Raw genomic sequence first — 71166 nt, 5'->3', positions numbered from 1 at the left:
TAAGTGCCTAATTACCTGGCCTGGAAGGTAGCCAGCACGGAACAAGTGTGACAAATCCCTTGCCTTCATTTACTTTCCTGCTAATGAACTGATTATGATAAACATATTTATAAAAGATTAGGAGGTATGTGATAGAAGCAGGAGTCTAATTAGGGGTAATTGGCCTCTATTGATTACAGAGCTTTGAATTCTTGTGAACTGTGTTCCTAAAAACCAAACTTGTTTTCAATGTGTGTGTGTGTGTGTGTGGGAGCTATACAATAATCTGAGCACATCATGTTCCTGATATTATTCATCACTATTAAGCCACTTACAAGGATTAACATAAAACTGAATATTCAAATATATTTAGTGGAATATTCAAATATATACCGCCAGTGAACTCATTCTTCAGCTTCAGCTGTGTAGTTTGAGTCAGGAAATTACATATTCAACATTATATTTTTGACTCAGAATGCAAAAGCTGACACTTGATTCCTTTCTGGAGCAGAATCTCTCTGTTCTGAAACATCAGGGGTTTTTGTTTTCAAGTCATATGTAAAAAAGAAAGATCATTTAGGTGGGCCACTGTTCACTTTAGAAAATCCACCACCACAGCACCCTTGGATGTAGGCCCCCATCTTTGCATACAGACTTCTCACATAAAAAGGTCCACCGCTTCCTCAGCAAAAATTATATAATTGGCAGAGCAGAAAGCACAGCTTAATTAATTGATAGTGAACTCAAGACCAGCCACAATAATCACTAGGGGTGCATAGGATTCTGATAGTTGTAGTACAGGAACAGATATTTGCACACCTCTACTAACAACACACTAACAATTAACCTACCCTCTTGGATGCACACCTTAACATGATGAAAGGTGAAGAAGCTGCAGTTCTAGAAAATAATGTGGAATCTGCTCGGAAGGTACTAGGAAGAAATAAATCCCCAGAGGTGGATGGAATACCAGTAGAACTAGTTCAAGCCACGGAGACTGGATCTCTCAAAACCCTAACAAGAATATGCCAACAAATATGGAAAACAAAACAATGGCCCACAGACTGTAAACATCTAACATACATTCCATCCCCCAAGAAAAGATATGCCAAGGATTTGAGTAGCCACGGGATCATTGCTTTAATTTCCCAGGCCAGCAAAGTGATACTCAAAGTGCTGCAACAAAGCAAGAAATGCCTGATGTTCAAACTTGATTCTGAAATGGAAGAGGCACTTGAGATCATATTGCAAATATCTACTGACTGCTGGAGTGCACCAAAGAATTAGTCAACCTCCCTTTTCTTATCAATTGAACCCACGGGGTCGGCAATTTCTATCTTAGATCTCTGTGCTTTCTCAGGGAGTTCTGTGTCAAGAACATAAGTGTTTTGAGATTGTTTAGATCAAACATTTCCTCGGGGTTTGTAAAGCAGAATAGTGCATCTCTCTCTCTCTCTGAAAAGCGCATTTTCTGGAGTTCTGAGAGGGCATCGTATTCCTTTCATTGGTTGTTTTCTTGTGCTGAAGTCCTGTACTTGAGAAATTGACAAAATTAGCAATTGGTTTCCGACCGGCTTTTGCTCCTAATGAGAAGGTAGGGCTCTTCTTGAACGTTCAGAGAGCCCCTGCTTTCACCATCAGCTTTTGGAAACCTCTGCGTCTTTTCAAATTTCCTTTCTCCCCAAGCAGATTGCTCACCACAGCTTCTTGTTCCCCTGTTCAGGTTTTTGAAACGATTCATTCCACTTTTTCTTTTCCCATGGATTTAGAACAAATCCTTCGAAGTGGGACTGATGGATCAGATGAAAAGTTCAGAAGAGGCTTGTAATAAATAGCAAACACTGTGTCTAAAAGAGCAGTAGGAGGCTTTAAAGAGTAGGCCATATATTACTCTCTATCTTTTAGGGAAGCCCAGAAGCTCCCTGCAGGCACAACGCTACGATTTGGCTGGGGCTGGCTGAAGAATGGGCCGGGCCCTTGTTTCAATAGGGAAATGCCCCTTTTGCGTTTTCCCTACAGAGATGAATGTCTTTCCCCTTAGAATACTGTCAGCTGCCCAGACTTCCTTTCTCTTTTAAAAGATAAAAATCTGTACACAACAATGACCTGCATCTACAAAAGGTGCTTGGCTAAAAATTCACACGATTTAAAAATCTGTACCAACATTCTCTAATTGATGGGACTATGTGTACAATTAAAAATGAACGAAAGACCCCATAAATCAATTTCCTTATAATCTGGTGATGCCCAGACAACGAAAGAGCAGGGCAGAAGTTCTTTGATCAATATCTTGTTTTGTGTCACTCTGCATTTAAAAGGTTCAGTGAGAGTGACGGGCAAAATATGTTATAGGAACATTTATTGATTCAGTACAGTGGACCCTTGACTTACAGACGGCTTGACTTACAGACTTTTTGAGTTACAGACTTCTCTGGCCGCAAAATTTAGGTTTGACTTGCAGACTGAGATTTGACTTACAGACCAGAAAAAAACCAAAATGGAACAAAAACAGCCTGTTATGGGATTAATCGGTATTCAATGCACTGTAGGTCAATGGAGACTTGACTTACAGACTTTTTGACTTGAGAACCGCCTTCCAATACGGATTAAGTTCTCAAGTCAAGACCCCACTGTATTTTTGAACCCTCCCTCCCACACACAAAATGCACCTTTCTAGATTCATTTTACCCCTGGGTAAAATAGACTTGGGAAAACATCTTTTGGGCCAAAGATTGCATAGCGACACTCAAGGGTGAAATCTGAAGGCTGCTTCTGTTCTGATCTGTGTGCATCAGCTCCAAAAGTGTGGATCGGGTCCTTTTTCCACTGGCGACGCCATCAGGCATCCCCGCCAGGCAGGGACATCGCCTGCATCAGTCAAAAGAGACCGATTCCTGTGTGGGAAGAAAGCCACCCAAAGGAACGGCCACTTTCCCTAGGTAGCCAAGGGAGATTGAGACCGGTCTCAGTCCCAGGTTTGCTCCACGTGGCCATGTGGTCGCCCATTCCTTTCATGTCAGGTGAGCTTTTTTCCCCCCCTTTGCCTTCCTGTTCCCAACGCTTCAAATGAGTCGACTGTGAGAAGCTTCTTCTCCCGAAGCCTGTCCTGGCGTTGGCCAAATAAAACATCTTGTCAGTCTTGGCGTCTGCCCTATTTTCTCCCATCTCAATAATTCATGAGACGGGAGAGCAGGAGGGCCTTTATTTTTGACTCATCCACATTTTCTCAGCATCATTAGATGCTTTCCTGGTTCCCTCCAACTTGTCTGAGACATTTCATTTAACGAAGACGGCTCATATACCTCGCTGGATGTGCTTCCGCGTTTCCACATATGGCTTCATCAGAGCCGAGGGAAGGCGTTGGGAGGCTGGTTCAGGCCTCGTGCTGTCATTAATAGCAGCACACGGCCAGTCCCTTCCCTCTTCCTGCTTCACTTTCAGAAGCTCTCCCGCAACACCCACTTTTCATTGCCATAGCCTGGGGGTGTCCACTGGCGAGGGCAGGGAACAGCTCTGTCTACAAAAGGGTGCACAGCAATATTTCCCATCCTTTTTTCTCCTCTTCCCTGGGTGCATGTGATGGTCCTTTTCATGCCCCACTAGTAGCCTTTTGCTTTTTGCTCACACAGGACATGTCTAAGCTCATGGAATCTCATGGATCTGGCCTTGCACCAGCCAGTGGGTGCCACTGAAGACTCAGTGCTGGGGGGGAGGGGGAAGGCAGTGGGTGCTAAAAAAACGTGGCTGCCTGGGTGGCTTCCAAAGGAAACAGGGTGTCTGCACCTTGCCACTCTTGCACAGAGGAAAACCTGCCCTGCTATCCTCTTTTCTACCCCATGGGAGCCCCTTTTGCCCTGGGACCGTTTCCTCAGAATTCTAACGTCTTGTAGGATTTTAAAATGGCATATTGTCAAAAGTACAGTATACTGGTTCACGTGCAACTTACTTGGACGGAGTAATTCACTCTCGGGGTGCCCTGAAGGAGACAGGAGGAAGAGAAAAATCACAGGGAAGAGGAGCAGGCAGGCTGGCAAACAGGAGGAGGAGCAGACTTGAGAAGTCCCATAGTTAGAAGCTGCACAAAACATAAGCAGCAGCAGCAGCAGCGACTGTCAAGATCTGGGGTGTGGAGAGGGCTCCGAGACAAGCCCGTCTTGACCGCAGAGAGACTCACGGTGGATTCACCTGCAGTGGATTCACAGGCTGTGTACAACAGAACTACAAAACATCAGTCCACAGGCTAAATAAAGCGCTTACAATAAATAGACAGACAACACTTTGTGCAGCAACTCTCCAACAAGACACTCCGCACGGCACCATAGTGTGCAGCACTTAGGCAGTGCGAACAGCCCATCCCTGGGCACATCACCGGATGTCTTCTCCCAGACATTACCTCATGTCCAATATGCATTTTATGGATTGCATCAGCCTCATGCGCGGGCTCTGTGGCTGCACACCTGTGTGAAGATGGATGCCTGTGAGCACACTTTGGTTCATGTACGAAGAGAAAATCCTCTACGATGGGTCCTAATATCCTGACAACAACAACAAACACAACAAAAAAAATCTTTTGAAATAAGGTGCCCAATGTTTAGCCAGAAGCCTCTAGCATTTCTTTCTTTCTTTCTTTCCTTCCCCAGCCACCCATTGCTTGCTTCTGGATTAGCCCCCATGTATTGTGAAAACAGCTTTCCCGTTGTGGGAGTTGAAGCCTTTGGCAGAAATCAGAGCAGCCCCTCTCAGGCTAGCCCTTCCATGCGTGCCGTCGACTTACCCACCTACGTGAGATGCGGAGGGTGTGAACAAGAGGAAGCCGAGAAAGGGCTGGTTGCAGGCTGGAACGAACTGGGAGGAAATTGTCCACGGGGCGGGAAGATCTTGCCATGAAAAGGATCTGGCTGGGCAAAGTGGGCAATGGGGGGGGGGGGGAGACACATGGCTGCCTGTTTCCACAAGAAGCTCCAGCAGCTGCATCATGCTCTTTAGAGGGGAAACGAGCGGGATTTGGAAGGGCTGGTGAGCTGGGAGCCGTCCAGCCGGGCTGCTTCCTGCCAACGGTTGTTTCGCTGCATATGGCTGCCCCGCTACACGCTGTTGACATGCTGCCATGTTTTATTGGGATGCTGCTTTTTCAGAAAATGAAATGCAAAGGATTTTACAAGCAATAACATTTGCTCTTCAAACTAGCACCTGCATAAACAAAAATGAATTAATTTCACCCTCTGTGATCCCCTGGCAAAGCCTTCCGGAGCCTGAGAGGAAAACAAATGAAGAGACAAGACACACTGACTTCCACTCAAACCAGCCGTGAGAAAAGGAAAAGGGCGAGAGCAAAGCCTTGGTTGGCGGGAAGAGGAGGAGAAGGAGCTGGTGGAAGAAGAAGAGGAACCTCAGAATGCAGGGCGGACCTGGAGAGAGCGGGGGGGGGGGGTGATCCAGGACTAAACTCAAGCATTGGGGGAAAGTTCCTTTTTTTACAAGAGAACGCTCAAAATTCCTCAGCCAGCCTGGGGATTTGGGCTGAGACACTCAAAATGGCCTCCTGATATTTTCTAGAGGAGTAGCCCTGTGTGAAAGGGGGAAAAAAAACACCATTCAACAAAATGCATTACAACGTGCAGATGCAAGGACACATAGAAGGGTCTATGGGCAACATGGAAGCTGGCAGATTGATGCTCGCACCCGCTTTCGTGGACTACGAGGAACCCCATGGATCTGCAAACACGGATTGCAAAGCACAGAGTCCACCCTGAGCTAAGTCTGTTGGCCTGGAAGGGGCCCCACGCCTGTGCCTTGTTTCTTTGAGCTGCGTTCTTGCTACCAAGAAGACCCTCTCAAGAAGAACTGGAGTGCTGCAGCGAAGAAGACTCTCTCTCTCTCTCTCTCTCTCTCTCTCTCGTTTTCATATAAATTCAAATAAGACATGGACAAGCAGATATTGAGAGAAAGTCTCATCAATATCTCCTGCCTGCATGGCCAACCTGGGCAGTTAAGTCCAGACGATGGAGTCCTTTTGCTTCCACATGAGAGCCGCCAGGTTCCTTTGGGGGAAGGATGGCCACTTACACCCTGAGAGGCAGGTCAACCGCCACCTCTAGCAGAAGAGTTTTCCAAGGCCTGCTGGTTAAACCCCACATTCCCCCTGGTTCGGTGGATGGTTTCCTGTAAAAACCTGCAGGCTGTCACAAGCCACCTCTAGCCCCCCCCCGCCCAGACCCCCCTGCCTCCCATTTTCTTCTCTTCTGATGGCCTTCGGTGGCTCAGGGGTGGCTCAATCCCACCTTTGGGGGCTCAGTAATGTGTCCCTCGTTTTGTCTTTGCACATGGAAACAATGGTCCTCAAGATCTCTTCCTTCATCACCTAGATTTTTGTTCCTCACAGAAGCCAGGGCCCCACCCCAGAATTGGCCAGGTTGGGATCAACAGATGTGTGCCTCATATGGTCTTTTTGGGTCCTGGACTGATGTGTGGGTCACAACTTTGTTATACTTCCGTTTTCACACCTGCCACCTGTCCCCGCACAGCTCTTAGCGCCTCCTCTCACCCCTTTTCAAAATGCATTTTCAGTGCCTGGTTTGTGAGAAAATATATTAATGACACGTTTTGAACTTTAAAGGTATTAATGGAGGCTGTGTTGACACAACATTGTTGGAAGGCGGTTGATGCAGATTAAGGTAGAACCGGGGCAGAGCTGGTCTGTGGACACGGCAGGTTTACGAGTGAACCCATGTGGGGGTGATGTGAGCAGGAAAGGAATGCCTCCCTCCGCCACGCCTGACCCACTCGGCTTTCCTTCATGGCTCCTGTCAACTCAATTTGGACTCCGCTCGGCGAGCTCTCTTCAGGGGCCTTCAAGAAAAACCCGTCTGTCATCGGAGGTTGCTTTCCTGGCTTGCACTCATTTCATGCAATAAAATAAAATAAACGGTGTGGGGGGGGCGGGAGAGAAGAGCGATCCACGTCCCTTTCATCTGGGCTGAAGACAACCATGCTTGCACAAGGCAGTTGGGGGAATCAGGGGCCCAACCGAGGAGAGAATACATGCCCAAACAAACAGCCGCTTCTTGGTGAGATGGTCTGATGGCATGTTGGCCTTTACACAAATGACGAAGGATCCGTTCAGCCTAAGGGGCTAAAGAGTAAAGGACTTTTGTGTGCGCACCTACAGATCCGGCATCTTTTAGCACCTGGACGTGGGCTGGCTGTGTTGAGAAGGCATTTTTCCATTCCAAGCTAGGGAGGAATGTCTGGGGACATGGTGCCCAATCCACCCCTAGAGCCAGGCATTATTATGAGCTGGGCCCATTTCTCTACTGAGCCAAGTTATTAACAAATGTGAGTGACATCATAAGTCCCCAGACTGGCCTGTGAAGACATCTGAGAGGGCTTTCGCTTTCAATCTACTTGAAATGGCTTGGCTTTGGCTTGGTCTGTACCTCTCTCATGCATTCCAGCCATGAGCAAAAAATAAAAATAAAAATAAAATCATCAGGCATTTAAGCAGCCATTCTCAGTCCCTGAAGCTGCCAGAATTATCCATTTCAGTAGCTCCTCAGTCCAGGAATCTGTCAGCACTGGTGCAATCAGCATCCTTGAGAAATATCCTCTGAGGAATATCCGCCTACCTTTCAACTCCTCCCAGCATCCGTTTGGCTTCTTTTGTGGGCAATTCTGAACTTTCCCCCAAAAGGAGTGGCCTCAACACCCGAATGGCAGCTGCCCCTTAAGATCTGCTTTGCCTTGGCATCCACGGAGAGTGTCCGTGCCCTTAAAAAGACATTAGGAAACACCAGGAATGTTGGCAAGTCTTTGGATCCAAGTTCCAAGTCCAGTTCTGAGTCTTTGGTACCAAGTACAAAGTCTGAGTCCCTGTTAAAAAACAAGCGTGCCCCCCCTCCCTGAAATAAAAGAGGGTGGGTGGCTGGGTTCTGGGTCAAGTCCAAGTCATTGAAAATCGAGTCTCAGTGAAGTCACCGGTGAGACTTCAATCCGACTTGACAAGGAGTCCCGTGACTTGAGCCCCAACCCCTGGAGGGCACAGATCAGCAAATGGACCAGGGCCGTGGTGGTTTTGTGCAGGTGTGGCACTGCAGCCAGGCGGTGCCCCAGTCCTTGTCTCCCCTTGGCCATCCTTTCACAAGATGAGAAATGCACCGATCCCTCTGACAAGCAGAAGCCTTCCCCCAAGGGAGGGGACGACTGTTCGGAAAATGTCCTAAACATTGGGTCTGTTTTGAGCCTCGACTGGCAGAAAGCAGCAGAAAGACAGGGAGGAGGCATTCTATCCTCAGGGTGTCTCCTGGCCCCTCAACCCAACCTGTGCACAAATACGGGCACAAAAAGGCCGATGCCCAACCTGCTCTGCCCCCTTTTGGAGACACTTCAATGTCTCCAATCCTTGTCTCACTGGATTCCTGTGTTTCTGGATGCCGGGGAGAAAAGGGGAGTCCCACAAATGAGGAAATGCAAGCAGCCATGATTTAGGGCAGGGCATTGCCCAGCACCGTCAAGATGGTCTCTAGTGGAATTGCTTGACCATCGCCCACCCACAGAGGAGGGGGGGGAAGGTGAGAAGCAAGGGGGGGCACCTCCACCATAAGGAAATGAGAAACCAAAGAGGAGGAGAGGAAGACTCCTAAAGGGAGCCCTTCAGAAACCATTCAGGGAGGCATGCGGAGAGCAGCTGCTACAGCGCCGTGATCTCACTCAGATACACCTGCAGCATCTGGGGAGAGTCCAGGAGGCATATTTTGCTTCATTGGTGGGTGGAGCTGTCAGTAACTCCCTTTAGCACAGCCTCAGAGTCTTCCTTATAAGGTATCACTTCTTTCAGTTCCCTTTCCCCTACTTTTAATTACATGGCATATTTTTCACTTTAACATATTTAATTCCAGCAATGCTGGTTTTAATGGGAAGCATCAGTGGGGGATGTTTCTCCACCCAGTGACTGCCTCGGGGCTCTTTGCTTTCCCCCCATGATCTCCCCTGAAAGGCAGGAATGGCTCTGTTTTGGTCCATATTTGCACATATGACCAAAGACAGCGCACATTTTTATTCCATGCTATGAATTTTATGCAAAGGGTGTAATATTTAGCGCCTTGTGTACCAGAGCACAGGTTGCTGTCCTCTGAAGAGGCCCATGGCCACAGAGACTGGCGAAACGTTAGGAAGAACAACCTTCAGAACACGGCCAAAGAGCCCAAAAAACCCACAACAACTTTGTGTTAGGTTGGGTTTCAACTGTGGGGGAGAATTGTGATCAAAAGGAACCTTAGTCTGTCTGGAGTTACATCATTCAAGAGTGGCCACGTTTGGGAATGAACTCTAAAGAACGATTACTAGCAACACAGCTAAGATTGCAAAACTTTGCTAATACTGTCAATTTCCAAAGTCGCTAATGAAAACTTGCATCGTAAAGCTCTCATAGGTTTATCGCTGGCGGCAGCAAAATTGGAAATCTCAGGTCCCGGGGAAAATGCAAATGAAGTTTCTATAAAAAGATGGATGGATAGAATTTGGAAGATTACATTATCAGAAAAACTAACTTGTCAACTACGTGTTGGAACTGACATAGACACAACAGATCGTTTTGCAGAGGTTTGCTCTCCGATCATTATTTATCCTTTCAAGCAGTTATACGACTCTCCAACATGTGTGCCCGTTCAGCAAAATAGTACAAATGAGACTTTAATGCAAATGGCACAAGCCACACACAGAGGGACAAAGGCTGCTTGCCCTTTTATTGCTTGGAATGATAAAGACCGGCAGGATCAGAGGCAGGGTTTGCCTCTTTTTAAAACAATCCATCCATCATTCACGACCTTCTTGTGTAGGTGTGTTTAAAACAAGACCGTCAACTGGGGTGGGGGGGGGACACTGGAAACTGGAACGTGCCACAAGGTGTGCCCATCTTTAGGATTAATACAGAAACGTGTTGATCTGGCACGAACGACTAAGGACTTTTAAGAACTGGGCAGCCACGTGGTTTGTCCCACGTCTCGTAAAGTCCGCCGTCTTTGCCTCCATGAATTTCAGAGGCGAATTTGGAGAGGCGGCCCCACAAGGATGCCAGCTCCACCCGCGGTTGTGGGGTGTCCTCCAGCCTTTCAGCCTGGCTGTGCTTCCGAGTGTTCCCCCCGATTGTCCTGTGGCTGTGGTGGCTGTCCTTCTCCTCCCTCCCCTGTTTCCTGAGAGGGAGATCCTGCCGGCCTCGAAGCAGAAATGGTGTCTGCAAGCAGAGGAAAGCTTTAATTGCCTTGAAAATGTTTCTCTCGTGTAATTGAAACACAGAGGAAGCAGCCGGTGCGACATTACTCAGGACGCTCTGGCCCAGACACTAATTGAGCCACGGAAGAGAGCAAAGGCAAGCCATGGAAAGAAAAATGCTATGCAGGAGCATACATTACCCACCAGCCGGTTCTGGGCCATTAACAGCCAGCTGAGATTTACCAGAAATATCCTAGGGAATAAGACTGGAATGTCGGGGAAATATTCTCCTCCGATTGCCACCCGCTGCAGATCCGAGCACACGGCAGGCTGCGCATCACCACCGCCCCACAGATGGGCCATCTGTAGCCGGAGAAGGCCCGGCCGTGAAACTTGCAGAACTGCGCAGAAAGCAGAATGATTAGTCGGAGGTTTGTGCTTAATAATCAACTTTGCCTTTGCTTCTCCAGCATGTCTTTTTGCCTTTTTAATCTGTTTTTCCCTCTCTCCCGAGCCTTGGAGGAGAGCAAAAAATTATGCGGAAGCAAATTAAATAATAATAATAATCACATTTAAAGTGCTTTGGAACCCATGGGGACATTAAAAGATGGTATTTAATTCAGGAAAGCTCCTACCAGGGAATGGATTTCAACATTTCTCTTGCTGCCAGGCTCACTTAGAACAAGAAAAGGGAAAAAACAACCTTGAAACACAACAATACCGCTGCACTTTTAACCAAAAATCATGTAAATCTGACGTTGGAAAGAACTACAATTGGTTTGCATGATCCTTTCCCCTCTCCAGACAATTTTCTGGTCACAGTTCAAGATCTGTACACACTAGAGATGGGCACAAATCAGAAAAATTGTGATTCGTTTTGATTTGTTATTCATCAAGGTTGACAAATCACGAATTACGAATTTATGATTTTTTTCTGATAAATCAATTCTTTTTTAAAAAAACTATAGAAAATGTCCCACAAGCACCTAGAGACACCAAATTTGCAGGAAAACTTCCCCTGACTCTCCTCTATAAGCCCTGTCAGTATGGTGAAGTTGAAGTTTTGGATGTCTAATTTATAGACCCACAAAATGGGTCCCTCCATGAAAATTCCCCCTAGTCACCAAGAGACACCAAAATCACAGAGTAGGTTCCCATGACCCCCTTCTACAATCCCTCCAAGTTTACTGAAGATTGGGTTTCCCCAACCCAGCTGCTATAGGGCACTTTGGGGGGGGTGCTTTGTAGGTGTATAACTTGAATGTTTGAAACCCAACCTTCAGGAAAATCAGAGGGATTGTAGAGAAGAGTCAGTAAAAGCTTCTTTGAACATCTAAAACCCATGAATCAAAAATCTCTAAAAGTTCATTGATCTGTATTCATTGAGGGCATTGATTCATACTGTACAAATATGAATCAATGGATTAGTGATGTATTTTTTGAACAAATTTGGTGATTTGTTTTTTAATCCATGCATATCTCTAGCCCACACCAACAGGTGCCAGGAGGAGAGAAAAGGCAGGAGGGTTGAGTGGGTGACCAGACAGCCAGGCAGAAGTTCACCCTTCTCAGCTGCCCAGCCAATAAGGGGGTGTTCTGCAAGGTGGCCACTTACGCATTGTGAAGAAAGAGGACTGGGTCTCCAACCCAGAGGACCCAGGAGGAGACTGCTTTGCTGCTATCCAAGCAGCCTCTGAGGCCGAAAGATAAGGGAAGAGAGGTTTCGGGCTCTCATTGGCAAGGGTTCTTGGGGAGCGGAAACAGCCTCAATGGATGGGGATGAAGAATGGAACGAGCAGCGTTGGCATCTCTAGGAATGACCCAAGAGGGACCCTTTGCTGAGGCCAACCTCAGGTCCAGAACTGGGGGCGAAAAGAGAAAGAGATGCCAAAGAAATGCCAAATCGTTGGAACCGTCCAGTCTCCTGGATTCCCTTCCTTGTGGCCATTTTTTTAAAAAGCGGGGCGATTTGGGGGCATTTCTCTATGGGCTACTTTTGAAAACAACTTTAAGCCCACATTTGTGATTTTATTTATTTATTTATTTTACATCACTAAAAGCCTGTGGAGCTTTTCAAGACAAAGCGTGAGGGTGGACATGAATAATGCAGGATCCATTCGGGTCTCGAAGACTTTGCTGTATCCATAATACATGCAACTCAGCAGAGAAGTCACTAATGGAACTAAAGTGGACAACCAGTCTTCCTCTTCCTCTCCCCGCCCCCCCAATGCCCCTCACCTCCTCCTGGAAAGAGAAACAGAAGAAGAGATGGGAGGAATAGGACAAGGATTGAGGAGGACCCACCACGCTGGAGCCCCTCTCATGGTAGCTTTGATGGGTGCCCATCCGGGCTCACCCTTTCTGCCTCTTTGGTGAGATTCTCCTGGATCTCTGGAAGCAACCGTCCATCCTTTGCTCTCCTGCGACCATGGGAGGAAGAGACTGGGGGCCCCAAAGAGCTTGCCCAGGGCTGGGCTTGTCCTACCTTACACGCTTCTCACTTGTCATGACTTCTTTGATTGCAGCTCCAGGGTTGCAGCCACTCTTTCAGGAAAGCAGGCCAAGAGGTGGAAAGAGTTGGGAGAGGGAGGGGCTCTCTTGGAGTAGCCTGGCTGCTTCTTGCTTGCTCAGAGGAAAGCATCACCCCTCCCTCGGTTTGTCAGGTCCTGTATTCCAAAATATATCTCATGTGGTGCACTGTGCTCACACACATACCCCTCTGCATGGGCCCAGTAAAGTCCTCCTGGCAGGTGGTCATAAGGAGGGGAGAGTCCCCCAGGGCTCAAGGCCAAGGGGACTTTCCCCACCCCTTCCAGCACCGCTTGTCCTGCTAGATTTGTCTTCCTGCTTGGAAGCAAAGCCAGCTCTTCCCTGAGGCTCAACCTTCTCTCTCGCCCCTCCCTGCCTCCCTCTCAGCCCATTGTCTAAAGATGAGCAAATAAAAGGGGAAGTTCCACCTGCCACGTCCCTTTGGGGAAGCTCCGAGGCTGGGCTCCCCATCCAAGTGTTCTTCTGGTTCTTGGCTGGAGCACAGAAGGAGCCAGTTATTGGCCAGATGACCTGACCTTCTCCAGGGGGAGATTGCTATGATCCCATTCAAAGGGGGTTCATCCTGCAAACCAAGAGTGATGCTTAGGTCTCCATCGTTTGACCACTAAACCTTCAAGCCTTTCACATGTTCTTTGTCTCTGCAGCTGCCCTTGAAACTAGAAGGCGGGTTCTCTTGTGCTTCCCATCCTAGTAGGGTTGGCCAGCATGGCTGGTGGTCGGGGTTTATAGGAGGTGTGAGGCCCCCGGGTGGGTATCCGAGGGACAGCTGACCACTCCATCCCCGTGAGCTCCCTCTCCTGACAGCCACATTGCATCATTGCCATCAGAGCGCTCACAGCCATCCTTGCTCACAACGTAGGAGAAATGCTCCCAGGCAAAAAGGAGATGCATTCACAGCAAAGCTGAGACCAGAGGCCTCCCTGCTTGCTCAACAGCTGTGCCTCAGGAGTAAATCACTTTGCCACCCGGGCAGATCCTTCTCGCCGGCAGGCAGGCAGGGCCATAGGACACATGGCGCAATTAGACAAGCTGTTTCTGGGATTCTACGCATGCATGCTCGCGGCTCCGTGGCATAGATTGAGAAGATGCACAGAACAAACCCCATTGACTTTAGGAAGACTCTGGTGAGAATTCATTGTACATAATTTTTGGTGCAGCAACTGATGTATAAAACATGAAACTGAGAGGAGGGGGGAGAGAATCCGGCTCTTGGCTGCACAGGAAATAGATTTTTTAATAACATTTATTCACATACTATTTGGTGACTTCTCCTTCTGCCTTCTGAAGTTATCTCCCCTCTCTGCAATTTAGCTCTGCAGAGAGTATGTTCACCAGGCATCTTATCGTTTTAATAGCTCTCTCTTTTTTAGATTTAATGTATCAGAGGGATCTGCTGAAGCTCAGGTTACTTTGAATGTAAGCTGCTGCTAGAAAGACTGTCACCCTTGAAAAAAGCTACTTAACCCATAAAATCAACCTAGTGAGCTGCGCTGGTCCCTTTAGGATTCTTTATTTTCCTTCATCCAAATGAAAAAGACTGACTTATTTTTGCAATACCATTTTTTCTGCTTCTGCTCCAAAATACTAGGATATAATTAGAATCCCAAAGTCTACGTACCAGAAACAGAAGGCCCTCATCATCTGCTTTCCTGAAACCAGCATCCACCATGGGCTAGTCTCTTCTGCAGCCTGGGAAGAATGGACCATCCTTTCCATTAATCCAGCCCCCATCTGCTATTGGACCATCTGAGAGTTCTAGAGGGATGGAAAGGGTGGACCTGAAGGATGGGCGCTGCTCAGCTCAGACACATCCACAAAAAAAAAACACTGTACACTTTGTGTAGACTTTGTCTAGAGGGGCGGGGTATAAATCTCAATAAAGTAAAGTAAAGTACAGAAAGAGTGTGTTCCAGTTTTTGTGGTACTGTGTAACTCTGTGTCCCCTTTTCAAGGACAATTGAAGTTCACACATGCAAGTTATTTTGTTCACTGCATTCCATTGACTGGTAAAACACCCACAAATTCAGGTCTATTTGCCCATCCCCATAGTGACTAGGGAGCAGAGTAAAGAGCCCAGGGGACTCACAGGGCAGAGCAGTGGCCATTGATGCCCTGTATGAATTCTGGCATTTGCAGGCTGAAAGGTGTCAATATTAAAAAAAACACACACACATGAATGGAAGTGGAAAAAGGGAAACTGCAAGGCCTTTGAAGTAAGATGCTGATCAGGCATCAGAGGGGAAAGAGATGGGACAGACCTCAATCACTGAGGCACTAAAGAGGTCTCTGAGTGAGGGCAGCAGACTGTATACTTCCTTGCAGCCAGTTGGGTGTCACTTTAATTTGCTACAGCGCAAACTGTGGCACTTACACCAGAGTAGAACATTGACCTTGCCTTCCGCGATGTTCTCCTTTCCCCTTTCTGGTTGTTACTTGCACTGCTAGGACAGGGAGCGCATGGGTGCATGGATGAATGTCTGCATTCTCATGTAGGTTTCGAGTGGTTAGGTCAGAACATTCCTGTCTCCCACACACACACATACCAAGCAGGAAGCACTAAAGGGTCAGCCTTCAGCCTGCTGCTTTGTCGTCTATCAAAGATCTTCTCCGAGATACGCATACACTACCTGGGTTGGGTACCAGCTCCTGTGATCACGTAACTCCTGGGAAAGGGTGGTCTGGTCCCCTGAGGCTGCCTTTATGTTTGCTTAGTGTGCTGTTAAACCTGACCAGTTTCACTAGGAACACAAACATCCCCAAACAACAGCAGCAGAAACTCAATGGAATCAAGAGGACTTCAAGCAAATGCCAAAATACCTTTCTGGGAACCTTTCATGCCAACTCCACCGACATTTCAAATGGCATTTGAGTGCAGAAAGCCCCTAATTATATTCCAGTTCAAGGCTATGGTGGGACGGATTTGACAGCTGCACATAAATCACTGAGCCTTGGGAAGGCACAAGGCAGAAGTTGCAGTGAGTGCCCGACACCTCTGGCTGAAACAGAACAAGAGGAGGTGCACCTCTAGCCAAGCCAGGCCCCGAAGAAGGGGGCAAAGAGCAACTGATGCAAGGGTTATAACCTCACGAGGCTTCGCAAGACGAGGAGCCTCCTCACATCTTGGAAGAGGTGTAGTGAGGACATTGGGCTGCAAAAACGGGAAAGCACCCATTCCCCTCGGTGTCTCTGAAGTGAAGCTCTCCTGATCTCTGACAGCTTGGGTCCTCCTCACCAGGGCCATGGCTGCTGTAATCTTCTCCTCATTGGAGCAAGATGTCAGACATGACAAATATGGTGTCACTTTCACAGCAAGGCTGTATCATCAAGCTGGGAGTTGGAAACAGCTATGACAAAAATAAATATGTAACCAAAAACTGAGTTGTATTGTGTGAATGCCTGGAATGAATATCGTTAACTTAGGGAGGCAGAAATTGACTTCCAAAATGGGCTTGTGCTGTGGTTTCTTGTGAAAACCTGAGGAGGGTCCCCTCCTCGCTTTCCCCTGCTGTCTTGGGGATGCTCCAAATGCTTCATTTTCCAAGCCCTTTTTGGGAATGAGGGGGCGCTGTTGGAAAAGCCAAGGTGGGCCAAGGGCAGAGGGCAACTGGAAAAAAAGAGGCCAAGGTCTGGCCTGCTGCCACTAGCAGCTCCTGGCAGCATGCAAAGGGTGGCACTGCAGTCCCACGAAAGGACGGCTGCGGCCTCAGCTCCAGCCTCGCCTGCTAGCTCCAGTCAGACGTCTGCCTGGGCAGTTTATGGCTCCCATCAGCTTTGGGGTTTTCTTAAGGGGCGGGGATGCTGCTGGAGCTGGAGCTGGTTCAAGATCCCATCCAAAGGCACCCCACGTCATCTGACAGCCAGCCAAGGCATCTCCCAGTGAGCCCCAGGTGTGCCCATGAGGAGCCACATGTGTTCCTAGGATCCGGACTTGGGAGAGGTTTGTTCATATTCTTCGGGTTCCCAGCGACCCAGAAGAGAAGGGTTGCATGGTGGCCCTCCAGGCATTGGTCTGGATTACCCAGGCCATTCCCTCTTGCCAAGACACCCAGCCATGCCAGCCCAAGTGTTTCACAGGGTCCAGCCAGATGGAGCACCCGCTGGTGTGCAGTGACCTCAAAGTAGCTCAGAGCCAGCGGAAGGGGAAATGACTTCCCAGAAGCCTTGCGATGGCACCAGGCGATGGCCAGCTTTTCTCAAGACACCAGGGAGTGAATAGCAGCGACCCTTGCTTTAACAAAGGGCAACTTGGTGCATTGTGTGGTTAGCCGTGTGGCTCTAGCTTGCCTGGATATAAACCATGTTGTGAAATTGCTTCTGATTTATGGTGGTCCTGATGGGGTTTCTAAGGAGAGGAGGTGTTCCAGGAATGGTTCTCCCAGTGAGTTTCCACAACCAAGTGGGGGAACTTGAACCCTAGCCCAACTCCCTGCCCACTCCCTCCACACTAGTTCTCTGCCTGGGTTTGGGGGGGAGGGAAGACTTCCACCAACCTCTGAAGGAGGAGTGCATAATTTTTTTTTTAAAAAAAAAAGTCTTCAAGGTCCCACAAAACAACGTGTTGCCCTTGGAAATGGTACAAGTGCCTGTTTTTTTTTTGGGGGGGATATGTTTTTGTAAACAAATTTCATGTGTTTTGAAGCAAAAGTTCATGTGGATTTAAGGCTCTCTCTCTATATATATATATGTAATAAAGTTATCTATCTATCTATAGCTTCATGCAGAATACAGATGGCATTTATTTAGGAACAAACATGTGAGAAAATGGCCGGGAGACGGGAGATGGGTTGACCCATTTTGTCCTGGCCCCCGCTTTGAAAGAGCCGCGTCGGTACGGCTTGATCCCACTTCCTGCAGGCGTCTCCATAGATGTGATCCCCCCTGCATTGCCAGCCGAGGAGATCAGAGTCACGGCAGGGCTTTCTTGCTTTGCAAAAGGGTACCTGGCAGCTGTTACATGCCCGCAGGCCAGTCTTCAGACCGGCTGGCTGGTTTTTCTGAAGTCAGCCCAATGCAAACGGCTTTGGCCAAGTTTCCGACCTTGCTTTGTCCTTCTCTGCCTTCTCCAACTTTTCTTTCACCCTCGTGGTGCCTTCTTTGTCCTGCTGGCTGTCACGAGATAGCTGCAGGCGCTTTCCCTCTTCTAAGAGTAGAGCTGGTGCTCCAGGCTGGGAGTCGTCCAACCCAGAGGCCTTCTTCCTGCTGACCGGCCTTTTGCCTTCTTTCACTTGGAGGTCCTGCAGGAGATCCTGTTGATCGGCCGAGCAGCTTCAGATGCTTTAGGAGCCACCAGCCCTTCTCTGGTGCCACAAAACAATGTGTCGCTTTTGGAAACAGTATGGGTGGGTAGTTCCATGGGCACAGAACTCCATGTGGCACCAAATGTTTGCTTGCTTTCTCCTGAGAGAAGATGGGGATAAAGGTTTGCTTGAACCACCACGATGACTACAGACCTTTCTGCCACAGAGGTTGCCGAACTTGGATTGTTATTATACACAGAATGGATTGCAGCTGGAGAAGACGAGCCCATTCAGTTGAGATGGATTGGCGACCCCCAATGAGGTTGGGTGATTCTCCTCCCCTTTATACTCCTTCCCCCTCACCCCAGTAGAGGATAATGAGGAACATGCACCCTTCCAAAGGTATTCGGTTTAGGAAATCCAGCTACATCCTAACAAAGACTGAAATCCCCCAAGAAGACATTAGGGAACAACTGGAAAAAAAAAGTCAGGTGCAGAAAATCTTCCACAACCAGCTGATATTTATACAACAATTCAGAAAGGATAAAGTGTGAACTAAGGGAACTATAGCAATATGTGTAATATCCCAGTATGTATGTGTATACTGGGATATTATTTCTGAGGTGTGTGTGTGTTTAGTCGTTTAGTCGTGTCCGACTCTTCGTGACCCCATGGACCAGAGCACGCCAGGCCCTCCTGTCTTCTACTGCCTCCCGGAGTTGTGTCAGGTTCATGTTGGTTGCTTCGCAGACACTGTCCAGCCATCTCATCCTTGGTCGTCCCCTTCTCCTCTTGCCGTCACACTTTCCCAACATCAGGGTCTTTTCCAGGGAGTCTTTTCTTCTCATTAGATGGCCAAAGTACTGGAGCCTCAGCTTCAGGATCTGTCCTTCCAGTGAGCACTCAGGGTTGATTTCCTTTAGAACTGATAGGTTTGTTCTCCTTGCAGTCCAGGGGATTCTCAAGAGCCTCCTCCAGCACCACAATTCAAAGGCATCAATTCTTCGGCGGTCTGCTTTCTTTATGGTCCAGCTCTCACTTCCATACATCACGACAGGAAAAACCATAGCTTTGACTATTCGGACTTTTGTTGGCAAGGTGATGTCTCTGCTTTTCAAGATGCTGTCCAGATTTGTCATCGCTTTCCTCCCAAGAAGAAGGCGCCTTTTAATTTCAGGGCTGCTGTCTCCATCTGCAGTGATCATGGAGCCCAGGAAGATAAAATTTGACACTGCCTCCATATCTTCCCCTTCTATTTCCCAGGAGGTGATGGGACCAGTGGCCATGATCTTAGTTTTTTTGATGTTGAGTTTCAGACCGTTTTTTGCACTCTCCTCTTTCACTCTCATTACAAGGTTCTTTAATTCCTCCTCACTTTCTGCCATCAGAGTGGTATCATCTGCATATCGGAGGTTGTTGATATTTCTTCCGGCAATCTTAATTCCGGCTTGGGTTTCTTCCAGTCCAGCCTTCCGCATGATGTATTCTGCATATAAGTTAAATAAGCTGGGGGACAATATACAGCCTTGCCGTACTCCTTTCCCAATTTTGAACCACTCAGTTGTTCCATGACCAGTTCTAACTGTTGCTTCCTGCCCCACATATAGGTTTCTCAGGAGACAGATAAAGTGGTCAGGCACTCCCATTTCTTTAAGAACTTGCCATAGTTTGCTGTGGTCCACACAGTCAAAGGCTTTCGCATAGTCAATGAAGCAGAAGTAGATATTTTTCTGGAACTCTCTGGCTTTCTCCATAGTCCAGCGCAAGTTAGCAATTTGGTCTCGAGTTCCTCTGCCTCTTCGGAATCCAGCTTGTACTTCTGGGAGTTCTCGGTCCACATACTGCTGAAGCCTACCTTGGAGGATTTTGAGCATAACCTTGCTAGCGTGTGAAATGAGTGCAATTGTACGGTAGTTGGAGCATTCTTTGGCACTGCCTTTCTTTGGGATTGGGATGTAGACTGATCTTTTCCAATCCTCTGGCCACTGTTGAGTTTTCCAAACTTGCTGGCATATTGAATGTAGCACCTTAACAGCATCATCTTTCAAGATTTTAAATAGTTCAACTGGAATGCCATCACCTCCACTGGCCTTGTTGTTAGCCAGGCTTTCTAAGGCCCACTTGACTTCGCTCTCCAGGATGTCTGGCTCAAGGTCAGCAACTACATTGTCTGGGTTGTCCGGGATATCCACATCTTTCTGATATAATTCCTCCGTGTATTCTTGCCACCTCTTCTTGACGTCTTCTGCTTCTGTTAGGTCCCTCCCATTTTTGTCTTTTATCATGTTCATCTTTGCGCAAAATGTTCCTCTAATATGTCCAATTTTCCTGAACAGATCTCTGGTCTTTCCTTTTCTGTTATCTTCCTCTATTTCTTTGCATTGTTCATTTAAGAAGGCCCTCTTGTCTCTCCTTGCTATTCTTTGGAAGTCTGCATTCAAGTTTCTGTAACTTTCCCTATCTCCCTTGCATTTTGCTTCCCTTCTCCTCTCTGCTATTTCTAAGGCCTCGTTGGACAGCCACTTTGCTTTCTTGCATTTCCAACCACTTCATGGATTGCTGCCTTGTCGTGGCGAAGGGGCTTGAGTAACTCAGAGAAACTATGGGCTATGCCGTGCAGGGACACCCAAGACGGACAGGACATAGTGGAGAGTTCCGACTAAACGCAATCCACCTGGAGTAGGAAATGGCAAGCCACTCCAGTATCTTTGCCAAGAACGCCCCATGATCAGAAACAAAAGGCTATTTCTGAGGACTGTGAGTTAAAGATGACACTGTGCTCAAGATAATTAAATCTCATGCATCTGGAAATGGAGGAGGCCGGGTCAGAAGTGGAGAACTTGATTGCTTTTTGGCACTGAGGAAGGAAATGCCTCCCTTGACTCCAGCACGGAGTATTCAGGATAGTTTCATGATGGCAAGGCATTCTTGTGCCTCAGGTACGGGGTTGTGCTGCTCCTGGGTGAGGAGCCGAGAGTGATGGCCTGACAGGGCAAGCCGGGTGGCGGAAAGGGGCGAAGAGCCCGGCCGAAGGGAAGGGGAGCAGACGGTTGGCCCCGGGGATATTTGGCTTCACGGAGGGTGGCCAAGGAGCCCCAACAGAGGCAGCAAAATCTTCACTTGTTCCATCCTGGCTCATCAGGAGGAGGAACTCCAGAATTATTCCTCTCGTCCCGCAAAATGGTGAGATCTACTGTGATGCTTTCAACGAGAGTGGAGAAGGAGAATGGCTGGGTTTTTGTGCAAACTAAACGCAAATTAAAGGAAATCAGAGTAATCATGAAATAGCACTTTAGAATTTTTAAAAAAGCCTTAAAGGGCCCACCCCGGTTTTGCCTTGCCCCCGTTTTCCCCTCCTCCAGTGTCTTTGCTCAGCCACCAAGACCTCCAGAAGCCATTTTGCTGAGCCTTTCCCAGAGGCTTCACTGATTTTGTAGCTCTGCTGACCTCGGGATTTGTCACGTTTGGGGCTCAGAAACAAAAATGAGAGTCGGGCCACCTTGAAGACAAAGAGATGAAGGCCTTTTCAGGCAGGTTCTCCATAGTTATGGGAATGAAACATGGCATGAAGTGCAGTAAATGCAAATAAGCGGAATGGGATGCCTTCCTGTGTGGAGGAAAATAAAACCTGACCAGGGAAACGTCATAGGAGTAGCAGAGGTCTTATGAAAGTACCTGAGGCCCAAGAGGTTGGATGCTTTGGGCTGCCATTGAGGTTCCTCCAGGTCAGCTCCAAAACTTAGGAAGGAAGGAAGAGACATGAATTCCCCTCCAGAGGTGTTCAACAATCCAAACACAGCAACGCAGTCATAGCCTGCAGAAGGGCGCAAAAGCACTTGCCGCCACTTGGCCCTCAGGTCTATGGTGTTGCAGAATATCAAATTTAATGCAACCCAGAACATTTCTCTCTTTTTTTGGCTGTTAGCAGGTGAGGGCCCAGACAATCCCACCAGCTTTGGGTGGAAGTGTGGCAGGGAGGAATGCTGCTTCCTCCATAGAGCCAGCGTCATGCCACCCCCTTGGCTCTGGCCATGCTGAGCCGGGGACTGGGAGCAGAAAGAGCCTTCTACTGCAAGCATGGGGCTTCCGCTGCCCCCTTGCTCTCCCCATTGACCCTCACAGCAAGGAGCAAAGTTGCTCAGAAGCACCAGCGCCTCAGGATGTCGGAGGCATGCAGGCCCTTGCCCTTTTCCCCCTCCTGGGATTTGCAGTCCAAGGAATGAAGATGCCATGAGAAGACCAAACGCCTCCCTTCAAGGCCATAATGGGAGTGGATGCCTCTGCCAGGCTGCCCGTGCGGAGGAGGAGGAGGAGCTGCGTTGCAGTGCATACAAAACAGCCTGATGCTGGCTGTCGCCGTGACAACACGTTGTGGCAAAGGGCCCTGGAAAAGGTTAGCCCTCTCTGCTTTGTTTGACTGGGTTTTATTAAGAAAGACGCCTGCTTGTTTCATGAAGGGGGAGAGATCTCGACAAGCCACCCACAAGAAGGATGATGGAAATGCCTGCTCCACATTCAGGGTGTGGGCAGAAAGCCTGGCACAGCCTTCGCCCTGGAGGGCCACCTTTGCCAGCCCTCCTCCGGCTGCCCCTAAGCCTTCTTCCCCCAGTGCTGACCACCTTGAGGAAGAAAGGCAGACTGTTGGCTGGTGGAAGGTTTTGGGGGACGGGAACCCTCATCCAGGGGGAAACAGGGCCCCGAACCTTCTCTCTTGCTGTGGGATTGGGAGACTGGCCAGCCGCGACCTGGTGGGAAAAGGCCGGCTGCAAGCCCTCACCCGCCAGACCAGCCGCCCACCCAATAGCCCTCTTGTCCCGCTTGGAAGCCTCCACCAGAAAGGACCTTCTGCTTCTCCTCAGCCAGTTTGTAGAGGAAGGAAACTCCTCTTCCTCACCGGCCAATCTCGCCCTTGGCTGAGAATCCCCAGTCTAGACCTGAGAGGAGGTCTATGGGGAGGGGTCTCCTCTTGGCTTCTTCGGTGCCCTTTTTCCACAAGTGGGGGAATCTCTCCCTTAAGGCAGCACCCCTTCCGCTGCCAGAGAAGGAAGGGGCACATGAGTGCATGGGTTGCTCCGTGTGCCGTGACTCTGAGGGTCTCGAATAACACAGAGAGAGAGAGAGAGAGAAAGAGAGAGAGAGAGTTTGGCTTTTGTCTTGCCATTGTTGAGGCTAAACTCACCAAAGCCAAAGTTCATCTCATGCACACCACACGGTGGGTTTGAGTTTTCCCCACCCCACCCCATTGCATTTTTACAGTTGTGGTTTTTCACTCGCCTTAGAATGAAACCCATTTTGGCTTCTCTCTCTCTCGCTCTTGCTCTCTTTTTCAGCTGTCAGAATAATTCCCCCGTCTCCCCCAGGGAAAACCTTGTCTCTCCCATCTCCCATCTTTGGCCCATTATTTATGGCATCCCTTCTGGCCGGTGCTCAGTTCCGGGAGGTGAGTGAATTATCGTTCCAGGTGACATCATGGAGTGGACTTCATAAGGCGTTGGGGGGTGGGGTGGGGGCTGGAGGTGAAGTCTCTGAAGGCAGCTGTTAAAAAAAATATATCCCAGCCCTAAAGGAGATGATGGAGTGGGTGAGACATAAATTTCTTAGGACAGCCAGTGGGGAAGGGGGTGAAGGTGGATGTGGGGTGGGGAGGCAGCTGACAGTCTCTTTTCCCCCCAAGTCTGTTTTCAATCTGTGGCCCAGAAATGCTTCTTGCTAAGCACTTGCTCAGACATTCATTTTATGTGCACACCATGCCTTATTTAGTTTCATTTCTCTCCTTTAAAAAAGATGCTCATACCGCTAATGTATTGCCACAGTATAGGTTGCAGAACCACACGACTGTCGGCTTTTTTAAAAAAAGCAACACGCAAAGGCTCTCCGGCTGTCCAGGCCAGTTTTAAAGAATAATGTGGATAACTGGGCAGATGCAAGGGAAGGGGCTTCCAACGCCATCACCTTGTAATCCCCGTCGTTGGCAAACCAAAGATCTGATTGGACGTTCCTGACGACATCCCTCCCTGTCTTCTTCTGTTAAAAGAAGGCCACTTCCCACTTAACAAGAGATTGCCTCAAATCACAGAATCAAAGAACAGTGAAGTTGGGAGGGGTCGACAAGGCCATCAAGTCCAACCCCCTACTCAGGGCAGGAATACAAATCAAAGCAGATCTGACAGATGGGTGTCTGTGTTTCTCTTGAAGGCCTCCAGCACTGGAGCACTCATCTTCTCTTGAAGTCATTGGTTCCATCATCATACTCCTCTAACAGATAGGAAGTTTTTCCTGATTTTCAGCCCAAATCTGACTTCCTGTAACAAGGAAAGACCACAAGCCCCACCATGGGAAGGAAGGAAGGAAGTGGTAAAGAATAGAAGGGAGGGAGGAAGGAAAACTTGCCTTGTAAGTTGCTTTTACAGGACTGTTGCGCGCAGCTAAATACTTGTAACAAACAAATAATTGTGGCATAACACTAAGGGTCTTACTGGAAGTTTTCGTCACAGGCCATGCAAATAAATGTATACATGGTATGCTAAAGAAGAACCTTAATAGTATAGTATAGCCGCCTAGAGTGGTCCGTGGGACTAGATAGGCGGGATATAATTAAAATAAATAATAAATAATAATAATATCCATGGCTTTCTCACTCCCAGTTTCAAAAGTGTTTTGGCAAGAGCAATGCTTGTGAAATAGGTGTGGAGAACAGAAGGGATGCTGGCCTGCGAGGTGGACAGGTGGCCACGTCTCTGCAACTCACTTATCTCTGGCTTTGAGGGACATGACAAGTACTTGCAAAATGTTTCATTCTCGGTGATTTTCCACCTCTTGCCATGCCAAGGCTCCCCACTGAGACTTCCTCTAGTTACATCGAGATTTCTTGGCTTTGCATGAAAAACAAGAGCCTGGTTTCATTTTACATTTTCCTTTTTCCCATTTTCTGACTGTAGCTCTTTGCAGGAAGTCACCAAATGTTGCATAGCTTAATTTTTTTTTACTCATGAATCCTGCTCAGGAAATGTGCCATTCTGGTGCCATTCTGCACAGGACTAGTAACAGTCCTGCACAGGTACTTGTCTCTTCTGCCCTTTCCATGTGAGTCCTGCACAGCAAGGATGCACTTCTGCAGGGCAATTCTAATAGCTTCGATTTTTTTTTCCTGAAAGAATTTCCATGGGTGTCATGCATTCCTAAGAAGAAGGTTCATTCACCTTATACAACCTCACTCCCCCAGTGGGTAGAGCAATCAATTGCCCTTTTCCCCGCAAAAAAAAAACAAAAAACAGTAGTATAAATATGTTTTTTATCTGCAGACATTCTGTCAAGGACACTGAGAAGTTTAAATGTGTCTACAGGAGGTCAACTAAGATGGTGAAGATCTGGAAACCAAGCCTTGTACAACACAATGAGCCTGGATAAGAGAAGAATGACAGACAGAAATGCCAGAAATGGACTCCAACTCCCAGAAACTCCAGCCAGCACAGTTCATGGTGAAGGCTTCTGGGAGTTGTAGTCCATGAACCGCTGGGGACCCCAGGTGAGACCCCATTCCCTTAAGGGACTGCCACGTGGAAGATGGACCGAGCATGTTCTCTCTTGTTGTGGAGGGAAGGGCTCAAGCAAACAAATGCAGATTACAAAAAAGGAGATTCAGACTAATTATGAGGAAGGGCTTTCTGACGGAAAGAGCGGGTGGAAGAACAGTTTAACTCTGAAAGCGGTGGAGACCCCTTGGGTTGGTGGATTTTGGACCAAGCTGGGGAGCCACCTTTCAAGGTTGTTTCTGGTGGGAGTCTTCTGTATTGGCGAAGGGTTAAAATACATGATTGTCCCTTCCAGGGTTCTGTGTTTGAACTTTCAGTTTGGAGAGGAGGGCATTTACAGGGCAGGAACAGGAGGCTTATTGAGCCTCGGAAGGCTACTGCACATGACTGCTGGGCCAGATCCACCTAGACAAGTCACAGGTTGTGCAACTCCCAGGTGGGTTGACTGCAAAGGAATCCACAACATCTTTTCTCAGGACTCAGGGAGTAGTGATTCTATGCTTACAGATATTGCGCTGGTTTCCCTCCCACCTTCCTGGCTGCACCGCCCATTGGTCCTCTTGATTCTTCTTTCGGGAGCGAACACCCGAGCACTCCTGCTTTGTTCCCTCCTGCGGCTGGAGTCTACCTGAGGCTCTTGAATGAGAGGGAAAAACATGTGGGCAGCCAGAGGTCTTTGCATGCAAACGACATGCTCCCATGGTGCATGGCATGCACAGTGTTCTACGTGCACATTCAAGGCATTTGGAAGACCAGCAGTCTAAGGAGATGAAAGATTTATCAGCTTGCCCTGTGAGGTGTCCTCAGATCAGACAACCTGGGGCGCAGTAACGGAAACCTGGATTCTTTTAAGACAGCTCAATGAAGACATGTGGAGGGCTTTGAAGTGCTCGTTCCTCCCCCTCCCTTCCTGCCATTAACGTCCAGGGCCCTGGTGGACTCCCCAGACCGGATCCTGTGGGGATCCAGTTCAAACTTCACCAGACAGTGATTTCCAACAGAGAAGACCTCTGCCTCGGGAGGGGAGGGGTCTGGGACACCAGGCTGAGCCAGAGCAGGAGAACGTCACTTGGCTGATTAAGGGGTACAAAGAGAAAAGGGTCTGTTTTTCAGCTCTCTTCCTTCGGTCCTAGACATGTGAGTGACATGGGAAAACCCCACACACACACACTTCATCAGGTCAGCTGCCTCCCTCTCAGCCACCCCCCCCACCAAACCCCATTGAACTGCCAACTTGCAAAAAAAACGGGGCTGTTTGCATCTATGGCCCTCCCAACTGAGATATTCGTTACAGTCTTATTATTTTTCAATTTGCACCCACCCACCTGCTATGGATCGAGTCAGTTTCTTTCCCCCTCCCCTCATGGTTATTTGTTTACCAACAGGTTGTGTGTACACTTTGAAAGTGTGCCTCCTCTGTTTGGCTTCTAAATTGCCACAGCACACAGTCAAGATGAGCAAAAAGACCCAGAGAGAGAGAGAGAGAGAGAGAGGCTGCAGGTGCAGAGCGCAGATCAAACAAGGCCCCAGGCAGGCACGCTCCCTGGGTTGACACACACACAAGCCAAAGCCTCCGTTGGGCTTACTAAGGAAGGAGAGGCTCCCTCACCAGAAGGCTCCAGCCTGCCAGTACCACAGGTGCCCGGCCCCTTCGCTCCCTCGCTCGCCCACCCATCTCCCCTTTCCCCCACCCCACCCCGGGGAGGGGGTCGTGCATCTCCCCTGACAGACAGTGTCCTCTGGTTCTTTCAACTGGGGCCAGCAGCAGGGAAGGAGAGCACACACCCTCAGCGATGAGACAAGGCTAATAATGAGCATTTCCTAATTTCTGCCATCAACAGCCAATAATGGTCATTTATCATCGCTAATGTCGTGCTTATTGCCAGCGCAAAAGGCTAAGGAGGAAACACATGGAGAATAACGGCAGGGAGAGAAGGGGGCTGCTAAATGTCAGCCTTGCCTAATGAGGTCTCGCAGCTCTTGGATGGGGAGCGGCCACCACAGCCACCCTCTTCTGCCGTCGTGGGCCGGGGTCCCTCTCCTTGCTGGAGGCAGAAGAGCCAGGACCTCCGACCCTTGTCCCAAGGAGCAGAGACTCCGGGGGCAGCCACTTGGCAAACAAGCCCAGCTCCCTCGGGCTGCGGCAAAGACGCTCCAGTCCTTATGTTGCTGGGCTGCTGCCAGGGAACTGGGGAAGAGGCAATGGGCGGCTGCAAGGGCACCTGATCAGCCTCTGCAGACAACATCAGATCAGATCAGATCAGATCAGATCACACACACACACACACACCTCTTCAAGCTGCATCAGATAAGGGCTGGCTCTCATGCTGCTGATAGCATGCTAATGAATGGCTAATTGTCAGTAGTAATTTTTGTTCCTTTGAAGCAGACAGTTGGGTTACTACTACCTCTTAGTGCCCAGCCAGGAGACGGAGTCTCTGTCACTGAAAAATAACAGAGGAGGGAGCATCCATTTTGGGTGTTGGGAGACAATTCTCTTGGTGGCTTCTTGGGCAAACTCCCTCTGCACCTTCCGGTGATTTCAGCCTTGGCTTTTCTTTAGAGGCCGGCTCTCTTTCTCCCCTGATTCCCGTTGGAGGCTCAGCTAGGCTTCGGCTGCCTCTCTCCTTCTGCTGACAAGAAAGGTGCCTGGAACATCTGGGGCACGCTCTGCTATCCCCATTCCCTGGAAGGGGGCATCGGCCCTACCAATTTCCATGCCAGTGGGGGCCCAGGACTCTGATCCACAGGGAGCCATTGGAGAAATCCACAGGCTCAGCCTCTGCTCTGGGTGAACCGCAGCCGGGGAATCTTACTTCTCTGGACTGCTGTTAGAAGAAAACTCATGTTTCCAGACTCTGGTGTGAATGAAATGCCAAGGTTATCCTCTGCGGAACCGTCTGTTTTTCTAGCCAGGCCTCTGCTGTCACTTTTCAGTGGACAGTACCAGGAGCCCTCCCCTTTAATGCCCCCCCCCCCAATGTATTGTAGTCCTCAGAGGCCGGTCACTGTTTTCCTCTGGCACAGCTCCGGCTCCTCTAAGAATGACAAGATGAGCAGAAATGGCTTCTTGTTCTGATGTGCCAGCAAGCATGTTGTTGTTGTTGTTTAGTCGTGAAGTCGTGTCCGACTCTTCGTGACCCCAAGGACCAGAGCACACGCCAGGCTCTCCTGTCTTCCACCGCCTCCTGGAGTTGGGTCAAATTCATGCTAGTAGCTTCGATGACCCTGTCCATCCATCTCGTCCTCTGGCATCCCCTTCTCTCTCCTCTTGCCTTCACACTTTCCCAACATCAGGGACTTTTCCAGGGACTCTTCTCTGCTCATGAGATGACCAAAAGATTGGAGCCTCAGCTTCAGGATCTGTCCTTCCAGGGAGCACTCAGGGTTGATTTCCTTCAAAATGGGTAGGTTTGATCTCCTTGGAGTCCAGGGGACCCTCAAGAGTCTCCTCCAGCACCACAATTCAAAATGCTGGCAAGCAGAAGGGAGGTTTAACCTCCACATACAGCACTGGCTACCCCGAGGCCCTTTGGCGCAGAAAAGATGTCCATCCTCAGCCTCACCAAAAAGCGCCAAGTGCCTGGGAACGAAGGGTGAGGAAGGAAGGTGAGGGCGAAGGAAGAGGCTGCTTCACCCTACTGGCCCTTTCCTTTTAAGGTTGCTTCCCCCCCCCCCCATCTGCCCCCTGCCTTAGGAAAGGAATGGACCCTGACCTGGGTTTGCCAACTGGCTTTCTTGTCTTGCAGTGGTTGGCAGGACTTTGGCACAGGACGCCTTTGAAGTTTTAGCTCTTGGACCGGAAAGTCCGCCTCTACCCTGTCTCTCCGATACTGTCCTGCTTTCAGCCCCTGAACGCAGGCTATCTGTTAAAAGGTCCCCTGATTCCTGTCCTTAGTCTCTGCCTTCCCGCCTGAGCTCAGGAGCATTTCCTCGGCTAGGCGGGCAGGCAGAAGCACTCTTTGGCGGTGCCAGCTCCGCTTTCCCTTCCATCGAAAGACTCGGGGAAATTGCATGTCCTCCTAGATTACAATTATCTTTAAAGCTGCAGGGGGATAATTATCATCATGTCAAGAGGCTGCTGCTGATCTCCTGATACTGTGCCTTTCTCCTAGAGAAGATTAAAAAAAATAAAAAAAACCTGCATAGAGGATAATTACCCATAGAATAATTACATGACATTGGTGTTACTACAGCATTAATGGAAGGACAACGGAAGAGAAAGGGGATGCATTTCTCTGTAAAATGTCTGCAAAAAAGGGATTTTGACTATGCAGTGAGAAGTGCAGGAAGGAAAGGAATTAAGCCTTTGGAATGGATATTGATATCACTGGAGTGCTTTCGATTCCAGGGGGATACCGCCCTGAGATCTCCCCGAGATCAGAGCTGCTGAAGAGTTTTTGTCCTCAGGCCACTGGAATCATTCGTGGCACCAAAGGGACAATCTCACCCTTCCCTTGTGTTCCTGTGGTGAGTCCCACCGCAACCACCCCCACCCCACCCCTGGTACTCTCCATGCAGCCTTGGCTCAAAGGAGGAACGGATCCCCCGATCCATGCTATCCAGGGCACCACAGGCCGAGGTGCTGGGAAACTGCTCTTGCCAGCATCCTGCCTGCACCTGATCCCAACAGCTCCAGGGCCCCTGATCCTGGAACCTACAGAGTGAGATCTCCATAACTCAGATCCCCACAGCCTAGATCGTCTCCTGCAAAGCCAGCGTTCTTCATTTCTGAAGCACCATCTCCTGGACCTGCTTTGAACTCCCTCAAATTCCCTAGGAGAGGGCAGGTCTGAGGGCACCACCTGGTTCTGGAAGGCGAAAAGCCTTTGGTCCTCCCCTCTGGAGAAGCAGGACACAAGCTGGCTCCATTTCCCAGGGATGACCCTGCAGGGCTTTCAGGATGGCTCTCCTGTTGCCTCCACCTTCCTTTCTCCAGACTGAGTGTCAGGGTTTGGTTTCCCAGACTTGCTTTTTCCAGTTGGGCTGCCATCCTTTGGACGCATTCAAATGGGCACATATTTTTTAAAAATATATCTGCCACTGTCCATCTGTGCAAAAATGTCAGAGTGCAGAAAATGGTGGCCCATCCACCTGAGGGTTTGTGTTCGCAAAGGGTGGGACCTTGGACTGAAACTGGAGCCTTCATACCTTACGGGGAACATCATTAGCAGTGGTTTAAAAGACAATGTGATTAATTGGACTAATTGATCCTGAGTGCCCAGCGATGCTGCTAGCAGAGCTAGAAATGCAAGCAAGTACAATCCCCTCAAGCTGCTTTGCTAGCAAACAAATCAAGGAAATCTCATTCCGTAGCCTGACTCGGCCAGGTAGATTTGTCAAGCAGAAGTGATAATAATGCATTTAGCCTGAAATGACACGGCACTTGCTATGTAATAACCTCAATGTTGCATGGAAATTGCTATGTAAGCCAATGCTCAGGAGTTGCCCATATTGTCAGGGCGGCCGCTCAGTGATTTGCTGCCTATTCATTGAAAATTGCCACTCCCAATAACACCAAGGAAATCTACTGATTTTCCCACTTGCCAAAGGGAAGAATCTCCAGAGGAATAATTAGGCACTTTGTGGATGACATCTTTGCCGTAAAACTCCATTAGCTTAAGCTCGACACTGGCCTGCTCGCCTCCAACCAGCTTCTGTTTCATCCCGGCTCGCCTCACACAGGTGGAAAGGAACTTGCCCTGTCCAGTCCTGCAGGGTCCTCTTCCATGGAGACTAGTCAGAGAGGGGGGTGCGAAGACCCACGGAGAAGGTGGGGTGGAGGACAGGCATGCCGGTCTATTCATAGCGCAACCAGTAGAAAAAACCTTTGGTAGAGCGGAAGAGATTCTGGAGCTAGAGTTATTTCCTGCGTAAGGGAGAAAAGTGGGGTCTTCTCTGTTTTTGAAATCTTGGTTTATTTACAAGGCCATCGTGCAGGAGCAGAGAAAGGTGCCACTTAGAGCTAGGCTGCCTGGGGCCCAGAGTAGAGGGGCAGGACACTCCTGTAGCATCCCCTCAAATGGAGAGGACCACTGATCAGATGGGCTGCTTGCAAAAGAAATGTGCACGGTTGTGTCCAAAAACAGAGTCCTCCCCCATGTGAGAACTCGGAAAGATTATGCAGGAAATGTTCCTGTCCTTTCTGATATGGAAAGAAAGGTTTCCCTATTTCTTGCTCCTGCCACATCCATGACTGCATCGTCATTGTCGTCATCTTATTAACTCTAGGGCTGGAAGGGACCCTCTCGATCATGGAGTCAAGCCCCTGTCAAGGAGGCACCTTGCAGGAATCAAACTCCCAACTTCTGGCTCCATAGCCTGACACCTAAACCACTGAGCCATCCAGCAGTTCGTATTTGGGCATTTCCACCCACCACTCCATGGCCATTTTGGGAGGCCACAATACATTTGGCATCCATGTTCACCAGCCTTGCTCATCCTGTACAGAAGGTTTCCTCGGATCAGAAAAGAAAATGGACGAGACAGAGGGACCTTTTGCATCGGAGAGAAATGCCATTGGCAGTGGGGATGATGCCACGTTGGCCCCGAACTGAAGACGGGACAAGCACCCGCCCGCCCACGGCAGAGGTCCATAGAGCTCACCTGGCCTCCCTCCCCCAGGTCCCATTCAAAGGGAAGGGGCTCCTTTCTTGCTTGCCGTGCAATGTCAGAGGTTCTCCACCGTTCCCTTCTCCCCCATCACTCTCATTGATGCATCTCAGATGTCTACCAGTGTCCTTTCAGGATGGGAACAGAGCTCACCTGCTTGATTATCTCAGAAATAACTAGTTAAAAAGGACGAGTATAAAGTGTCTAAATTAGGAACAGATGAATCCCATACCTATTAAGACAAGGTGACTGGGCAGAGAGTCTACAGAGCTTTCTTTCCACGACTCTATGCCTTTTGGATTTCTTTCTTTCTTTCCTTCTTTTCCTTTCTTTCTTTTTTGATACATTTATCATAAGTAAACAAACAAACAAACAGGACTGTTCACAGAATTTGTAATGAATTCCTCAGATCGTCAGCGTGACTTGGCTTGCAGTGGAAGTGTCCAAGTGGAAGGCAAGGGAATTGTTTGTGTGAATCTACAGCGAAGATCAGGTCACAAAGCTTTGGGACTCAGGAGAGAAGAAAGCTGCCTTCTGTAACTCCGTCTTTGACGACTCTGCCTTTCCTCAGTGGCAAGAATACAAAAACATTATTTATAGAATTAGTATTTTTCACGGTGGCTTTTCTCCATTTGCTGCTTCCCTTAGGCTACCCCCAGGCATTGAACTAGCCACAGCCTCCAGCTTCCAAGAACCCTCGGCTTCTCTCAGGATAGCCTGGTATAGATTTGCTAACCTCTTGGCTGTGAGGATGTTTTTCATGTTCCTGCTCCATTATTCATCATCACCTCTAGTGGCTGTACCCCTGGCACTTTGATGTTGCGCTGCCTGGCACTCCCCATCCAAACGCCACGCTGAGGGATAAGGACAGAAGGTGCGGGCAGGATTTTCTCTCTTTGCATTTTCTGAAGAAGCAACTGTGTTTTTATGGTCAATGCCTTGAATTAAAAAGAATGACAACTCATTGACCACACACACACACACATCCTTGTTGGGAAAATGCTATTTCACTTCGGAAGGAAGGAAGGAAGGAAGGAAGGAAGGAAGGAAGGAAGGAAGGAAGGAAGGGGCACTGGGCAGTTGTGTCCTGCTCAGGCAGTTCCTGAGACCTCCAGGGGCAGCCCAAAGGCGCAGCACCATGGACAGTTCCCAGCGAGGCCGGATGTTGCTGAACTGAGGGAGGCCTTTTATACAGCTAGACCAGGGTGAATCCTTTGGGGCTCCTCCTCTTTCCACCAAGTTAAGAACCCTCAAAGGCCCAGCTCCTGAGCCTGATGCCTGGCTTATCAGTTCCTCTCCAAGAGGTCATGCCAGGCCCACTTCTCCTGTTGATGGCTTCTGGGATTATGGAACTTGTGGGAGAGGATGGCCCATCTCGGTCCTGAGCAAGGCTTAAGAAATGCCCAGGTTCCTATGGGCATGTTGCTTTCTGGTTGAAGGACCTTAGATCTAGCCAGCTTAGGGGCATCCATTCTCCCTGACTCCCAGGTGTCATCTCAACTAGGCATACTTCCTGCTGGTGCCAAGAGCAGACCACATCTGGACTCCTTGGGCACAACAGCGAGAGATTTCACACCTCTCTTTGGAAGCTTACATGCCATGATGTGTTGTCAGGAGCAGACACTGGTTCCCCATGACCATACAGCCTTGAAGAGGATGGGCAGCATGTGAAGACATATTGATAGATACCGGCCTCCTCTGCTGGAACAGAGATGTTAACCACTTCTGCTCTCTACCAACACAGGCCATAAAGGACAGATCCAGTCTCAGCATGAGATCTCTGCACATCTGCTCATTCAGCTAGGCCCCATGGAGGCCAACAAAGCGCATCATGTAACTTATTCCAGCAACACAACCTGTGGTTTGGTTTTGTAATGGCAGGAATATGTCAAGTCGTTCCTTTCATTTTGTCCACCTGCAACTAAGCAGTTCTCCAAACTTTTCGTTGCCCCATTTCTTCTCCTAACTACATTTATAGGTGCAGCTGCTAGCAATTTTTGCAGCTAGCTTAGAGCTGAAGGAGCAAACTTGGCTTGCTTTTTCATGGCCATCCTCTTCCCCTCTCTCCCCCCCACCCCAGCCAGTGCTCCCTGCGCCCCATCCTTTTATGCATGTTACAAAGCAGAGTTCTCATCTCTCACCATCCAGCCTCAAACACCCAGAGGTTTGGGTCACATCTGGGCTGGAAAAACCAGCTGGAGCTCTGTGCAGTCATTCATTCATCAACCTGAAGGCAATTGGTGGTTACTCTATAAACTAAACAGGATCCTCTCTGCCAAAAGCTTTCCAAAAATAATTTTATTGCTTGTGCCTTTGAAACACTGCACTATGCAGCAACAAAGGTTTCAGCAGAGGGCAATTCTGTCCCCTCCTTGTGTCCCTCCCTCCCTCCCTCCAGGATTGAGGTCAATAGTTGCCCGGTGCCACCCTCTGAAGCTTCCTGAGCCTTCCTCTACACTCTTCTTATCCAAGGGAAAAGGGAAAGTGCCCCAGACACATGCAACTCATTTGTCCCTCTTTCCACTGAGCAAATTAAGTTACAGGGAGAGAATAACAGGACACGTTCATAGTGTACAAACATGCATGCCATCCCTGGGTCCCCACACCTTCCTTTTTTAGACTTTAAACAGTGCCAAGCCAGATCCCCTAAAAGTGTGCTGTTCTTAAATGCCTTCTGCCCAAGCCTACTTTGGTCCTCCTGATCCTGCCTAACACTTTGTCACAAATCACAGGCCACTCCTTGTTCCTCTGCCCATGCAGGGATTCGCTTTTGACTGAGTGGGATCGGGCAGTGCTTTCCTTTTTCGGCCAACCTCTGTCTCCTCCTACCCATGTCACGGGCCCAGAGGCCCCTTCCCCAGGCCCACGGTGGCCCCACCCTCACCAAGGGTAGCAGAATTTGGGTTTGGTTGCCATTCCTCTGACACTGGGTGAGGGGGGGGAGACTTCTTTCTGAAGCCTCCCTGAGGACACAACAGGAACATTTCCTTACCTTGTGATTTGCAAATCAGCTGGTCCCGCTTTGTGATGGTTCTTTAGAGTTTCAGGTCAGGATTTACCTGAAGTCTGGTTCCTTAAACATGAATGCTTTCCTGGCAATGCACACTCCCTTCTCTTACGACGTGATCCCTCCAGGCGCAGATGGGTTCCAGAGCCATGTCCCTGAGATGATGTGAGCAAGGCCTTGCTTTCTCCTGTCTGCAAAACAGTAGCAGTCTAATTTGCTAAGAGTAGATTAAGGCAATTTCCTGTTATAATAAGCAGACGCGCGTGCACCCTTTAAAGCAAGCTCTGCTTTTAATGATGAGTTAATTGGTTTACCTAGGTTGTCCCTAAACCACATCTGTCCAGCCTGAATGGGCTTTCAATTCTAATCATGAGCGGACTACAATGTCTGTTTTCAGAGGTCTGAGTGAATGCTACTAGAGGTGGTCTTTTCCAAAAGTGTGAGTATAACGTGTACAGTAAAAGGATTTTAGCCTCTGCCCTAAAAAGAAACCCAAACTTTCCTTGAAAAAAAAAAGGCAGAGGAAGGCAGGGTTTCACCCAGTGGGTCTGTCTCACAAACCCCATGGCTTGTGGCAATCTCAGGAGGGGTGGGTGGGAGAAGAGCGACCCCTTCCAAGCCGATGATTTGAGACGGTTCTCTCCGTTGTCTTCCCTGGCACGAACTCCAGTTTCCCAAAACCTTGCCTCTACTTTTAAGTGAGCAAAACAGCCCCATTGGGATTATGGATTGTTTATCAGGGAGCCAGGTGTGTTATTCCAGCTTCTAATCGGTTTGTGTCGGGAAGAGTCAGGGCCAGAAAAACCGCTGCAAACGCTTGCCCTTTCTAGCTGCCCAGGTCTGCTCTCTCTGCCAAGAGGTTTGAGGTCCTCTCGTGATCAACATGAAAGCTCTGTCTTCTCCAGAGCAACAGAAGGCCAGCCCAAGATCAACTCGGCCTCACTTAGCACCACCAGCAGCCGCTGAGCCAGGAACCAGCTCCTCGGTTGTCATTCATTTCCCCCCCCCCCATTCTGTTGCTGAGGGTGGGTGCAAATACAGCTTGGTTTCCACTCCTGCGTAGGAGTTTTGGCCCAACGGCAGGTACAGAAATCAGGTGCCAAGTTGTGGACACAGGGATGTGTTCACAGATTCATGAGCCCAGTTGGGGAAGAATCTGTGAGGAGCTGGGCTGGAGGCAGACGGGAGGAGATTTTTTTCTCTCTCTTCCTGCAGAGTCATTTCTTTGACCGTCCCCTCCCTTGAATGTTAAAAGGAAGGCAGCGTGAAGCCTCTAATTCAGCCTGTTGCCAAGTTAACGTGTCAGCAATTGGAAAGGGGGGGCGCAGAAATGTTCTGAACGCCTTACAGGCAACTCACGGAAGGGAAAGTTCCCAGAGGAAGCGCAGCTTCTTTTTTAAATACCAGCCACATTTTTCAGCAACATGTGAAAGCTGGTCAATCATGGAACATTCAAAGGCTGTCTTTTGTGTCTACAGCTGGCATTTGCAAAAGGAAGTCTTTCTTATTAATGTTTTCTGCTTCTTGCCTGCCTTTTTTTCCCCCTTTCTATTTACACCACGCTTTAAACTAAACACTGAGAGATTTGGAAGGGGTGGGAGCGGAAGCCTTTTTATGGGGTCTGCGATAGCTTAGAGGCATGGGTACATCTCCTACAAATACTGTGCGGATCAACTCTTTCTAGTGAGGAGAGAGAAAAATCTGTCAGGTTCACTCTTTCCGGCTTGCCAGGTAACTCCTGGCTCATCTCTTCCTTCGGGAGGGGGGGGGGGGAGAAGGAGAAAGGGGCAGCCTTCCTTCCGGCTACTGCCTCCACCTTCGGCCTCCCCTTTACAGTTTGCCTGCTCTGTGAAGCAAACCAGTGGAGGTCAGGCAGGTCCCTCCCAGGGAGACGTTTGCCTGCGTCACATCCAGGCCAGAGAACCGTCTCCTCCGGCCCTGGGTGCACCTCTGCCTGGAACCAAGCCTCACCTTGAGCCCTTCCGCCATAGAGCTTAAAGGACAATGCTAATAATATTCTACAATGAATGTGTCCATCTGCTGCCTTCTTTATTGACTCTCGGGGGGGGGGGGCGGTCACTGGTGTGATTCATTTCCAGAGGCCCAAATTTGTGGCCAAGAGAAGGAGGGCCCGGCGAGAGAGCTCTTGGGCACCCAAGGATCAACTTTGCTGGCCTTTCCCTCCAGAGCAGCCATTCAGCCAACACTCCCTCCATCAGCCTTTCATCTTACCCCCCAGGATGCTCAAGGGGGTCCCGCCACTCACGGGGTCTCTCCGTCCTCCACCACCGCCCTCCGCCCAAGGCCAAGCTTCCCTCCCCTTCCTGCCCCCTGGTGCGCTAATCTTCCCAAGGTGAGACCAGTTAAGGGGTGGGAGGGGGGGCACATCCAGGAGGCATGATGGATAGGGGCCAGGATGGCAGCCTCCAAAATCCTGCCTGCCCCCACACACGCACACGCACAACGGCACACAGTTCATTTGTTATGGGGGGGAGAGAGAGAACTAGAGAGGGCAGTTTATCACCGAGAGCTGCCACGGCTGCTGTGGCCTGATCCCCAAAGAGGCAGAGCTGGTGAGGTAGACACGAAGGCCTGACTTTTTGTCAGGATGATGGAGGAGCCAACCTGGAAACAAAGAGAATGGCCTCCCCCCGTGCCCGTCCTTGAGGAACGGCACGTCACTCCGTAAAGCTGGGCGGAAATACCAAGCAGATGCTGCACAGAAAGTAGGCGGAGGGTGGAGGCAAGAGGCGGGGAGGCGTCCGCAGGGGGGGCACCCCTGGTTTTCTCAGGGTCTCCCCCCTTCAGCCCTTTCTCTCCTCCAGCCAGGAACTGGGAGCCCGGGGTGGGGTGGAGGACATGGCAGAGGATGCTGGCAAGCAGGGCGCCCTTCCTAAGGGCAGGGAATGGATCTCCAAAAGGAGGAGAGGAGAGGGGCCAGATTAACAGAAAACGGCACGTGGAAAAGAAGGTCCACAAAAGCTGGCATCAAAATATAACCGCCATCAAGGTGCCCCAAAGGCTTCTGTCTTTTGAAACTTTTTCTTGGGTTTTGCCTGATAGGCAAGCGCTGATGTAGATCCTGTTATGGCTACTCGCTGTCAAGTTAGAACTGGGTTTTGGAGACCCTAACAGGCCTTTCAAGGTAAGGGGGAGATTTCAGGGATGATTTATCATGTCCACACAGACCCCAGTGAATTGCCATGGCTGAGCCATGATTTGAACCCGAGCCTTTTGAGTTCTAGCCCATCCCCCTGTCCACTACAGCACACCGGGTGTCCCTTTGCAAAGGTGCAGAATTCAAAGATGAATTTGTGACACGATGAGAGTACTTCTGAACGAGCAAAAGGGTCCTCAGGCCCCCATCTGTGTGCCTTTACTTAAGCAGCGATCAGGGAAGACGGAGACCGAAAGCGTCTCTGTTTTGTCCCAAACCTCCGGGTTTGGTTTTTTCTCATAAAAAAGCTTGACAAAAACATGGTTCTCCTTTAGGAAAGCTCAGAGGGGTCTTGATTAGCGTTCTAGGCTAATTGAACACTTAAAGGATGCTGGGGCCTCTCCTTCCCCCCATGAACAATGTAAAAAGAAAAGGAAAGCAGTGTTGGTGTCTTTGATAATTTTACAGGGGACAAACCGAGGCACTAGGCTAAACACAGTCATTCAGTGCCTTCTAATACAGGACCTCCAGGAAAACTGGGTGCTGATCAACCTCCAACTTCATTTTAGAGGAACATCGCAGCTGGGGGTCAAGGGCCAGGAGCGATGTCGAGGTTCAGAAAAGCAGGCGCTCTGCTGTTCTCTGCCTCCTTAAACACACACTGCACTCCTGGGGATGAAAAAGGGGGTTTCTGGTAACTAGGGCTTTCCGCAAACCAAAGTTTAAATTACTCGGCTTTGATGTATATTGCAAAAGATAGAGTCCATTTCATAGGAGATCAAAACAGAGAAAAGCAGTGAAAGGAGAGCTTCCTAGGTTCATCCTCGGTGTCTAACAGGGTTATTCTTTGGTTCTGCTGCATGAAATTGTGTTCTTTCCTCTGGCTCCTAGGTCTTTCCCACTCTCTCTCTCTCTCTCACACACACACACACACACACACACCAAGAATCCAAATGAACAAAACAACCCAAGAGACCTCATAACAGTCTTCCTGCGGCCTATGAAACCAACTCGGAAAGATTTCTCAGGGTTTCATCTCTGCCTCCTATTTAGGCAAGGAGGCGTCTCCTCCCCTTTGGATGCCCACAACCTGGAGGCTCCACTCCCTTAGCCCAGACTCTTTGCGGGATCAACCCTGTCATGCAACAGCTTAGGAGCTGGGAAAGATGGAACGGCGGCAGAGGAGGAGGAGGGTGGGAGGAAATGGGAGAAGGAAACAAAGGCCACATTGTTATCTCTTCCAAAAGAAACCACCAAACAACCCTGCACTCACTTCTTCCAAATGGAAGGACTAGCTGGGATTGTGGTTTGGTTTTAAAATATGTGTTTAACTTTGTGAAAGAATCAACAGCTTGGAAATAAAACACCAGAGTTTGAAGGCGGAGGTTCTCCGTGGTTCCCCTAGAACCAGCTGGCTTTGCAGGCTGTTGACATTGGGCGAGAGCGCAACCCCATTTGTGATGATGCCATGGCAGCTGGGTCCAAAGCAAGGAATGGGTCTCCAAATCAAATCCACAGACTAACACAAACACACCTAGTTTTCTGCCAACCAACAGGAGAAACATTTGCAGCTTATCAGATTTCTGTCTTATCATTTCCCAGCAGATGCAACAAACGGCAGGTTTGTCCTCAAAGGACCCACATGGATAACTTGGGCCAAACATAAATAAGAGGTCGAAACCCCCACCAGTTTAGCCAGAGAGAGAGAGAGTGAGAGAGAGATGGAGGCGGATAATTGGGGCCGATCACTGACATTCACTGATGCCCCTCTCTCTGCCGGGGGAGCTTCCTTTTGCCCCACGTTACAGATGCTTGGGAGAACAGTTCTGTCATGAAGGAACCAAGCAGACCCCCCCCCCCTCCGTGCCCTGTGAGAACTTCCACAAGAAGACAGAAACTGAGTTGTATTTCCCGTTGACAGCATGGAGGAGTTCAGAAGCTCTTCACCGAAACCTGTGAACTTGCCACACTTCGGTACTGAAACAAAGAGTTAAGAATAGAGACACTGGCATGTGCCAGGAATTCAGATGATCTTCTTATATCTTTGGGAAGCAAATGGAATGATTTTGCTGCTGGATCCTGACCCTTTTCAATGCCCTGGTCAACATCCTTCTTCCCCAACCCTGTTGCTTCCTTCTGCTTTTCCCCATTCCTGGGTTCCAGGGCCTGTGGCATCAACCATGAACCACAACGTTGTAGAGCAGACTTCAAAAAGTTATCTCGCCTGAAGCCGAGCCAGTGCAAAAATGCCAGCTGAAAGCACTCATGGCAGAAGTCAGCCTCCAATGACAGAGGGGCCCACTCTCTTCGGAGGCAACCCGTTCCACTGTTCAGCAGCTCTGACTTTCCAGGAAATTCTTTCCCACGTTTAGTCACCATCTCCTTTCTTGTCAGGGGATTCCATTGCTCCGGCCCCTGTCCTCTGGAGGAGAAGAAAAGGCGCTCCCTCCAGCTTCCTTGTTGGAAGATGGCTCTCTGTGATCATCTTTCAGTCTCCTCTTGCTCAGGCGAGACATGCCCATGCCCCCTAGCTTTTCCGCTTCGCTTGGAGGCATTCCACCAGGTGGATACCTTTTGTAAACCGCATTGCCCAGTACCGGGCAGGTTTCTCCAGTGCTTGGAGGCCCGGCCCAAGCACAATGGAGTCCTCCTATTACTTGGCCGGAGTCTAGACTCTTCTCCTGAAGCAGCTTCCAACTGCATTAACATTTTTTGGTCTTGACATCATGCAGTCGACTCAGAACAATGTCCATCCCGCTCCCTCAGATACGGAGCCAGTTCAAGCCACCAGGCATTGCTTGTGGCGCTGCTGACCTTCCTGAGACATCCGTCGGAATGCTTTCCCGTGGAATGAAATAACAACCTAAAACTTGTGCTTAGAAAGCCACAACAACCCCAGTAAAATCTGCTATCTTGTTTTGCTTCCTTCACATTCCCTACAGGCTCCGTCCCAGAAAGAAACACCACGTCTGCCTCAACGTTTTGAGTGGAAATGCATAGAGACTCCAAGGCAAGTTCTCACTCAAGACTTTTTCTGAGGCCTTCTGGCCTGTGAGGAGGTTGCACACACCCTCCTTTCCCATCCCAAATCTGTTTCCCTTGCAGTCCCTGCCGCCTCCACCTCCACTTCCTCCCTTGAACTAGTGAGAACGTTTTCTTGGCCTCTCCCTTCCAGCTCCCTTCCAGGGGCCAAAGCGGTCGCACGTGCCCTCTGCTTGCTGTGACCTCAGGTAGAGGCGCTCCCCAGTTCCCCTCCAACCTGGCACAGGCCTTCTCGTGTTCCTCTTGAAAGATGAACTCCCGACAGTAAAGAATAGCACAGAAAGAAAATGCAATAAAAGGGGTTTTTAAAAGGAGCAATGTTTAGCTTTTCCTTCACGCTGCCAAGCCACGAGGCTGGCCCTGGAGATGTTCATCCTGTCCTGGTCATTGTTGGAGGAGCATCAGCCGGGAAGTGGGTTTGGGACAGACAAAGGCCCCCGAGCCACAGAGACCTCAAGGGAGGCAGCAACCCTAGATGAGAACAGCAAACAAATCTACCTTATAAAATGGACAAGAATCACCCGCTCCAGCAAACAGGGGTTCTCCTGGCCTGGAGGGCTGCCCTAGCCATCTTGCTCGCACCTGGTTCCTGGCTGGGGCTTCTCCCTTTGCCCTTTCCCAAGGACAAGAATCCAGGGGGTCCCCGGAGGCTGTTAGGCAAAGGGTTACACTCCTAGACGTGCCCTTTGTCAGTTTTGCTTCCTTCAGGAAGAATCACATCCACATCTGTCCTTCGCTTCCTTTCTTTTCCTTCAGCTTCCTGTTGTCTTGCATTTGCCAAACGCAACGTGCCTTTCCAGCAAATAGATTTTCTAAAAAGGAAAATGAGATCCATTTTAAAATAGATTATTGACTTTCAGAGGAGAAAAGACACAGGAGGAAGTCTCTCCCCAGGCATGGCTTGTTTACAGACACGCCCGCTACAATATTGGAAACATGCTTATCATCAAAAACCTTGCTTTTCGTTTGATCTGGGTGTTGCAGGAGATCAGATCCCCAAGCTTGCTATTGGTTAAGGCCAACCTGTGGACGGGGTGGGCTCCACTCGACACCCCCAAATCTGACATATTCTCTGGCCCACAGTGATGAAAATGGTGCCCATCATATGCAGCACCATGGGAAGCCCTGAGCAAGAGAGACAAGAGGCGCACTGAGGTCTACTGGAACATGCGCATAGGCACGCTGACCTGAGAGGCATTTCCGGAGGAAGGGAGGTGTTAATGCAGACGTTGTGGCCATTGGAGAGCCATGGAGAAACCTCAGACCTCCCACGCAGCTTGAACTGGAACACCAAGTTTCAGAAACAGCTCCTCCAGCCTGTGAAACAGCAGACTGAGTGGCTCAGGTGGGTCTCCGAAGAGCCGGCCGCAAAGCCGGCCTCCTCGCTTTCCATGTGTGCTTCATTGCACATAAGCTCTCAAGGAGAGGGTGTTGAGCCCCTCTCTGTTAGCAAGCATCAGCTCAGCCTGGCAGCCCAGAGGCAGATGAGACCGAAACCTCCCTTCTGAACCTCCCCAAGTCTGTCTACGATCTCCTTGAGCTGTGGAGCAGAGAGGACGCAATCAGTAGCATCATCGGACCGGAGCATCCACGAATGCCCAGATGCATTGCACTAAAAAGACTTTTAGGAAAAGCAATCAGTTAGCAATGCAGTACATAAGGCTGCCAAACAGAGATGAGCACTAACTGCTGGTTCATTGAGCAGCCAAATGGGGGCGTTTCAGAGCCCTGCCTCCCCTGGCAGACACCCACTTGGAGGAAGTGACCCAGCTTCCCCGCCCCACCTCCTCTGGATGCTGCCTCTGAGCGGCTGCCCACCCGAGGACGTGGGGTTTGAAGCACCAAACTCCTGTTCGGATGGTAAACCAGCATGAACTGTCAAACCACCAATTCATGCCCATTTCTAGGAAACTAAAGTATCTAAAGGTAGTAATATGAATGAGATGGTGGTGGGTGATCGGTCGGACCGACTGAGAGGCCTTCCTTCTTAAAGGCAAGGGAGGGGACTCTGCTTCCCCTTCCCATCCATCTGTAGTGTCTGGGCTGGGCTGCCCTCTTGACCATCCAGGTACCATTTGCTCTCTTGGAGGCCATAACACAGAGGGCCAGGTCATCTCTGGGTAGAGATGGGGCGCTGCGCATTGCACTGGCAGAATGTCGCTTTTCCAGTTTTTGTGTTGCTATGATTTTCCACAGCATTAAATCTGGCTTTAGGATGTGAAGTCCCATTTGAAACCCTGTGAGCCTTTTTTTAAAAGGGGGGGAGGGGAAAGCACTTTAATTTTGAGATAACATTCACATCTCGAGACTTCCAAACCCACAAACTGCTTATTCCCAGCGCTCTTTATGTAAGCTGCATGGTTTTCCATTCACCGTTGTAGGCATCACCTTTCGAATGAAATTTTTGTCTTTAAGCTTTCCTTCAGCTCTCTTTTTGATACAGCAGAAGAAATGATTAGAAATTTTCTCCTTGCTGTTAAATCACAGATTTTTCCTCTAAGAGGGTCTAGTAGCCAGCAGCAACACCCAAATACAAAACTCTCGTTGGACAATTAAAGTAATAGGCGATGACCTTGCAGACCACAGGGTGAGGGGGAGTGTATTGTTTTAAGACGGTAAATATTTTCCCTGCTGGCTGTGGTAACAAAAGGGTTGGAGCAGCTCAGTTCAGCCTGCGAGGGCAGCTTAAAAAGGGGAAAGGAATTCGGATATGGCCTCTTGATAGTTTTTTTTTTCCCTTCTGATCTCTGGGTATCTTGTTTGGAAGCCAAGGGAAACAAATATATCACATTCAAAAGCATCCAACCACAATAGGACTGCAGTCAGAAAAATATAAGAGAGGGCCAGGGGTGGTCATAGGTCAGGCCTTTTGTGAGGCACTACAGCTTCAGCCTGTTGCTGTTTGTTCCTCTTTATGGTTGTAAGAACAGAACGAGTCTCCTTTTTGTAGTCTTGGGACGGCTCTGTTTTTGTGGAGGGGACTTCGCCAGCTGTCCTCTGTCTCTCCGTTCTCTGTTTCCCTGCAGCTCTTTTTCTTTTAAACCTTGCTAAATCACTGCAGAAGGTCCTCTTCCCTCCCCAGGCACAAAACGATGACCCACAGCCATCTTTAAACTCTCAAGCGCAAAGGCTCTTTCCATCAAGGACATGATTCCACACTGCTTAACTCCTCTTCTGGTGAATCCCACACAGGAAAGATGCCATTCTGTTCAGGACCTGTAACAATCCTCTGTAGGATACATTTCTTCCAGGTAAAAATATGGCTAGGAATGTTCCACGAACTCACAGAAAGTTTTGCATGAGATTTCTCAAAAATAAAGAAAAGATCAAGATCATGTCTCATGAAATCTTACAGTGATGAGAAAAGAGTGAGTTTCCCTCACAGTTTCACTCTGAGAGCCTGCGAGAGGCTCACGCTTGCGGAGGACAACCCAACCAAGAGCTTGGTTCCTATACATGGGTCACACTTTTTAAAAATTGTCTGTCCCTCTTCGTCCCCTGTGGTTCAAAGAGCCAAAACTGGCACTCTTCTTCAGCTCTAGATGGAAGGTGTGGTGTGTGGCAGCCAGGAGCAAAATAAAACAAAACCAGAACTCTTGGGTTTCCTACGGGACACCCACTTACTCAGCCACTGCTTGGGTGATTTTGAGCTGCTCCCGATATCAGATTAAGGTCTCCCTCGCCGTCTGCCATGCATTAGCCTGCCAGGAGTTGTTTAACAGAACTGGGCGTGGAAGGCTTCTGTGGAAGGAGCAGGGAGAGCTTTCTGGTGTTCTTTCCTCTTTCTTTCCCCCTCTGGCGTCTACATCCAGGGCATGTTATTACGACTAGAAATATCAGGCATTTCGACTCAAATTAGAATCAAGGTAAATACTGTGAATGAAAAAGGGGGGGGGAACTCTTGCATGGCTCCAGATGGAAAGTGGTTCCTTAAATTCATATTGGAAGAGGAGGGAAAATAAATAAATGCATAAATATATAAATAAAGGAAGGAAGGAGCCGTTTCAGAGCCATGACGGCTCCTTATCTAGAGGCGAGGAGGAGGAGATCCACCGAGAACTTGAGAACTTTGAAGTTATAATTTGGTCGGGCTAATGCAAAGCATGACGTGATGCCTGGGGAGTATAAACACAGGGTTTGCCAAGTTGCACCGGCCGGCCGTAATGGTTATAAGCAAAGCACAAACATATGTATCCACACAGACGTGCAAGGGTTTGCCCGCCCGTCGCCTGGACCCACATCTCTGGAGTGCAGAACTGTGAGAAAGGCATATCTGTGAGCAATTCAAGGGGGGAGGGGGGGCTGCTCCAAAACTGAGTTTCAAATGTGTGTGAAATAAATATACAAAAGTAAGAAACAGCTCAAATGCACAATACCCCACAAGCCAAGAAAGAAAATATGGGGGAGAAACATGCCAGCCCCACTGATCATTGGGGGTTTTTTGGGGGGGGAGGGGATAGGCATGTTCTCATTGTTTGTTTAAATATCCTTCTATACAAAATTAAAATACCCTATAATACCAAATAGTATCCTGAACCCAAAGAATTAAATCAGCATTTCCCCCCATCTCCTGCCCTTAATGATTCTTTTTGTCTCTTGCCTTAAGTGTGAAAAAAGAATCTCCAGTAATCTCAAATTTAATGAAATAAAAGTAAATGAATTAATAAAGATTTCCTACATAGGTGAGAGGTTGGGCGACATCACCCTTCAGTACTTTCAAACTCAACCATTCATTTCTGATAAAAGAAAACACAATACCAATGTCCATCACATCTTCCCTTCCATTGTTTTGTCAAAAGTTTTGTCCTTTTGTAATTATAGAACACAATTGTTTTATGGTAAATGAATCTTGAGTTTTTATATATATATATATATATATATTTGCCTCTGGACGGTAAAAGCAGGAAATATAAATCAGTTTACCATACATAACTGCACTTTGTAACTTCCTGGAAAAATCATACATTTTTTCCTCTCTGACTCCAGTCACCTTGGGTGTGGATGTGTTTGTGTTTGTGTGTGGAGTGTGGTTGCCCAGAAGCTCTCCTTTGGGGGGACAGTGAAGTTTAAGAGACCTTAAAACAAGCAAACAATCAAGACAAACAAACAAATCCCAGGATGTTTAGTCTGTCTGGAGGGGGATGAAAAAGACTGTCAAAATCACAATAATAATAAAAAAGAAGAAGTGGATTTTGAAACGCATATCAAAAGAAAACAACAACAAAACTGGAACTAAACAGCTACATGACTCTGTTGACTGAGGTTTCAACCATGCAACCATCGAACTAATGAAAAGGCATGCAATGGGTGGAGAGCAGATCTTGCATGTGTTATAAATCAGCCACATCGTGGGTTTCATTCAGAAATCTTCATTTTTGGCCTTCCTTACTAAGGTTGCAGCTACTACAAGCATATTTTTTTAAAAAAAAAATCCTAAGGACGTGATGCTTACAAGTCCCCACGTGTCCTTTGCTTCCCTAGGATTCTGATCCTGAGCCTAAGCGGTGGTTTTCTGAGTGTCCTGCCAACCCAAGAAGTGGCTGGACATGAGGTCAGGGTGTTTGCTCATCTGGTGCTTAAAGCCTGAACGAGTTGGTCCAGGATCTCAAGGACAGGATCTCCTTGCCATCACTTGCTGCTTCGCCTGACCCTCAAGCCACCGAGAAGAAACCCTGGAGTGATGGACCCAATGGAACTTCTCAGGCCACACAGACAGGGCATCAGCACAAGGACCAGACCTTGCAAGAAAACCACAGGTGGTCTCTTGTCATCCGAGGGATTGCCAGGAAGACTATTGCAAGGTGGCCACACTTTCAGGTTGTGGTGCTTTGGAGTGAACTTTGCACACATCTCTTGAGCTACAGAAGGGACCCTTTCTGTCCAGATAACCATGCTCCTCTTCCCAGGAAGAAAAGGGTCTTTTTTAAGAGCCTCATGGTGCACTGGTTAAACTCCTGTCCTGCAGCCAAAACTGTGCTCATGACCCGGGGTTTCATCCCAGGTAGCCGGCTCAAGGTTGACTCAGCCTTCTATCCTTCCGAGGTCAGTAAAATGAGTACTCAGCTTGCTGGGGGGGGGGCGCAATGTGTAGCCTGCTTAATTAACTTGTAAACTGCCCAGAGAGTGCTTGAAGCACTATGGGCTGGTATATCAACATAGATTGGCTTTTGCTTGGCTTTTTGCCACAAGGTACTGCTTTCCCTGAGAGATCTCCAGGAATAGGACATACAATCTATGGAAAGATACCAGTCACCTTGATAGATATACAGGTCCTTTGTGCTCAGTGACAGTCCACTAGCTAACACCAGCTGGTGTTCGAAGGCTCTAAGCTTCCATCAAAACATTTCCCAGTGAAATTGTCCTAATAATGTAAATTAGGAACTCTCCTTAAAAGCCAGCTGAGTTTATTCCAAAATCCCTAACTGGCTATCTCAGCTAGGATGAATGTGTAAGTTTCACTTGATCCCTTATTTATTCCATGACCCCATTTCAAATTTCTTCCACTGAACTAATAGGAAAATTCAAACATTTTGCTATGTTCTCACAAGAGCAGATTGTAAAGGGCCAGTGAAGCAGGTACAGTGCGTCGGAGACCACGCCGGATCTAACCCCTTGGGGTTTTTGAAGATGGAGCCTCGGTTGGCAGAGAGAAGAGGCCATCCTTCTTACTTCAGCCACTACAAATGTGAGCTATTACCCAGAGAATCGCAGACAGACTTTCAAGAGCTAAATCCTTAAAGACGCCTCCCTGCGTGGGTGAATCCCTTTTGCTTTCTCCCGCAACATATTTTTGTAAAGGTTCCTTCTTTCTAATTTATGACGCAGCGTGCAAATGTGGAACACTTCTCACCCAAAGACAAATCCAATGAAATACTCTCCCCCTCCCCGCCACTCTGGCCTCAGCTGCTCCATCCTGGATGGGGAAAGAGACCGACAGCAAGCAGGATCCAAGCACCAAGCAGGGTCTACATTAACCCTGGCTGCTCCAAATATCTCTCTGTTTGGCAAGGGTGTTTGCGGGGTTAAGGCATGCAGTGTCCATTAAAGTTGTTAATGTGTTCTGGGGTCACCTTAAGAGCAACCTCGGGCTGATCCCTCAACAGCCAGCGCCAGAAGCCATGTCCTTTCCAGGGGGATCCTGCTTAACAGGGCAAAAGTACTCACCTTCCTTGGCCGGGAGAGGCTGCGGGATCCGACTGGAGCCAAGTCATCTCCCCCACCTTCTCTCCACCTAAGGTGTTAGGGAATCCCAAGGAGCCTCCCAGCTCCACAGACCTGAGTAAATAAATATTGCATGGGTTTCAGCAAAAACCAACAAAGAAGCCGGTGGCCACAGAATGTCTCGGCTCCTTCCTTTTTATGGTGTGTGCAGAGTTTGCTGTTGAGTGGCTGTAGTTGGAGTGGGGGGGGGGATTTTTGCTTCTCTGGAGAAAGACCAATGGCAGCCTTCCCTTCCCCTCACCAGCATGCATGGCAGCTCACTCCTTGGTGCTCTGGATATTTTGCACAAATTTGCTCTTTTCGGGCAATGCTGCCCTTTCTTGGCCAAAACTGGGCAATTCGCATAATTGTTACAAACTAAGACGGTTTGATTAAAAATGTTGAACTTCTGGATGGGTTGCTTGAGTCTTTATTAACCCTCAGGCAGCTTCCCAATGGCAGTCTTAGTCCTAGGCTAGAGGTCAGGATCTTCGTAGATTTGTTCTATTTTGTTTTTTAAATAGCACTGAGATTTCAGGTTTTGGCCAGGCACCATGAGCGAGGAATGTAGGGTGTATTCTTTACATATGTAGTCTCTGGACATGTAGGCATCCTTGAGATAACGCGCACTGAATAAAGGTCTTGGAACAGCATCTAGTATGGTTGAGAAGGCCAATTCGAGAGTGACCATCCCTTCCACACTGAAGACAATCAGTCCCCTGTCCAGCTCCCTGGATTTGCTGGTTTTGGGAGTGCCTCTTTGCTTGGCATGCTGGACGAGGGTCTCTTCAAATTGGGAGAGGCCATGCTCCCCCCCCAACACACACCTCCAGGCTGAACACTCAGAGGTCAAGGTTTCTCATGTGTTGAGGTCCATTCCTAAGGCCTTCAGATTGTGCTTGCAGTTCTCCTTGTATTGCAGCTGTGGTCTCCCTCTGGAGTGATTTCCCTGCACTAATTCTCTATACAGGAGATCTTTTGGAATCCAACCATCAGCCATTCTCACAACAGTCTCTGAAACACACACACACACTGTAGAAGCTTCACAGTTCCTTCTCTGAACTCCCAACTCCAAGTCTGAAAGAAGCACAAAAATAGGATGGTTTTTCCAAGTCCAAATTAAATTCCAAGCAGCTTTTCAGCAACTGCTGATCCATCTTGGAAATAAAACTCCCACCTATTCCTTCATCCGAGTCCTGCACAAAGCCAAGGGCTCAGCAACACTGGGTCCAAGATGAAACAAACAGCTTGGAAATGTACTTGTGAAAGTGCCATTTTTAATGACCAAGCCCCAACACAGAAATCAGGAGCCCATTTTAACTATCACAACGCCATCCTAAGGGATCCTGGATTTTTTCATTTTCGGGAGAGGTTTCTCCACGGGAGAGCACCCGTGCCTTGCCTGGGACTGAGGACCTCACCCAACTAAACATCCCAGGATTCATGCATGTGTAGTGTGTGGGTGCACTCTGGCATCTGGACTCGGAGCCTGGAGTTCCCACTTGGCAGGCAAGGGTAGTTGCCAGTCTTTCCTCCCCTACTGGCCATCACACCTTGTGGCAGTGAGTTCCAGGAGTTAATTGGGTGCTGCACAAAAACGTTCTCCCCTTTGGCTACCCTGAATCTCTTGCTTATCAAGTTTATTTGCAGATTCTCAAATTCTAGTGGGATCAGAAAGATTCCTTTCTCTACCTTGTTCGTATTGGAGGGTCATGCTACAGGCTTGGTACCACGACCCTCCTGACTTCCCTTTCTCTCCTACAGACCCACCTCTCTCTCTCCCTCCCTTCTGCTTTTGCTCACTCCTTCCCTCTCTCCTACCCATTGCCTCTTCTCCCAGAAATAAGGTAAGTGGGGCCCTTTCTTTTATGAGAAAGCCATCATTATTCAAGGAAGCCTCTCCCGCCTCCCCCATACTTTGGGCTCTTCTCTGGTCCACAGGCTTCCGGATTCTCCATTTAATTTCCTCCTCCTCCTCCTCCTCCCTGGCCAAGCCTGCAGAGGAGCACCCCTGCTGCCCTGTGAGTCATCCTCCTGGGTATCCAATATCTGGGGCCTGTGGGAAGCCATCAAAGCAATCCGTCCTCCTTCAGAAGAGAGCAAAGGGAGGGCCTGAGAATCGCCCTGGCTCTCCCTTTGAAAGGGCCTAATTTACTCAGCAGCTCTGCGCTCCAAGATAAAACTTTTCAACTGTCCAGAAGATTAGTAGTCAAATAATAATCCAAGCATGACGGGTGAGGGGAGAGGGGCCCGGGCAGATTGGAAAAAGATGGTGCGCAGACAGTGAACGTTGTTGACTGGGGGAGACTCCCAGGAGGTCAGTCTGTCAGCAGGCACCCTGGCTCTACAATCTGAGAAATACTTTATGAGAGGGACGGGCAGGTTATGCGAGATGCATTTTTTGTATTTAAAAAAAAGCAAACAAGCAAGCAAGCAGCCAAAGGTCAAGAAGCTCTGACCTTCCAGATGTGGCTGGACTCTGCGTGATTCTGATCCATGGGTTCAATTTGCCCTCCTGGCTCTTGGCTTATGACTTCCTTAGAGAAGGCTCGCGTTTGTGAGGAGTGTCGTCAGCTGCTCTGCCAAACTGCAACACCCATCAGAAGCGACACGGAACAGTGATGGGACTCTGGAAGCACCTGGCCTAGGAAAGCATGGCGGGGCCATAGATGGGGAAGGCAACCCAAAGGCCACTTAGTCCCTTGTTCCACCCAGGCAGGAAACCCACACGAGAACCTCCCTGGCGGAGGGCACCCAACGTCCGTTTTGAAACCTCCCACAAAAGAAGGGGCCTATCGATCTTTAAGGTGATCTATACCATTTTTGAAAAATCCTTACCACCAGGATTTCTCTCTGGTCATTGGAATCCATGGATTTCGGGTCCTGCCCTTGGCATCATCTTCCTTGTGATGCGCACTAAGAAACCATATTGTGCACCATCACATCCCACAGGGATGCCAAGATGCAGCAGGTCTCCAAGGCTGGTTTTGGTGCGAAGCGAAAGCCGGTTGAGGCCAGGTGTGCCTGGCAGCTTGCCGCAGCACCACCTGGAAAACATGGGTCCTTTCAAGGCATGAGACATGGAAAGCAACCACCTCCCACCATCTGGATGCGCAGATCCGTCAAGCTGGATCACACGGAGGGACCCGCTTCTCCATCCCTGAGCGTTCTCGGATTTGGGTTTGCATCAGGCTGCAGGAAATGCAAACTTATTCCCAGGAAGTCCTCTCTGCGCCCAATGCATGCCCAAACTGTAAGCCTTTTACATCCATTTTGCAGCTGTGCTCCTTTTTCCAAAGTTTGTATTGTTGAACATTTTTAACGATTGAATTACTCTTTGCCTACATCCTCTATGCCCCCTGGATAAAGTGCAAGCCTCTACCATGTAGAGATTTTATCAAAGAGGCCTTTTACGGTATGTTTTCAGGGAGGGGGTATTCTCACGTTGAAATGCAAAGTGGACAAATTTCTTACTCACCCTTATGTACGGGAGTCCATCTAAAACTTCTTTTTGCCTTTTTTCTTAATTCTGCAAACTAAAGTAATAAATAGTATAAAGAGGTGCAAAATCTTTTGAACACACTCTCCTATGATTGATCATAGGATGTAACAGAGGGTTGCACAGCGAGTAACAGACTTATTCCAGCTTTTGTTGAGAGAAGGGCCATTTCCTCAGGTGGGCCTCTGCATCTGTGCAACAACCAGTCTGGTGTTCTTACAGGTACCAGACAATTCAGGCTAACAGGGCCACATAACAATGCTGACTCTGAATTTTTCCATTTCCAGTGTACCAAGTATGGCAGTATCAAGCTTCCCTGGGAATTGTTGTTCATCTACAGGAGTGCTTTCAGCTCCGTCTCCCTCGTCACAAATCCAGTTCTTCAAATGTTTTAGACAACTCCCTGAAATATTAGCAAAAGCTCCAAAGTCAGCAAGGCCTGCTGTTCAAGACCCAGATGATTGGAAGGGGTGTGTGTTTGTGTGAGAGAGAGGTGGGAGGAAGGGAGATCTCCATCCTCATCCTTTGGCACAAAGACGGGGAGTATTTCAGAGAATCAGACATTTTTGCAAGAAGAGCAAATCCAAAGCTGCAACTCCCTGATAAAACTGAATAGCAAGACCCATCAATTGCATTAAATAAACAGCAGCTGCAGATCAGGGACTTCCCCCTCCTTTATTTTTTATGAATGGCTGAAGATTCCAGGATGCTATTTGCCAATCGTCTGTCAGCGGAGATTGAGCTTAAAATCAATCTACTAACTCCGGCTCTGACTCTGAGCTACATGGGGGGGGGGGGAGTGGGGGGGAAAAAAGCTCTTTAAAAGGCCTTGACGCTGATCGTTTTGCTCACGAACTAAATGCAAACCAAGTGAAGAGCTTGGGAATTAATTGTTATTGGCTGTCAGGTTGTCCCCAGCTTATGGCAACCCTACGAATTTGCCACTTCCAAAAGTCCTCCTCCTCCTCGACCCTGCTCTGCTTTTGTAGACTTTTGGCAGAGGATTCCTTTATCGCATCAATCACTCTCACCTTGGCCCTTCCTCTTCTCCTGCTGCTTCCAACTTTTATCAGCCGTACTCACTTTTCCATTGAGTCTTGTATTCTCACGAGACATCCAACACGCGGTAGCCTGAGTTTAGTCGATTCAGCACATAGCAAGAGTTGAGGCTTGATTTGATCTGTTGGCGTGGCCCGAACTGCCGTCAATTCAGAACTGACATATAAGGGCCCTAATAGGGTGTCCAAGATAAGTGAGGCCCTTTAGGAGTGGCTTGACCAGTTCCACTGCCCAGTCAGCTTCTTTGGCTGGGGGTGGGATTCAAACCAAGGGTTCTTAATTCCCTGCCTCTCATTTTTTTTAAAAAAATTAACATTACCATCCATACTGGCACACCATAGAGAGGATGATCTTTTTGGACTCTGGTCCCTCCAGGTCTCAGCTTTCTTCTCATGTCTTGGCTGGAGCCTTTAACTATTTTGAAGTTTTCATGGTCAGCTTTGAAACTAGCCAATTTAAAATCAGGCTGAAGACCCAGACAGGGCAAGGAGGAAACCCAGCCACACAGCATTTTCCAGAAAGCCCAGAGCACGGCCACCCCTCTGCTCCCGGCTGCCTTGCTGGTGCCGAGGCTCGGTCTTTGCTCCACACATACCAGTATGCGCTGGGGAAGCAGGTTCTCGTGGTTCATAGCTTGCACAGCCATAGAACCTAAGAGCTTGTCCTATAAATAAAGAACGAATGAATAAAGCATGTGTATTGTTGCTGCTGCCGCTTACTAGGCATATACGCAAGGAGGCTGGTGGGATGGAGAGAATGGGGAAATCCTCAGTGGGTCCTGAGCTCAGCAGACGGAGCCCCTGCAAATCAACTGATTAAATATAAACACGGTGCCAGAAGAGGGGTGCATTGGTGATTTATGTAAACAAGGAGACGCTTTCCAGGAGGACCAAGGAAATGAATAAAATAACACTTGCTTTCTGCTTAATGGTATGAGGAGCTAAATAAGGACAGAGTGAAGAGGCAGTTTCATCATTTCACCAGATTTCTGTTGACAGCAAATGAGATTTTTCACAGCCACTACAGACCCAGGCCAGCACAGCAGAGCAGAAGGACTTCTCCAAGTGTCAAATCTATGAGTAAAAAAAGTGCAATATCACTCAAGAAGACTTTTTGCCCATGTCCCCAACAAACTCTAAGTTAGTCTTACCAATCACACTGAAAAAGTCTGGGCAGAGGCAGGAGCACCAGGCTGGGAGTCAGGTCACAGGAGCACAGAGCTGGAATAAGGCACCAAGATGCAGGAGAACAGCAGAAGCCAGGAGGAACCAAGGCAGGAACAGGAGCAGGTGCTGGACCACAGGGACTCCAGAGATCAAGAACAGCAAGGCAGTCAGAGCAGGATGCACAACTGAAAACCCCTTGTTGCTGAGGCCAGTTTTAGGAGGGAGAGCCCTTCCTTAAATAGCCCTTCCCTCCAGGTTTCCAGGTGAGCCTCATGAGTGGCCCAGCAGCTGCTACCCAGGCCAGGGCCTGAGCCTGCAAACACCAAACCTTTCCTGGGTCAGGCTGGCCCCTATCCTGCAACTGCCAGGGCAGTACAGGCCAGATGCTGACAAAAGAAAGGAATAAGCATGCCGAAGTTCTGGGTTTGTGTGCTGGGCACCTTTACAGTTTGCTATTTTCAGAGAGAAGGAAGGAAGGAAGGAAGGAAGGAAGGAAGGAAGGAAGGAAGGAAGGAAGGATTTTGTGCTGCATTTAATTCAGTTTCTGCTCCAGATGCACATCAGTTTGTAAATCTATTTGGCCATTCTACTCCAATGAAGATCTGGTACAAATTGGTCAAAATTAGGTCATTTCTTTGATTATGGGATATATCATCAAACCACAGAATCACGGTGTTGGAAGGGGCCCAGACCAATCAGAAACTTCTCATTGTTATCAAGTTTATTTGTGACATTTTAGTTACCTTTGTGGTCTCTGCCTTTGCTGCCTCCTCCCTTTCTGATTGTTTACTTCAGGAGGAGGTAATTATACCCCCTCATTATATTAAACGATGGGAGGAAGCCATGAAAGGTCCATTTGAAGAAGCAGGAGATGGTCTCCTTTGTGTGGTAGGCTCTTGAACTCAGCTCTGACCGATTCTTTCTGGCCATCTGAAAATCCCAGGCTCATCCTTCCTCCCCAGCATCGCCTTCTGCCCTCTGCCATTTTCTTGTGTCGGCTGCAAACAGTGGACAAAGGAACCAGCAAAGGCGGTGAGTGCACCCTCCTTCCTGCTGTCCCTCGCTCAGCATCTCGGGTGTGACAGAAACCAGCATTTCCACTCCTGTCCGTTGCCTGTTCGATCCTCGGCATGCCTGCATTGTCTCTTTCCTTGCCCAGCTCTGCAGAGGCCTTTCAGATCCCCTCTCACACAGAGGAGCCCTTCCTTCTATCCCTGGATTTGGAAAACTCCCTCTTTTGAGAAGGAGCAGTTCTGTCAACTGCGGGTCCCCCTTTAGAGCAATGACAGTCCAGTCCTTTCACTTATCAAAAAAAAGTCATCTTCCATCTTGGGCGTGTCAACACATGGCATTTTACGTTCTTTCCCTCTGCCCTAAGCCTCTCTCCCTGCAAAACATAAAGAAAAGCAACAAGGATGCACAGCACAATGGATGGGAGTGAAGTCACACTTTGCTCTGGGTCATTGTTCACTCATTCGCTGTCACGGCATTCTCTCCAGCGATAACTGCAAAAACACTCAACGGGACGAGGCAGAAAGTCAGCTTCAGGCTCCAGGTTTCTCTTACTTTTCCCTTCCCTTCCCCGCTCCCCATTCCCCAATGAATCAAAGCCGGAAACAGGCTGAAATTAAAATGAGGAACAGGAGAAAGAGGTTTAGCTTTTTGTAGAGCCTTCTTCTGGAAGGAAGGAAATTCTGTGCCTAACGTGACGGGAGGGAGAAAAAAATCCATTCAGGGGCCTTGCGCGTGCCTTCCCATCCATGCCGATTGGGTTGGAAAAGAGGGGAGCAGGATCAACGTGGCCGTGAGCGAACACATGTCTCTCTCCTTGCAGCTCTCACTGAAAGCTGTCGCTTGCCTCCAGCCTCAGAGGAACCGAGGCCGGGGACCAACCGAGAGGAGAAGCAGGAGAGTATATTAAAGCGTTCAATCAGACATTACTGACACCCTGTCAGGTTTATGGACTGAATGGGGAACAAAGCTTTGCATTTGCAAATCAATAAAAATAAATGCAGGGGAAAGATCCATGAATATTTTAACATAAATCTGCATAAGGCCATGTCTGCCCATCAGAGTGCCCATAAATGTGTCAGAAAGAGATGGCTCTCCTGTCAGTTTTACCAGGGAGCTAGAAGAAGGGGCAAAATTAAAAGAATGGGGAAGGGGGGGGGGAAATCATTGTTGCTATTAAAGACTGAGGACCAACGAACACAACCCAACAGGATCCATGAAGAAGGCTGCCAAGCCCTGCGGTTGTTTGCCAGGCACCCCCCGACTGGAGCATTTGACTTCCCTCCCACCCCAAAAGCTGTGTGTTTAGTCGTTTAGTCGTGTCCGACTCTTCGTGACCCCATGGACCAGAGCACGCCAGGCCCTCCTGTCTTCTACTGCCTCCCAGAGTTGTGTCAGGTTCATGTTGGTTGCTTCGCAGACACTGTCCAGCCATCTCATCCTTGGTCGTCCCCTTCTCCTCTTGCCATCACACCTTCCTAACATCAAGTTTTTTTCCAAGGACTCTTTTCTTCTCATGAGATGGCCAAAGTACTGGAGCCTCAGCTTCAGGATCTGTCCTTCCAGTGAGCACTCAGGGTTGATTTCCTTTAGAACTGATAGGTTTGTTCTCCTTGCAGTCCAGGGGACTCTCAAGAGCCTCCTCCAGCACCACAATTCAAAGGCATCAATTCTTCGGCGGTCTGCTTTCTTCCCCAAAAGCTAACCAGAAGTAATTTCAGGTATGGCGGAGAAGCCCCGCCTGCCTTGGAGTCGATTTCTGAGGTCACTGTTCCATCCTGGACAACCAAGGAGAACACAACCATAAAGGTGAGAAAGTGTTCCAGAAAAGAGGGGGGGGGATATTTACAGAACGAGTGTGTAATAATAATAAGTAACTTCCCTCCAAAACATACGGAAAATTGTGGTGACACAACGATCCAGGAGGTCTCTTCCTGGCCTGAACTTGGCCCAGTGGATGAAGGTCAAGCCCAAGAAGTATCTGGTCCTCCATGGACGAGTCTCGTTGCCCCCACAGATGAGGCGATGAGACTCCTCCCATGGAGGCTCAGAGAAAACACTCCACTGTTCCTTCTCAGCTAATTAATGGCTTCCTCCCCACTCACCCCACCCAGCCCTTTTTTTTCCCTTCTGCCTTAATTAGGACAAACGTGTCGGGTTGGGATTGGTTCCTACTTTCTTTTGAACTTCTAGACACATTGCTCTTCTCCAGGTGGTCTGAAAAGGAACTCCCCTGCACGGCAGGTGACACTCCTGGAGACTCCCTGGCAGAGCTTTGCCCCACGGAAAAGGCCAGGCTCCTTCGCATTCTGGCGGTGGGTTTTAAGGCCATGTCCAGCCTCCTTGGTTCTGGGGCTTCAGAAAACACTCACTTGGCCTGCCAAGAGAGAACCGACAAGGGGTATTTCGATGGCTCGCCCGCCTCTTCCCAGGCTTGCCTTTGCTCACTGTTTGGGGGGGGGGGGGGACACCGTTGATCAGCCCTCTCCACTCTGCAGCCAGAAGAGGGGGCTCACCCAACTTCAGGGCAGAGCCAGCCTTGGTGAGAGGAAAAACAGCCTCTATTCCTTATCATAGTTCCTGATGCTCAACAGCCCCATCCTTTATTATCTGAACACGAAATGGTTTGTTTTTCAACAAATAGGAATTTTAACAGCCCGTTACAAAGTTACTGTCTGCAGTGAAGACAACTGAGAGCTGTTTAATGTGTTGTGAAAAAAATTCTGTTTATTGCAATATGAAGTGTTTTGTGTTCAGATAATGAAGCAACGCTGGGCTTCCAGAAGCTTTTGCTCTGCAAACTTGCTGATGAGCCAAATGACGCAACATTTATTTGGGGACCCACAAATGACGACGATTTCGAACATTTTAATTTATCTCTAATCTTTATCCATATTTCAATCAAGTCCGTAATTCTAAATTGTTCCACGTTCTGATATGAATCAAGAAAAGAAAGGAAGGGTGAAACAATTATGTTTCCCTTCAGCCTGCAAGTCCAGGTCAATCACTCCAAAGGGCCATTTTCCAGCAAAAACAAAATTTTTTGTTCTCTTCCTTGAACTTGCCTCCCAAAATGGGTATTTGAAACGACTCTCATTGGCCAAAGGGAGCTCATAAGATATCTGTGCCTGCGGTTCAGTTACAATCCGATAGCACCAAAAGTGGGCTCCTCATTGGTCAAACCCATTGATTCCCACTTCTGGCATGTTTTAGGCAGAGGTCCTTCTCTAGTCCTTAAAACATACAGTCAAGGAAGGGCTTGTATTTGAAAATGAAATGAAACGATATTAGATACATCCCAGTCTTTACTCAGTTGTCCGTCTGACTTCCTCTCATGGGTAGCCAGGCCCACAAAACTAGAAGACCCGTAGACAGGGCTCTGCCCCCGGTTTTAGAGGAATCTCGAATCACAAATGGAATCAGTCTGATTTGTACTGATTTATATGAGGCCCATATTCAGTTCGGGGCTGAAATAAAGTGAGTTTGCAGATTGATTTCATCTGGAGCGCACATGAATGGGATGCCTAGCTTATGACAGAGTCTAGCCTCCAGATGGTACCCCCCCTCCCTCCCTCCCTCCCTCCATTCAGGTGCACAGCCAAGAGGGGGGAACCTACCAGGCCTCACGCGTAAGAGCCAGACCTGCTTTTCTGGGCTGGGCCAGGCACGGGTGCTTCTCTGCAGGGAACAGGCTGCTGGTAGGTCTTGTCCGAGAATGCCCCAAGCGCCCCCGAGGAGGCCGGCAGGGCATGCATGTGTGGTTGCATGTGTTCCCTTTGTTGTGCGTTTGTGGGTGGGTGGGTGTCTGTTTTGCTAGCACGCACGCATGATCTTGGAGGGCACTGCATTCACACAGACAAGGTGGGAACTTCAGCAGGAGTCAGAATTTCTGACCTTGTGTGCGCCCGAGATAATATATCTCAGAGACCTGGTTCAGGTTTCCTGGCTCCAGCAGAGGCCATTTCAAATTTACGGTTTGAGAAAGTGCTTATTGTTCGCATGCCCTCGTCCTCTCGCCTTTCCCACCTTGGGCTTATCAAGAGGTGGTTCCTTTCCCCCTCGGAGGCCTTTGTTTTTTGCTGCTCCACAGTGGGCCTGGGCGGGCAGGTCACCCATGACCGGCTTACCTGACCTCCCCCCAGTCCTGCTGGGGTGCAACCAAGGCACTGCTCATCGTCCTGCAAAGGGACAGCCCAGTCGGTCTGCTGGCTGTGCTTCCCTGGCGTGAGCTTTTTCCACTTACTTGCATGGCTTAACTCCAATTTCACATCATCTCTCCCTTTCTCTCTCTCTCAGGCTCCTCGTCTTTGCACTTCCTTGCACTCCCATGGCACAGACCCCAGGTATGTGTACATTCACGTTGCCACGGAGACAGGAAATTGGCAGCAAGGGGCACCGCCGGGGGGGGGGCTCCTGCATCGGTCACCTGAAGAGCAGATCACAGATCAATTCAAAAGGCCCTTCCAGGCTGTCAGGTTTAATCAGGAAACCTGGCTCTCAGGGAGACGGGCCCAAACGGAGACGCGCTAGGCACCTCGGTCCGGGCAGCTGCTGGAGCAGCAGGGAGGCCCTGGGGTTGCAGCGTCTGTCAGAAGACCCTCAAGCAGGAGTGGGTACGTGTGTGTGTCCCTTTCTGTGTGCAAAGCACCGACCAGAAGCAACCTGCCTGGCCTGTGGGAGCCCTTTCAGGAAAAAGGAGCTGTACTAAGGCTGATGGATTGGACAAGTTCAGGCAGGCACTCCTGGCCCCACAAGGCCACATTTGCCACCAGGCCACTGGACATTCCTCCTGCTGCTGCTGCTGCCCCTCCTGTATCACCGGAGTGTGGGGGTGGGGGGGTACAATTTAGTTGTAAAACAAGGCACACAGGAAGCGTGCCTCTTGTTTTCGGCATGATCTGTGCTTCCGGCAGGTTTCCACGAGGGCCCTTCAGCTTGAAGACAGACACTGCTGTAAAGATAAATCACCACTTTTTAAAAACCTGCTGTTGCAATTCTGTGGCATCGGAATGAAAAGGGAGTGGGGTCCCAGAGCCCACAGGCTCCATGCTCTCTACCTCTATTGCAGAACCGGGGAGAGGTAAGAATTTCGTTTCAGATCGTTTTTGCATCAGAATTCACTCCAGTTTGCAAATTTTGTATCTGGGATGAAAAGTGGTTGAGATTTTAAAACCTGACTGTTAAAGGAAGGAAAATGGGTAGATATGTCTTTCCTTGGGTAGACTGTGGTTTCTCCAAAAAGGTGTTGGGGTTGAAGGGGAGTAAGGGGAAAAGATTTACTCCAAGGCTCAAAGATTGTCTCCTTCTCTGCAGAGCTCAAAGACGGCCCAGCTTGGGCAGAAGACAGACAGACTGTTTTGCATCAAGACACGGTGGCATATTGGATGTTGGCCTGGATGGATGGAGCCCAGAGTGTCAGGGGCTGGGGGGTGAGTCCAGGGGCCTTGGTGGAAAGGCCATCATTCTTCACAGAAGGTTTGGGGCCAGGCGGAATGAAGGAAAGACCCTCCCCTTGCTCCATTTCTGGCTGTGCCCTGTCCCGGAGGAGCAACCCACCTCCCACTGCCTGTATTTCTCCCTGGCAGAAGCTTCCTCTGGTTTTCAGCCCCATCTGGAATTAAAACCTCCTTCCAGCCAGGCCTTCCTGCATTTGATCTACGGGGAGCAGACATCTCTAAGCCCTTAGCAGCCCACCTGCTCCCCCTTGCTCCATGAAACCCCTGCTCTCCTGATTTATGTCTCTTCTGTGGGGAACCTTTTTCTTCTGTGGCCCCACTTTTGATAGTCTTCCGGAACAGGGTGGATGCAAAAATGTGCCATGTGTTGTCCCTTTGAATCTGCCCACATCATCTGGACCTATTATTCCACTTCCTTCCAAATGGGGAAAGCACTACCACAGACAGACAGACCGTAGAAAGATGAGATCCTGTGCGGATCAAGTTCAGCCATAAACCGGAGGGAGATTAATCTGGGCCATTGGGGGTCGCAAGCAGCTGCCTGTTGCACTCAAAGGGAGCCAGATATCAGGTAGGGTCTGCTTCCTTCCAGCCTGCCTGTTTACTCGCTTGTTCCCCATCACCCACCCAGAAGGGGGAAAGCACCCCAATAAAAACTCTGGTGCTTAAAATCATCCAGCCAGGAGGTGGCCAGAGGGCAAGGGGGGGAGGAACAGATGAGCAGGGCTGAAGATCAGCCTAGACCTCGGGTCAGAGTCATACTGATGGGACACGAATCCGAGAAGCAGCTGGTGAGCGGACGGGCAAGGTGGCGCCAGGGGGAAGGTGGTCAGAAAGAGGGAGTCACGGCCAGAAAAAGGAGGCAGATGGGAGCCCCAAAGGCAGCAGCCAAAAGCAGGAAGGAGGCCCCGCCCCAAAGTGGGAAGGACATGAACCGTGGCTGGAGAGACTGGGATGAAGCGCCAAAGCACCCAGAGTGCCTCTTGGAGCAACATCTTGCCTCTCCCCAGTGGCCAAAAGGGCCCTCCCCTTCCTCTCCGTGTTGCTGGGCTTTGAGCCACACAGCCTTGGTGGTTGGGGGTCAGGAACCCTCCAGGACCCTAGAGCACAGGTGCACAGCGAGAAAGGGCACTGGACTCTGTCGATGCACACACACCCCACGCCCACCCCTGGGAGCAGCGAGGGCCAGAGGGAAAGCAGGGAGCCAGGTTGGAGAGAGCTGCCCGTGGCACCAGGCCTGGAGCCAGCTGGCGGGAGGAGCAGAGCTGCCCTGAGTCCAGCTGGCTGGCTTGCCACCTGAGCCCAGCCCTCTGCCAGCTGAGAGGCCTGGGCAGCCTTGCAGGTTGGCACCTCTTGGAATAGGCATCCCTCAAGAGAAACACCCAAGGAGAGGGGTGTGTGTGTGTGTGTGTGTGTGTGTGTGTGTGTGTGTGTGTGTGTGTGTGTGTGTGTGTGTGTGTGTGTGTGTGTGTGAGAGAGAGAGAGAGAGAGAGAGAGAGAGAGGGGTGTAAGTGGAATCGAGACGGCACGTGGCCTGTGCAGACCCTAGTTCTCAAGCAATAACGATACAGCCAACCCTTCATCAAGCTTGCAGCCCGTGAAATATGGGCCACTTCTCTGCCCCCCTGCTGTAAACGTTGCTGCAATAATCTGTGTGAAGATCTCATTCTTGTTGGGCACAGGATGGCCTGGGCATCTTGTTTCCAGATGTGCCAGTTGCCCCAGATGGCAGTAGCCTCTGCATCCCCTTCCTCTCTGCACTCTCTCTTTCTCTCTCTCTCTCTCTCTCTCTCTGTGTGTGTGTGAGAGAGAGAGAGAGAAAGAGAGAGAGAGAGAGAGAGACTTTAGCAGCTCAAAGAGGAGCCAACGCTGGGAACCGACTGTTGTCAAGAGTAACAGAATTTAGCTGCCACTGTTTTACTTCTGTTTGAAGGAAAGGAAATGTTCGTCAGCAAAAGCCTCTTCCAAGAGGGAAGAGTGAATCTCTCAATTTAGGCGGATTTACGGAGGAGCCTGCCAGGAGGAAGGGAGTGTCAAGGGCTGGGTGGAGAGCAGAAGGAACAGCTTAGGCCAAGCCGAGGAGATTCCAGATCTTATTACCTTTAACACCCTGCTCATCCCAGGGATCCTCCTGCTTCTGCCTTGCAAAGCAGGGCTTCAGAACCAAATCTTATATCTGTGGAGGTGGGGGAAGGAGATGGGGGGGAAGACCCCCACGGCCTTGTAGAAAGAAATGGGCACAAATTGGCCCCTGCCGGCAGCAAAGCCCAACCCGCAACCCAACAGTCACCGGATCCTCTGAATCAACGAGGCTTCGCACAACCTTGCCCCCACCCAATCTGGGACGGCTGCAGGAAACTGGGTGGTTCTCTGCTGCCACGGTACAGAGCGACAGACCTTCGCACCACGGATCGCGTGGACGGCGGTTGGAGGATTTTCTTCAACCCCAGAATTTTTGGCAAGTCAGTTAGTACATTCGGTTAGTCGAATGCGGACTCCACTCCATTTTCACACACCTCCATGTTTTGTAATGCAGTTCCCATCTTTTTTTTAAAGCCAGTATCTGAATTTAACCAAGAATAATTTGCATGTTGATGTATAAATAGGACAGAAAGTCAAACAAAGCTGATTCAAATGAAGATGCTTGGACTCACCCACCCTTAAGGTGGGAACTGAAAATAGAATCCTGACCTTTTCTCTATATATGTTATGTAAGCTTGTGAAACATCAGAAAGATAAGAAACGGCCCCTTGAAGGGAGTCCAGAGACGGGATTCTCTGCAGTTTGTGGGGCCACCTTCAAGGGCGACCCCCGCATCTCCGTTGCAGCCCATCTTTTGCTCATTTGAGCTTTGACTGCGCATACCCCTCTCCAGCACACGTCTCCGAGCAGCTAACAAATCATAAAATAAAATTGCAGCACTATAAACAAGGTTATAGCCATAAACGGACAAATGCAGCAGTGAATAAAAACACATTAAGAGCCAACGAAAACAATAAAAGCGGCAAATGAGAGCAAGCTGATTGAAATGCTGGAAGGCTGCCCTTGGCACGTAAGGAGGGCTTTTCCCTCCCAGAGACGTTCCCGGGAAGGGTCCCCCCCCCAACCGGGACGGTGCCTCTTCACTCCCCACTCAGCCGGCTACCTTGGGGGCACAGGAGGAAGACCGAGAAGGAGGATCTCTGTCTGGTGAAGGCAGGGCACAAGAGCGCGGACGCTCACAGAGGCATGAGGTGGCTGTTGCAAGGGCCCGAGTCAAAGGGCGCAGCCAGGCTCTCAGGCCTGGCTGGAGACAAGACCACCACCACAACCACCACCCTGGCCACTGCGGGCCCCCTGCTTCCCCCCCCCCAGAGCAGGGGGTCCAGGGGGGTGCCCAGCCTGCCTCCCTGATCCTGTGCAGCCCCATCTTGCCCTCAGCTCCCCAAGTTCAGCCCTCCTGCTGTATGCGAGGGGCTGCGAATCTCTGCTGATACTTTCCCTGGCAGGTGGCTTAAAGCACACCCAAATCCGGGTTGCAGAATTAGAAGAGGAATGGCGAGGTCAGCCCGATCAAGCGTGATTGTCTTGAAAGAAGCTGAAACGACCCCCTGTTTGCTTCGCATTAAGAGTCCTGCTCCCAGGACAAGACTCTCTCTGAAGCCCTCGGGAAATGAGTACAAACAGGAGGAGGAGGAGGAGGGGATTAGAGCGCTGAACCTGGGCTCCTGTAGCTGCCCCGAGTAGACGTTGTCTAGAGGGGTGGGGTAAAAATAAAAAAATAAAATAAATGGAGATGATGCTCCTTCTCTCTCTCTCTCTCTCTCTCTCTCTTTCTCTCTCACTACCAACCAGGGCTGCTCCAACACGGATCGGTTTGCCTGTTGTCAAGCAGGGCCAGGCCTGGACGCTCCGTGGAGGAACTTTGACCCCCCTTGGCCTGGGGCTCCGGACTTCTTGCCTCCGTTCCAGGAGCCCCCCTCTGGCTCCACCTTCAGGGCCAGCATCACCTGCCCAGCTCTATGGAAGAGGATGGAAGGGTTTTTTCACCCTTAACATGTCAGATTTCAAGGCTCATCATCATCATCATCATCCTGGAGAGAAGTGACCATTGGGGGGGGCGAACAGATTTCCTCATCCCAGTGGAGTTCAGTATCTCTGTTAATGACCTGGATTGGAGGTGTGGAGAAGAGGCAGCTAATACTCCAGGCCACAGAATCAGGAGTCAAGATGACCTAACTAGATTGGGGAACTAAACCAATTGTTGTTTTTTTAAGTTTCATCAAAGAAAAACCATACAATTCTACATTTAGGCAGGAGAGACCAGACCCATAAATATAAGAAGGGAGAAAGCTGCCTTGCGAAAAGGATCTGGGGGGTCTTTGGAGACCAACTAACTGGTCAGCGTTGAATCAACTGAGCGATGTAGCGGCAAAAGAGGAGAGGGCTAGTGGGAGTCCCTCTGCATCATGCACCCAATCCTATTGACTACTCAGAAGTAAATTATTTAAAAGGGGGCTTGCTTTGGGGAAACCGGATGTTCGGCACATCTGCCTCCTGCTGCCTGTTCGAGGCCCCAGCTTGTCCTGTTTGCAGACTGAATACAAGGCATGCTGCTAATTGCCAAGGAGAGACTCATTGACGAAGGTCCAGAAGCCAGGAAGCAACGGGTGTCAAGCCAAGTCCCTTGCTTTCAGGATTTAAACTTGCAGAAAAGTTTTCTAATCAAGCAATTAGTGTTCCTGCTCAGCCCAGTTACAAGGCTGTCGAGGCTTTCTCCCAAATTGAACAAGGCAGTTATTTATGTTAATGAGATGTTGGTTTGATTATTAGAACCATATTGATAGAGGCTTTGGGGCAGGAGCGTGAGCGGTACAGATCTGATGCACACAGTAGCTGTTAAACCACAATCAATGTGGTTCTCATAATCGACTCGCCATCTCCTGATCATAAAAATTCTCCTTAAGACTTATCAGGCCTGGCCCCCTTCGCCGTCCTTCCCAAGAACCCCACAAGCCTTTAAGAAATCCCCAGCTCTCCATAGGTCCCTCCCCCACCGTCTCCACTGACTGCCAAGGGTAGTCAACTCCCAGCCTTTCTCGTGCCAACATCATTCACTCTGTGGTGAATTCCACGGTTTCTTTCATGCTTTGGAGCCAAGCAACAAAACCTGCTGTGGCAGCAAAGAACGCATTCGCCCCATGGAAGCCTAGTCAACAGCTACTCCATCAGAGCAGGATTCCTACTATAAATCTGCTCACCCTGTCACTGTCCTGGAAAGCTATAGCAACCTTCTACCCGTGTGCCCTGGGGCACCCGAGTTCAGCCGGAGCGCCGCATGCATAGGCGTGTTCTGATTGCTCTCAAGTGTCAGAGGCACCGTTCTACACATAACAAATAACAGATAAGTCAAGGGCGTGCTATTTCAGCAGAACCAAAGGAGGTGGATGAGCAGGCAGCCTGGGGCCACCACTGCACAAGTGCAGGTCCACACAACCAAGGCTGGGTTCATATTCTTAAATATCTGTGGGAAAGGCCTGTTCCAAATGAGGAGGCTTCCAAACCAAGGGAATGATCAGGCCAATCGGTCTGCAGAGGCAAGGCGTCTGCTGATGCACATGGGTGAGGATTTAATGGAGTCCATGTAGATGAGAGCCTTCCAAAAGGCACACCGTCCAACGCAGAGCAGCAGTAAAAACTGGAGGCTGAACCAAGAGGAATGTGGGGGGAAAGTGGAAGAGTCAGGTTGATCTCTCCTGGCCCGTGCCAAGGCTTTGAGCCCTTCACTCTTGAAAGCCTGGCTCTGAATCACTGCGTCTTCCACCATGCTTGTGGATTGTTGTCTTTGAGAGTTACCTGTCAGGCAAGGATAGTAAGAGCAACTATATCTTGAGGAGAGCTGGTTAAATCTGGCCACTGCATATTAATTGCTGGATAGTTCAGTGGTTTAGGCATCCAGCTGTGGAGATATAAGTTGGAAGTTTGATTCCCCCCCCCCCCACAGGCCTCCTTGAGAGGGGCTGGACTTGGTGATCCGTAGGATCCCTTCTGGATCCGTAGGATCAACAGCTCTGCAGTTCAAAGATGCTGTTGTTGATGATGATTATGATGATGAACCTGGTTTGGCTCTTTTCTGAAAGTTGACAGAGCTCCCTCCTCCCTCTGCCAGACAGGTATTCTCTAGAATCAGGGAGATGCTGCAGATCCAAAAAGCCCGTGAGGCAGAAAGGAAGGGACGAGAAAGAGCTGCGAGCCATCAGAGGCAGCCAAGGAACCCGTCTGGAGCCTGGTGTCCGTCCTGCACATAACGGATGCTGCTAGAAGGTGAGAAGAGAGGCAAGAGGGAAATTTTCTTCCTTGTTTTAATCTTTGATCAGGAAACAAGAAGATTTTAATTAAAAAGCACTCCAATTAATGCCCAGCAGTGCCTTCATTTCCGCTGCTGCTGCCATGATTTCCAAAACTCAGGTTGCAGGCAGGCGGTGGGCAAGTTTTTGTCTTGTCTTCTTACTGAATAAATCTAAATGAATAATCAATGAGGAGGATGGAGGGGAGGGCAACCTCGAGAAGGTGTCATTTCTGCTACAGCAGAGGAGGGCTGTCTCTAGGCAAAAGAACAGAGGGGCAAACCGTCGTTTGTGTGTGGAGGGAGGAATTTGCTGCCATTCGTGGCCGAGCCTGGAACTGGCCAAACCTCAAAGCTGCGATGGAAGCAGGGGGCGTGAAGGACCACTGGAAGCATCATAACGACTCTCTCGGCGTTCTGAGAGGGTTCTTCATCTTCAAAGCCTGGAAGGGATATGAAAAGCCCCCTCGAAAGCAGAGGCAGTTTTGCCATTAACTACAAAGGGAAGCAAGATCAAGGTTTTCATTAATTAATTTCCCCTTCCAACCCTACCTCCTGGTGCAGGTGGGAACAAACCAGCTGGTCCAGATCCTCCCTTGTGAAAATGTACTGAGAATCTCCCCAGTTTGGCTTTATAAAAGGTGTGCACATTGCCAAAGTGATCTGGGAAGAGTCTCGGCACATTTTCTTAAAGGATGTGGCATGAGCAGGGCTGGAGAATTTTGTCAAGTCCACCTTTTTTTGTGTGAACTGACTTCCATTTGCACTTCCTAAACCAAAAGACAGATCAGTGCAGAGTTGCCTTTCAGCTTCTACCTTTCCCCTTGTTCTGTGATGCAGATCTCGGCTCAAAATGGTATACAGTTTAGGGTAAACTGTGCACTGAAGTGTGAATATAAAGCTACCTACAGATCACACAAATGTATTAGAGGAAGGTGAAGACAAATTGAAGAATAAAATTGCATACAGATTATAGAAATGCAAATATTTCATGTGCATGTCTAGAAAATTTACATGTGCACATTTTTGTGAATTTTGTGGCAGGATATGGAAAGGACGCTAATTTAGCACAAAGACTGCTTGGGGAAAATATGGAGACTTTGAGCATGGGGGCGGGGGGGCGGGGAAGCAGTACTTCTTCTGTCTCTTTCTCTCTCTCTTCCTTGGAGGCAAGGGCTCCTGCAAAGTTTGAAAATTCTCATCTATGTGTCTCATCAAGTTGAGACAGCCAACATTGTCATGCACCCAAAATGTCCTGCCAGCTGGTTCAATGGAAACTTCAACTCCATCTGGCTCAAGGTTCTGGTGTCTCAGTGAGAAGGAGTGGGGCTCCGCTCCTTTACTCAGAACCCAGTAAAGTTTGGGACAAACCCTTGGAAAGGCCAACTGCCAACCCCTTTGCTATGGTCGAACCTCTTTTCCTGATCAAAGGTGGGATGTTGGTGATGACCTGCCAAGACACCTCAGTGAGGAATTCGGAAGCCCCACAAGAGCCCTCATTTCCAGGTGGGATCAAGAGCTGCTCCTTGCCTCCATCCCATACATATATCATGGCTCAGCATCATTTGCCTTTGGGAACGAGAGCACACTTGTGCAAAAACACAACACGGAGAGAGAGAAAAGGTAGGCTAAAGATGAAAACAACCCATCTAGGGATTAAAGGTCATAAATAAAGGAACAGGAATCCGAGTCTGGGACAATTCACATAAATTTGAACTATTGCACAAATTGACAAATTACACAATTTTGTGCAACGCAGGTTTTCGTTTTTTACCAAAATGACCTCTTTTTGCACAAAATGTTATTCTCATCACTGGAAGAACTCTGTTGAGTGTACAGGACATTATTTAGCAGAAGGAAGAAGAAAGTTGCAATTTCCTGACCATAGGTGCGAAGGCGAAACCACAGAGGTGTCCCAAATTCGGCCTATTGAACAAGAAAGTTTTCTCCTTAAAAGGAAGAGTCTACTTTTAAGGAGAAAGCTACTCAAGATACTCAAAGGCAGGCATTCCTAACAGAAAGACAACACTCCTCTAGCTGATGGACAGGATATTCATCCCATGATACAAGAGGGCTGTACCCCAGGAACTATTTATTATGTCATGTCCCTTAGGACAACAGTATGCCACCAGGTTCTCTTATTCCCACATTTTGAGAGAGAGAGAGAGAGAGGCAGCTTGGCTTTTTAATCAACCTCTGCATGTGAGAATATCACCTTTTTAAAAAAACTGTTTTTTTTAAAAAAGGGGGGCCCATGGACTGGCGAATGCAAGCTTTTAAGCACCCCACATCTTCTCCTTTCTTATATCTTAGGCATTTTTACAGATACATAGGTACACTTGCTCATATTGAGCCCTCTTTGCTGGGGACAGGCTTTCCTTTGAGATTCACATGGAATGCCCTTCCCTCCCTGCTTTATCACCACAACCACCCCCAGCACTTAGGGAGAAGAATATTCCAGGCGCATCCAGGGGGGGCACTTTGTTGCTTAGAAATGCAATACCACAGACAGACAATCAAAGGCTCCTGCCACAAGGGGGGGAAGCTGGTCCCATCTGGAAACAATAGCAGCCCCACCGTTTCAGCCCGGTACTCTCTCTCTCCTCTCCATTTACAGAAAGATGAGATGCTCTGGAGATGCTTGGATCATTTTTGTGGCAGAAAATTCAAACCACAGCTCTGTCCACATGGAGGAAACATCTGCCGTTGGCTGAGGTTGCATCAGCTGCTCAGGAACGGACCAGTGACCACTGCACCACGGGCGACGTGTGGGTGCCAGCTGAATGTTCAGGACTGCAAACTGAACAACGGCATTTAAGAGCAGAGATGGGGGTGGGGGAACTGGTTCTCTCCTCCGAAATCTGGGAGGCCCTTCAGGTGCTCTTTCAAATTCTCAAAAATATCGAAGGAGGTTATTAAACATTTTTAAAGGTGTTCTCAAAGGACCTCATGATCTTCGAGGCTTCCTCTACCATCATCCACAGTAGATCTTGCATTGTGGGAAAGTAGTAAGAACTTGACCTTCAGAAGGTATCTAGTATGACTTACGGACCAAAACGAGAACAGACACAAAGATAAAAGGAGATGGGAAGAGAAGCAGCCAAAAGCAAATTAAGGGTCAGATCAAATGCTGGAGGTAGGACATTGTCAGAAGAACCAGATGTGGCTACACAATCCTCTCCATGCACCACATCTTAGCAATGAAAACATAAACTCACTTCAGTGTTTAATTCCTGGTGACTAATCGCAAAAACAAAGTCAATGGATTTGCCGTTGGCGGGGGATCAGAGAAGCTTGTGGCATGGCAATCAGTTGGCTTTCAGTCCATAAGTGAGGACTGCTGCTTGCCACGAGCTCCGTGTAGGGTCTCCTCAGGCCCGCCCTTCTCCCATGATGCAGTTCTTCTAAGGGAGTGCTAGAATGGGACAGGTGGAGGAAGCCTGACAAGATGGTGGCAGCTGGAAGACAAGCAAGAAAGAGCCCAAGGGCGAGCAGCTGGCCTCCCACCAGAGCAGACACAACGGGTTCCGTGGGGTTTTTGTCAAGCTCCTGGCTCTTCATGTTCAGGCCCACTAGGCGCACTGTGTGTTATTGCAGGGGATGTATTGTTGCTGGGAAAATGACACACAAGCACGCCAGCTGTTGTGAGGATAGCAGTTAGTCTTATCAGGAAGTGGTTGTGGTGGAAGATGACCTCACTGTTCATAAGGAAGGAAGGAAGGAAGGAAGGAAGGAAGGAAGGAAGGAAGGAAGGAAGGAAGGAAGGAAGGAAGGAAGGAAGGAAGGAAGGAAGGAAGGAAGGAAGGAGGTCCACCCCTTCAACCTTGGAAGCCCCGACTCCAACTCAGCATGTCCGAGGTGTGGTAGACAGCCAGTTATTACCTTTTGTGGTTTCAAAAGTTGGAGGTTTTCTCCAAACACAGAGAGAAAAGCCTTGAGGGAATCTCTGTCCGCCTCAAGTCTGACTGCGAATAAATTGCACACAGCCAAACAAAGAATGAGCTGAGAGAGGGAGGGAGGGAGAGAAAGAGAGACGTCTCCTCCACCAAAGGAACCGTAGGTGGCACACAAGGCCAATTTTCGGGGCCTCCGCTTCCCTCTGCCTTACAGCCCGGGCTCAGTGGCTGA

General features: G+C 49.1%; 2 long non-coding RNA genes across 2 annotated transcripts; both read right to left on the bottom strand.

Annotated features, from left to right (window-relative positions):
* Window positions 1-32432: 32432 nt before the first annotated feature.
* Window positions 32433-35333, bottom strand: LOC144584440 (uncharacterized). The gene is made up of 2 exons (XR_013538673.1): window positions 35109-35333; window positions 32433-32970 (listed from the first exon to the last, which is right to left on the bottom strand). It is a non-coding gene; the product is annotated as an uncharacterized LOC144584440 (long non-coding RNA).
* Window positions 35334-53725: 18392 nt separating this feature from the next.
* Window positions 53726-59803, bottom strand: LOC144584476 (uncharacterized). The gene is made up of 3 exons (XR_013538741.1): window positions 59501-59803; window positions 54990-55633; window positions 53726-54372 (listed from the first exon to the last, which is right to left on the bottom strand). It is a non-coding gene; the product is annotated as an uncharacterized LOC144584476 (long non-coding RNA).
* Between the last annotated feature and the right edge of the window lie 11363 nt (window positions 59804-71166).

Source organism: Pogona vitticeps, chromosome 11 (assembly GCF_051106095.1).
Source record: "Pogona vitticeps strain Pit_001003342236 chromosome 11, PviZW2.1, whole genome shotgun sequence".
Taxonomy (NCBI): Eukaryota; Metazoa; Chordata; class Lepidosauria; order Squamata; family Agamidae; genus Pogona; species Pogona vitticeps.
The sequence above is the reverse complement of the archived record's forward strand: the minus strand, read 5'-3'. Positions and strand labels throughout refer to the sequence as shown.